The sequence below is a fragment of the Pleurodeles waltl genome, chromosome 8, assembly GCF_031143425.1.
Source record: "Pleurodeles waltl isolate 20211129_DDA chromosome 8, aPleWal1.hap1.20221129, whole genome shotgun sequence".
NCBI classification, from domain to species: Eukaryota; Metazoa; Chordata; class Amphibia; order Caudata; family Salamandridae; genus Pleurodeles; species Pleurodeles waltl.
The window spans coordinates 832,962,505-833,034,593 of NC_090447.1; the positions used below are offsets into that span (position 1 = coordinate 832,962,505).

Below are 72,089 nucleotides of genomic sequence, written 5' to 3' on the forward strand. Positions count from 1 at the left end.
CTGTGTGAGGAAGGATATACATTTTCCTTGTAGCTTGGGAAGAGTCTGCTTCCGACGTGTGGGTCCATCAGATGGTGAAAAAAGAATATCAGATAAAGTTTCTGGAAACTCCAGTGGATTCTGGGATCTTTTCTATGCCACAATCTCAGAATAGAATAAGGAACTCAGTGCAGAAAGCAGCAATTCTCAGTCTGGTAATGAAAGAAGCAGTTGTTCCAATTCCAGAAGCAGAAAGGGGCATGGGTGTGTATTCAAGAATTATCCCAGACTCCTAGCCCCCTGTCAGTTCAGACTGATTATAAACCTAAAGGGGTGGATTGGGGGTGGGGATTCTATTAAAAATTGAGACAGTTCAAAGGATCATTCCTTTAATTATTTACAAGTCTTTTATGATCACTATGAATCTAACTGATGCCTATTTCCATAATCTCATAGCTGGGTCTCATCCAAAATACCTTAGGTTTTTTGCCATCAAAGGACACTGTCAGTTCCAGATATTGCTTTCTGTCATCATGTCTGCTATAGGGTCTTTATGAAGATGATGGCATCCTCTGTAGCTGTTCTACATTTTCAGGGGTGAAGTATGTTTATATCTGGACAACTGGCTTCTCCATGCTCTGATGAGAGACTCTTGAAAGGTTAGGATGTGATGAAGAATTGTCGTCAGCACCAAGGTCTCTTCATAAATGTGGAGAAATGCAAGTTAGATCCCTCTCTGGACAAGACTTTCATTGAAGCTCATTTCAGGATGGATTTGGGGATGTTTTTTCTGCTGGAGGAGAGAGCAGCGAGTCTGAGAACAGCCCTCTTACATCTTTTGTCCCAGACAGAAGTAACAGTGAGATAGTAGCTGTAGTGTTTGGACAAAATATCAATTTAAAAATATGGGGAGGCAGAAATATTTGAAAATAAATATTGTGATACACAAATATCGTGATGCACATATATCCTTGACAATGATATCGTTTTATTAGGTAAGTAATATTGATTTAAATAATATTGATGTTTTTAATATCGTTTTCACTAATATACTGGATACAAATATTGTTTTTTAATTATTCGAGTGTGTTTCAGTTGATATATTAATTTTATGTGTTACTATTGTTTATATACAAGTTACTTTTTTATTATAGCTTGTAATTTTAAGTGATTTAGAATTTTATATTTAATTTTATAGCAATTTATAGTGTCTTAGCGAGTTGTTAAGATTTATAGGGGAATAGGGCGGGAAGTTAGTTAATAATAATTATGAATTATTAAATACATTTTATTTAATTATACGATTGATGTTTATTTTGCAGAATATGTAATATTGATTTTTTTTGTTATATGTTATTTGCAGGCTGCTAGGTTTGTAGGGAAATAGGGTCGGAAGTCAATTATGTAATAATTAACAATTAATTATTCATTGTTAAATAATTATTTAATTGATTTTAGTTAGGTAATTTATAGAATACCTATTTTTTACTTCTTTTTTAGTTGTGGGCTGCTTGGTTTGTCGGGTGCTAGGGTGGAAATTTAAGTAATACTTAATGAATAATGTAAGAATAATTTTAAAACAATTAATTTTTATTATGTAAAATATGGAATACTGATTTATTGTACTGATATTTTAGTTGTGGGATGCAAGGTCTGTAAGGGGTATAGGGCAGTAAGTGATTCAATTAAGCATTAATTGTTATTTGTAAATTAATTATTTAATTGAGTATCAATATTAAAATTATGGAATATTTAATTATTTTAATTATATTTTAGTTGTGGGTTTCTAGGTTTGTAGGGGTTTAGGCTTGGAAGTTAATTAAATAATAATTAATTAACAATGAATTATTAATTGTTAAATAATTTTGTAATTAATTTTAAATATGTAAATTATGGACTACCTATTGAGTTACATTTTAGGTGTGGACTGCTAGATTTGTAGGAGTATGAAGTGGAAACGTAATGAATTAATAACTGAATAACAATTATTTATTAATTGAAAATGCAAAATTTCCTAGCTATCATGAAGGAAGGTTTCAATTCTATTAAGGAAATGGAGGCGAGGTTTATGCTTATCTGTTCCTTTATTTTCTACTCAGCAGCCTTCATAAACTAGGTATCTTTAGCATTTCCAAAAACTACAAATTCCATAAGTCTTTGCAACACCATACAGAAACAACCATAGAGATAGCCTCATATATTTGGTAACCAGGAACAACACTTCCTCTTTCTTCGAGCCAACAGGCTGATCTAAGTGTCTGTGGCCGTGGGTATAGCGATAGAGAGTACGACACTCAGGTGGGTGGATGAATATATGTGACTTTATTGTGGTTCAATAAGTGTCTTTACAACGGTCTCTATCTGTGGTCCTTATGCTTGGTGATCTTCCTCTGTTTCTTCTCCCTTAGGGTTCCCGGTAACTGAAGATGGTCCCCCGGTGGCGGTATTGTCAGGAAGACTGGAAAAAGAAGAACGAAAGGCAGGTAAGTAGTGTCTCTGTAATCTAGTCTGGGTTCTCTATTGTGTAGGGAGGGTGTGTAGAGATAGAGATAGAGAGAGAGATAGAGAGATAGAGATAGAGAGAGAGGGTGGGGTGAATAGGGTATAGGTTTCCTCTCCCAAGAGAAAAATAAGAGGATGTTAGCTTGAAGGTTGAAGGGGGGTTATAGGATTCCGCTCCTACACCTCTGTGAATTCAGTCTCCTTTTTAAACTACTAAACAAAAAGAAAAACACTCTATTTCTATGTACAGTGGTGGGTGCTTCTTTTGATTTTGTGGATGCTTCCCTTCCCAACTTCTCCCTCCCTCCTCCCTCTCCTCTACTCCTCTCCTCCACCCTCCTCCCTTCCCACCATAAATCGTAATTTGCCCCTCAGGCAGGACCGTACCTGGTTCAGCCACGTCCCTCCAGGGACGCGGCGGAGCTCGAGTTTCTTGGGACCTTCCTGTCCCTTCGCGGGGTAATCTCTGGTGTTCTGTGTTTCTTCCTCCCAAGGTAGGGGTCGGTGGTTTTCTGGTTTTCCCCGCTGGCTTCTCTTTCGGCACTCTTTGCTGTTATTCCTTCGGCGTCTTCTTCCTTCACTGCGTGCCCCGCGCGTAGTCCGTTTTCGCTTTTTACGTTTTCGGGAACCTGGATATCCGGGTTCCCGGCTGCGACGGCGTCTTCCTTCAGAGCGCGTTGCGCTCTCTGTCCGTCTTTTTTATCTATTGTTTCGGGAACCCGGATATCGGGGTTCCCGTCTGTGGCGTAGTATGTAGCCGGGAGATCCGACACCCGGCTACAGAGTCCTTCAGAAGTCTTGTTTTTAACCAAATCCTGTGATAGAAAAGAAACTCAGAATGAAAGGATACATTTATGGGTGTCTGAAAAGCCATCCATAACAAGCAATATATTGTATTGTTAGAGGGAAATCTGTTAATAAAATAAAACAAATCATTTTGACACAATAATATAGGTTTAATCGATTTTCAGCTGGGAACAACAGGCAGTCTCACATAGAGGCCATGACTGAAGTTCAAAGTTCTGGTTCAAACACCAGTAGCATTTATACTGTAAAAACCACAAAAAACTGTGGTCAAGAGTTCAGCATTTACGTAAGCAACTACAAGCAGTACAGATAAGGTAATGAGGTGCCTCTTGAAAGAAGCACTTGCACTTGTTGGCCTCATGGGTGGGCAAGTTACACTGACGTCATTCACCATATCTATCTTTCTGCACAACAAGAGATTATATGTTGCGTGCTGCTCAAGGTAGCCCTCCCTTGCAAATACTTATCTGACCCTTTACACAGTTCCCCTTAACATGATATGAATGACTTGTGGTTTTTAGGACCCCTGTGCTAAGGAAGGATACACCCTTCTGTTCCACCCTGTTCGTGCTAAGTGAACATTATGAAAGCAACAGTTGGTGCAGCTTTAAAGAAAAACTCTCATTCTAATGTGGCTTGGGCCTCTTGTGTGTTTCAGCACAGCTAACTTAACAATGCAGCATGTGTATGTGTTTCCTAAGTAATAAGTGTTTGTTTGTCCTAAATATGACCTGCCTTTTCTATTGAAACCAACAGTCTGTCTTTTTTTAACATGTCATGTATTAAGCCTTTCACTACTTACATTGGTTTACAACTATCTAGCCTAAAATGCTTGTATTGGGATTTGGGAACTTATGTTTGTTTGTATGTGATGTATTCCTATTCTTCCTACATCATTCCTCCCTCTAGTTGATTATTCAACTACTTTTCCTACCTTCCCATCTACTAATGAAACTAGGGGAATCATCACATACCCACTACTCTGTCCCTCCCAATTTAGCTGTCATCCTTTTGCAGCATGCTATTATTACCTGAAAAATAAGACACATCAAAAGCAACAACACAATCAAAGGCAACAAGGCCTTGAACAACCCCGACATCCAGGACGGCACCCATTCGATCCAGCCCTCGAACCACCCATCAGGGGCACCCCTCTCATCGATCATTTTCTTTTGTAAATCATGCAATGTCTGAATGGCCTGAGTTAATGTCCCATTGTCCGCATCATTGGTCGGCACATAAAGATCCAATCTTCTTACACACCCCTCCTTCCATGGCCATCATTAAATCAAAAACATATCTCTGTTGCATTAACATCAGCCTAAGGGCTCGAAGTTCTTCCTTGATAGCATTGAACCCATCTTCAGTTGCATTTATGGTCTTCATCAATTCAAAGTGTGTGATCTGCAGCCAGCGTGCAGTTGCCTTCGCCTGAATGAATGGTAGGATGCTACCAAAAAATATTTGGGCATCATTAAATAGTCTATGTTCCTGTGGAACGTCTTTCCACACTTCAGTACCAAGAAACTCAGCAGCTCGTTTTGTCCGATAATGGTGAAGCAAGGTTGTTGGATGGCTCATGGGATGGTCATGTAACTGAGAGATGTCCACACCTGGTATCACCAGGGAGGGGGTGTGCAAAGGCACTAGGGAGCAGAGGCCATTCCAGTTTGGGGGTAGTTGCATGTGGAGCCGGGCCCCACACATCCAGTAGTGATCCATCAGGCTGGAGGTGCCGCCCTGCATATCAGCGTTGTAGGTGGTGATGTTGCAGTGGAGGTTACTCCCCACCTTCATTGTCCCATTCCCTCTGAAACAAAGAGAAAACTGTGTTAATTTCATTGCTATTCTAGGTTGTATGCTAGTCCCTGTCCATGTATATCTCTGTATGTTCGCATCCCATATTTCCTGACACTGGCCTATTATCTTATTAAAGCTTAGTGGACCTTGTGTCTCTGTACCATTTATCATGGGCAAATACTGATCTTGTGATACTAATAACTGGCCTGCCTGCGCAATCAGGGGGCAGGGGTTTAGCTCGTACAGTAACAGGACTAACGTGAGTTGGCTGTAGCTGTGCTCTCATTCTGCATAAAAATAGGTGCAGGAGACAATGTGTAATGTTTGGGGATACCTTTTTAGGGAGATGCAATTTATCTACTCCAGCAGCATGGGGGATGAGAGAGCATACATAACAACTGGTGTTGGATGTGGATGTGCCTATACAGTGCATGTGCTGATACCACACATTGTCAAACAAAGCAATATGGAGAGGGTGATGGTCAGTATCATTATTAACAGTTCTACGCATGCGTGTAATAATTGATATAGGATCAAAAAAAATTAAAATATCCAAGGGCTAAAAGCAGCAAAATCAGTGCAACGAGGAGGAAAAACAAACATAAAATACATAACTTAAAAGAAGAATTGTCTAAGATTGAGGCTTTAGAAGGAGGCTTTACTCCGGTTGCTTCTCCTGTTCTCCCCCCTCTTTTTCCTGCTCGGTGTCCAAAGGGATGGATGGCACTGGGAAGGGTCCATTAAATTTGCAGTTCTTCCATTGTCTTGCAAAATTGCTAAAGTTCCCAAAGGTAATGGTGTTTGTTGATTCTTTACAGGAGATGTGTTGGCGCGCTTCTTGGCTGCACGTGTAACCTGTTTAGAGAAGAACTTTGCAACTTTGGTTAGCTCAGACATGTATTCATTCATTTCAGTTTGTACAACTTCAGGTGCACTCTCAGTCTCCAATTTATGTCTAGTTGATGGCACAAATGTGCTCATTGTTCTACCTGTCACTATTTGATGAGGAGTCAAATAGTGCTCTGATCCTGGGGTATTTCTCAAAGCAAAGAGGGTTAACAGACTTGGCATTATGGTGAACACAAGGTCCTGCTTCAATCCACCTTGAGAATGGGCAGACTACAACTATAAGATAGCGATAATGATTGCATCTGTCAGTCATATCAATGTAGTCAATGTGCAGTTCCTTAAAGGGACCTTGTGGGCGAGGTATTGTAGAAGCTATTACCTGAGAGGTGGGATTTGGTGAATACTGCTGGCACACTGTGCAGGTGTGTGTGTACATTATAATAATCTCATGTAAGTAAGGGACAAACCAATCCTGACGTATTTGGAGGGACATATTGTCTCTAGCAGTATGTGAAGGAAGATGTAGCTGGTTTAGAGCTATCAGTAGCAATGCTTAGGACATGACAGGCTTCCCTGTTGATATTTGTCTGTATATTAAATCTGTTCCTGTCTGTGTGCATCCTCTGGCTTCCCACAACTGTTTCTCATGTTCTGGTGCATTTTCTTGTATCTCTCTTATATGCAGATGAGCTGTCTCTGTGTAATGTCTGGATGCATTCAAAGGGTCTGAAGATGTCAATGTTTCACTAGCTAACAAAACTGTGGTATGTGTATCACTAAGAGGGCGTGTTGCTGCATCTTTGGCTGCCCAATCAGCCATGACATTTCCAAGGGACACAAAATCTGAGCATTAGTGTGGGCTGCGCATTTCACTACTGCAACTGCATGTGGCAGTGTTAAAGCTTGTATCAAGTCCTCTAAGAGGGGACGGTGCATGACAGGGCTTCCATCAGACTTTAGAAATCCCCGTCTATTCCACCGCATAATGCTGGAATGCACTGTTATAGTGACATAGGCTGAACCAGAGTATACTGTTATTGTTTCTCCTTCCCCTTGTTTGAGGCTGCCCCTAAAGCTACTAATTCAGCAGCCTGGGCGGAATATTGAGATGGCAAAGTTATCTGTTCAGTTATCTGCAGTGTGTCTAAAGAGTTGTGCTACATCGCTCTGACCACTGCAGCACCTGTATGTCTTACCCCTGTGTCCTGATCTATTGTGGAAGATCCATCCATAAAATACACAACACTACCTGGAATGGGGTCTTCTGTTGCTTGGCTACACGCATCTGGAGTATATGTGGCACAATCATGGGCATCATCATCAGTGTCTGAAATGGGGTGTGCAAAGAAGGTAGCAGGATTGATTTGTGTGGCATTTAACCACCTTCAAGGATGTTAGTGATAATATTATCTCATAGCCTGATACTCTCCGTGTTGTTAGTGTTGTTTTAGATTTCTGGATTATTGCAAACACAGCATGTTCAGCATACAGGGTCAAGGGTACACCCATGACAATGGGAGCACTTTTCTCTACTACAAAGGCTGCTGTGGCTAGTGCTTGTTCACAAGGGTAATGACGTTTCATGACAGAATCAAGTAGGCCACTAAAATATGCAACTGGTTTGTGGCCTAAAGGATACTTTTGGGTGAGGACAGCCGTCATCACCTGGCCATTACAGTGGCAATTCCTGCCTCTGTTTTCTTGGCTAGTTTCTGCTGGACCAATTTAGCTGCTGCTTTCTCTATTTTATCTTTCTCTCTCTTTTCCTTGTCTTGTCTCTTCTTACAAAAATGTATTATGTGTGCTTGTATCTCTGTCCTTGCTTTGGCCTCTAAGGCAACTATATTATCTAATTGATCCTGCACTTCAGCTGGCAGACGCTTTTTCACTACATTGAAAAATAGTATTGCATTCTGTCCAGTGACATCCCAACTCTCACCCACTTCCTGTGTCCATTTTTCCTTCATTCTACTAAGGAATTGGGCTGGGTCCTCATTTGGCTGCATTGTTTGTGCCATAAGGGACCCAATGTCTGGCCTGTCTGGATACATTTTCCTCAGTTGTTTCCAAACAATTCCCCTTACTCTATTAAAGGATGCCCCATCACATTTTGGGTTAGTCAATGTCACATCTTTTACTTCTGCCTTTGTGAACAGTGTGTCTGTCTCATCTCCTATAAGGGAACTTAGTAAACTCTTAATGTCCCCTATTGCAAGAGTAATCCCTGCAGTATGTTTCTCCAGAGCTGCTATCCATTTCCCAGCACCCTCAGAATGTTGTGGCAACTATTTGTTAAGAATTTATTTGTCCATCTGGAGCCACGGTATATATTGAGGCACCCCTGGGCCCTTGAATATCAAGGGCAGTTGTGACAGGACTGTAGTCCTATTGCCAGTATGGTGACGAGAGTCATACATACAAGCATATCTCTGCCACACTCTTTGGCTTTTCTGCATATAGGGATAATCACAGTAAGGATCCACTGTGGCCTAAAAAATGCACATTTCTGCATTAGCCATGTCTCAGGGTTCAAAGGAACCCTCTCGCGGCCATGGTGTCATCTGTGATGCCAATCCTTCTGTCCAACCTACTAGGTTGTCAGTAAAAGGGACAACATTATACCAACTATTTTCATACTGAGCTACTATTTAATTGGGTGTCAAATTATTGCCAGGGCATACAGGGAATGCATGTGCCATGTCTTTCCTCAGTGTCATTTTTCCTGCCTTATCAAATGTTCCCTTTCTCTCATATGGGCGTGCATGCGCCCCATCAAATACTAATCTCTGTAATTCTCTTGGCTTCTTTTGTAAGGTCTGTCCTGTCTTATTGTTTTCTTCTCCCTCACAGGCATATTGTGACTGTTCCTTGTTATGGTCCTTAAAAAGGGACATTCTTTTAAAATGTTCAGTGATGTCATCTAATGCCCCCTCTGATCCTTTGTAGGATTTTTCTAAACCCATATCTTCTTCACCTAAGCTGCTATGTGTGGAGACTGTGTCATCTAATCCTTCTTGTTCAATCAATTGTAGCCTAGTGAGGGCCCTTGACTGCCTCAGGGCCCTTCCTCCTTTTCCCAAGTCGCTCTTTTGTCTACCCATCCATCTTCCTGCTCTGTGATCCACTTGCCTACACTATTCTCTTCTGCTGCTGGGTACATGAACCTCCAGTACTCTGTGGGAGAACTTTCTGGTGTGAAAGCTAACCTTCTTGTCTTATTTTTAATATTGGTACTCGTTTTTTTTCAAAACACCTTCTTTTTTTCTAGCCCCATCCATTCTCTGTGCCTCTCTTGATCCCTCATTAGGTATACCTTTATTTTTTCTAGTGGGGGACGTCTCGTCCTCCAAATGAAGTGTAAATGTGGCATCTAGTGTCCCTATGTATTTAGTACTGTCCCCACCTGACATTTCCCGTGGTGTACTGGCCATTTGAGGACATGGAGATGGGTGAACATATTCTCTATGTTTAGAAAAAGATTCTAATGGTGGGCTATACTCTGGGTCTGTATATCCCACAGCAGGGGGATGTGAAGAGGTGGGTAATGAATGTGGGGCACCAGGTTGCAACGTATACATGCCCTGTACCTTTGCACTGCCTAACCTTAATTGCACATCTTGATAGGGGGGTGGAGGAGCCGAAGGGTGGGTCTGAGGCTTTGTATTTGACTTATTCATATTTGTTTCATAAAAGACCCTCCATAGGTCTAGTGTGATCTTCCTTTTCTCTAGTTTATTTCCCTTTAATTTACTCTGTAGGAAGGTGGCCATGTGTTCTATTATTGTATTATCAAATGGACCCACTTTGGGCCATACATGTGCAAGTTTTAATGTTGCTTTGTGCTATTCCTTACAGTCTTTTCCTATCCTGTCCCTGTCTCAAGAGAACACTTTAACCATGTGTTCTAAAGGAGACCCCATGTCTGTTTAGTGAACTTAATCTTTTGTACTATATGTTTTACACTCTAAATGGGCTTCTATTTACTTCCTATGGTATTTCCAGACTTCACATAAACTATTATTAGGCTGTGAAGGTGAACATCAGATATATATATATATATCCCTAATCTCTGAAAGACTTAGTTCATTTATATATAGATATATATGGTAGGTGCATTTATGTGTGGCCTAAGTGGTTTGTTTGCCTGACACAACAAACAATAATGTTATTGTGATCTATATACATGTTTATTAATTACTCATATCCTATATTCCACACTGGGAGGTCCCCAATAAATGCATACAGTAGGAGGTCTAAAACTAAATCTGAGTCTTTTTATTATTGCAGGGAATTCATGTGACTGTTGCCCATGGTTCCACTGAAAAATTGCAGTAACTTCAATATATTCACTTTCTGGCCACAATGTGGCTCCAGTGTCACTCATGAAAAACTTAAAACAAAATGTATTTATTTTTAGAGGACTTCAAATGAGTGCCTTTCTCTTGGAAAGACAACTGCAACAGGTTTTGTACATTTCAAAATAAACTCTTTTATTCTAATTATGTGAAGATCCTGTTCACATCTATATGAAAGGTAGTTAAATATATTTGTATGTATAGTAGCTGATTATTCTCCTTCTATTTGTATACCTTCAATATATATGTGTATGTCCCAGTCTATACTATTTGATAATTCATCTAGCCTCCAATCTTAAGGCTCTATAGTTTCATAATGGGGATAACAGTAGTGCCAATATTTGTTATGGGGTTCATGAGGCTACTACACTACTTTTAACTTGAAGGATAATGTCCTTGTATTAGTTCTTTGAATAATTTTTTATAATTGTCTAATAGGAATTTCTCTTATGTCAATGTAGGTTGTTTTTAGGCCTAGAGGTGATATACTATAAATACCTAGGCATTCATAAACTTCTGACTTAAAAAATGATTCTATGGTATTGATATTGTTGATCTACTAAGGTCAGTTCTGTTGCAGAGGGCGACAGTCTGACTGTTATAAACCTTTATAATTAATTCAGGGATGTGGAATTAATTAGTTGACTTTTAGGGACCTGCCCAATCCAGTCAATTACTTTACTTTTGAGTATACTATTATAACTTAACCTTCAGAAGAATAGGAGGTCTGATACTTATTCCTAAATTATACACTAAATAACAAACTTATATATTGACATTATTATGTGGCCACATTTCTGTCTATACATGCATATACATTCACAGTAAATTTGTATATATATACACAGTAATTCTTAATTTCATACTAGGGCAAACAAAATACTACTGGTCACTTCCCTCTGGATTCATAGAGGGGACAACTTTTCACTATTTTCAACTAAAGAAATTGTGACTTCCAGATTTGATATCTGGGTTAGGTTGACATGAGTGTTCTTTAAAACATACACTGATTGCTCAGCCCCCAAGTCCAACACTACTCCTGACCACTTTTGACTTACTTAGTCAAGCTCCCTGTATCTTCCGGACTTACCACTGGGATCCCTTAATATTATCTCAATTCATACACAATCTTGCATGCAAACACAAAAATTACATATATTACAGTGTCAAAATTGTAAATGTCTTTATAAAATAAAAGGAACAGACCTCGTACTTTGTCCACCTCACTACTTTCCACTGAGACCCATCTGTCCCCACGAAATCAGAGATTTTTTACATAAATGTAGGCATCTCCCTTACCTCTTTAAAATGTGCACAAATCACCTCGTGGAGACAGGCAGGGCCCCCAGTCCAGCAGTTGGTGAGATCAAAGTAGAGCTCCTGGCTTAGCTCGCCAATATGTTAGAGGGAAATCTGTTAATAAAATAAAACAAATCATTTTGACACAATAATATAGGTTTAATCGATTTTCAGCTGGGAACAACAGGCAGTCTCACATAGAGGCCATGACTGAAGTTCAAAGTTCTGGTTCAAACACCAGTAGCATTTATACTGTAAAAACCACAAAAAACTGTGGTCAAGAGTTCAGCATTTACGTAAGCAACTACAAGCAGTACAGATAAGGTAATGAGGTGCCTCTTGAAAGAAGCACTTGCACTTGTTGGCCTCATGGGTGGGCAAGTTACACTGACGTCATTCACCATATCTATCTTTCTGCACAACAAGAGATTATATGTTGCGTGCTGCTCAAGGTAGCCCTCCCTTGCAAATACTTATCTGACCCTTTACACAGTTCCCCTTAACACGATATGAATGACTTGTGGTTTTTAGGACCCCTGTGCTAAGGAAGGATACACCCTTCTGTTCCACCCTGTTCGTGCTAAGTGAACATTATGAAAGCAACAGTTGGTGCAGCTTTAAAGAAAAACTCTCATTCTAATGTGGCTTGGGCCTCTTGTGTGTTTCAGCACAGCTAACTTAACAATGCAGCATGTGTATATGTTTCCTAAGTAATAAGTGTTTGTTTGTCCTAAATATGACCTGCCTTTTCTATTGAAACCAACAGTCTGTCTTTTTTTAACATGTCATGTATTAAGCCTTTCACTACTTACATTGGTTTACAACTATCTAGCCTAAAATGCTTGTATTGGGATTTGGGAACTTATGTTTGTTTGTATGTGATGTATTCCTATTCTTCCTACATCAGTATTCAGATAAATCTTTTGAGAGAACAGTATAAATTGTGAAGGGCGCAGAACACAACCGATCATAAACAGGTGAATACGTTATACCACAGCAGATGTAGAATGACAAGGATTACACCTATCCCAATGTCGAGAATTTAATGAAGTATTGGGAGGGTGAAAAAATTAATCTATTTGAGAGGGATAATCCTCGCAACAGTGTCTGCAATAGAATTGGAACTTTCCTTCAGGATATCTAGGAAATTTTACAATCTGTCAGGACCAGAGTCTCAAATTATGCTAGTTTAAAGCTGATTGACTGCAAGAGCAGCCATGCCAGAAACTGGCTTAAAATAAAAAATGGTCTTGAATATAGAATCCGAAGACCAGTCTTCTGCTCTGAGAATGTTCTCAAGTCTGCCTGCCAAGGAAAAGTCTTTCGAGTCCATAGCATCCCCTTGTGGAGTGAACACCAAAAGAGAAGGCATCAATCCCTACTTCCTGAAGAACCCATCTTACCCTACGGGCTATGGTAGTGGTCAAAACTGGTTTAAAAGGCTTTTTGAGAGAAAGGGACAACTGAGCCGTCCACATCGGATGACGTTTTTTCTGGCATAGTTTCATAAGCTCTCAGTCAACGAACCACACGTAATTTGGAGTGATCATGAAAGGAAGGGTAGTGAACTACCCTTTTATTGGATTTGGTGTATCTGGAAACCACAAAAGATACTACATTTGGAGTAAACATATGTGCCGTAATGTCTAAGGCACGAACATATGACGCTCTCTTACAAGATATGAGGCATAGTAACACAGCCAGTTTACCAGAAAGTTCTTTACGGGACATATACTGATTGACCTGCCAAGATTGGAGCATGCGTAACACTACATTACCACCCCAAAGCAAAGAATATCGTAGGGAACAGATAACCAGATACCCTTCAGCAGGCGCCAAACAAGGGGATGTTCCCCTACCGGAATGTCATGTAAGAGCAAACGACCCACAGAGATAGCCAATCTGTATGTACTGATAGTACTATATGCCAACGCTCTGTCTGCTAACTTGGACAGAAAATTGAAAATATGTACTACATCTAACCCCACAGGAATCCATTGCATACACCAGTGTGTCCACTTATGCCAGGCCTATCCATAGCTTTTGACTACAGAGTCAGCCCATGCTTGTTTGATAAGGGATGCAGCCTGCACCTAATGGCTTGGGACTTCCCAACGGCCCCCTAATCCTCCAATCCATCAGTATTAGAGTGCTATCCTGAACCAGAAGGTGTGAGTTGCCATGAGGTGCCCTCATTAGATGAAGTGTCTGGGGAAGTGGGATTAGAAATTCCATGGAATGTTCCAGTAGAACTGGATACTAGGCTTTCGACTTCCAGAGCAGTGTCACCAGGATCACGTCTGCTTTCTATCATCTGACCACAGCTGTGAGCCTGGCGATCATTGAGAAGGAGGGAAACGCATAACCCTGAAACTGAGACTAATCCTGGAGAAAGGTGTTGGTTGCCAATGCTAGAGGGTCTGGGTGCCAACTCACAAAACGTGGAAGTTGATGATTGAGTCTGGATGCGAACAGGTCCACCTGACATGGTCCCCACCGATTCATAATCTGATGAAACAGACAGATTTCTAACTGCCAATTGCTGTAATCCTTTAAGTGTCGGGACTGTCAAACTGCAGTCTGGTTGAGCCTCCCTGGTAAGTACTCCGCTGTCACTGACAGAGTGTGTTGCAGACAAAAGTTCCAAAATTTGTTGGCTAACTCCACCAGGACTTTGGACCACGTACCCCCCCAAGCAGTTGATATAACGCACTGCGGAGACATTGTCCATCTTCAAGAGGATGGAGCAGGACACTCTGTTGGCTGCTAGGCTCCGAGTTGCAAAGGATTCTGTGAAGAGTTCTAGACAGTTCATGCGAAGGCCCTCCTCTTGTTCTGACCACAGTCCTCCTGTGGTAATATCCTCACAACAAGCGCCCCAGCCGATTGGCGTCGGACTCTATCACCAAGTCTGGGGCTGCACTGAAAATGTCTTTGCCATTCCAGGCATGCATGTGGTCTAGCAACCAATGAACCTCTGTGTGAGCTTCTGGGCAAAGGGATATCTCCTGAGCATACATCAGGCCTCTCCTGAGGTGTTGAGCCTTTACTTGCTGGAGTGTACGATAGTGTAATGGTCTAGGAAATAATCGCCTGGATGGATGAGAATTACAGACCCATGATCCTGGCCAGATGTCGAAGAGAAATCTTCTCTCTCTAGCATTTTCTGCAGCTCCCTAGACTAGCACCATTTTCTTCTGGGGTAAGTGAAGGGACTGCTTGACAGTATTGATTTTGAACCCCAAGAAAGGCATTAATTGAGCTGGAATGATGTCCAATTTCAGACTGTTTATAATGAAACACAGATTTTCTAAGATATTGCCATCTACAGTTGAGAGATTAGGGTGGATCTGCTCTGATGTATCAGGAGTATTTCCTCCAGATACACTATGAGTGTGACACCCTTGGTGCGTAATCATTCCATGACTGGCCTCATTGGAGAGATAGAACCCTTCAAATCACTTCTGAACCTGCCACTGGAAGGATCACTTTGTCTGTAGCCTGTGGTGGTTGAAGAGTAGGACCTGCTGGAGGAGCGCTCCCTACCTCTTCCGGCCCATGCAAACATTTGCTAGCTAAAACCTTTTTTGATGGGCTGCTGTGCATTGTCGAAGAAGGAAAAGCTATTCACAAAATGTGAAAGCTCTTTAATGAAAGGGTCCCCAGAGGGGCCCCTGTTCGTAGCGGGACTTGCTTCAGTAGAGGCTAGTTCCCCCAACCGGGGTTCAGTTTTAATCAGTAGGATTGCTTGCATTCAGTGGAGAGGGCACAATTCGCATTACCCAAAAAACACAGGGCCCTTTGGGCCCCACCTGGAAGAATGGTAGGGTCAATAAGGTTGCCGGATTATATGGCATCTTCTGCCATGTCCAGGATCTTCTTGAGTGCTCCAAGGATATTCAAGACCTTATTGTGGCAAGCCCAATAGGATCAATGTAGACTTTTTTAGGGTCTTTAATAAAATTTAGCAATGAACGTAGCCATCTTCGAATCAATCTCAGGTGTACAGGATACTTTATTGGCCAGGGAAGGTCTAGGGCATTCACCCTCAAACGGCCCCATATGTCTTGGTCCATAGGCTTGTGTATCTGGCTGGCCACATATTGCGCCACCTTTGCAGAAGGGACCCAATCCTCAGAGCGGGGATGACAAATGTCTTCCGGGTGGAACATGCCCGGCACCCCATGGAGTCATGGTCGCCATCCTCATCCAGCCTGATCTTTCTGGTGCCACCTTCTGGTTGCCACAGTCTGCTTGGGCCGGTTCATCTCCTGAGTCCCCATCAGGGGAGTCCAAGCTCTCTCCAGCATTGTCATCTGTCCCTTGAGGGGAACAGGAATCGTCCTCGGGGGTAAAATTCAACTGGGCATTATCATGCACTCCCTGGGTGTCAACGCCTTTTCAGGAAGGCCTGGCAAAACCTTTCAAAGGCATCAGAGAAGAAAGTTGGTACCTTGGTGTCAGGTCTGGTCTTGCTTTTGCCTTTGGAAGGAACCTGAGTGTCTTTGGGAGGCAATGGCCTTGAACCTTCCCCAGACGGGGGTGAAACAGAGCTTCAAACAGCTGGCTCTATAAGTTTCTGGCTCGTAGGTCGTAAGGCTTTCGAGACCGCCCTCTCAAGAGATGCATCTATAGTATCTGCTAACTCCTCTTGGATAGGGAGGAGTGTTTGTTCCTCCTCCACAGATTCCCACAACTCATTATTTTTACTGGCCATTACTAAACCGGGTCACTATGTAGGCAAGAAAATGTAAAAGAAAACACACTGATAATAAATGGGACCAATCACTAGGATTGGGAGAGCCAATGACTGTTGGTTTCTATAGTGAAAAAGCAACCCAACAGATTTGGGTTTGCAAAGGCTTATTACCCAAACACCGTCCTCTAAGTACACTGGGATGAAGCTAAATAATGCATGCTTTGCAGGGAAACTGTTTATCTGGAGTCTAAGGGGAAGCAAGAAACAATGCACTGCTGCGTGTCCGCTGCAAACCAACGTTCAAAACGGAAGGGGTTAACAACGACTCGTCGGCAGCCAATATTGCCAGGAATGCTAGGAATGCGGGAGGGGTGCATTGGTTCAGGTTTGTAAATGCGTGCCTTTCATGCCCCCTGCCGATCTCAACGTGCACCGCAAGCGCTGAAGAGGAGACGCGAACAAAGATACAAAGGTGCGGTCTCCTTAATAGATTGACTTGCGCCTTGCAGCAAGGAATGTGGGAGGTGCGATCTCCTTGATCGTGTAGGAGTGTCGCGGGGTCCTTTCCTCGGGATCTGCTACGTTGCTGAACAAAGGCTCACCTCCCGGCGTCACCAACTCAGAAAGCTATTATAGCACAGAGTTATGGTGAAGCCAGTCGGGGGGAAAGGGAATTAGGGAAGGGAACAGCAGGGAGAGAGATCTGAAAAGGAAAGGTTAGAACAATATGCATTTACTCATTCATAGAAAATGTAAATCACTTATAGACCCTTGACTAAATGTGTCTCCGAGATATCAGGTGGAGACCTCTTCTGAAATGCGGGCGAAGAAGTCCCTTGTAAAACACGACCTCAGATTCAAGAGATGGCAAGAACGTTGCATTATGATTTTACACAGAATATCAATCCTGTAATATTTATATATTCACAACATAAACCTTTGATCATGACTTAGAAAATCTTAAGTTATTCAAAGAACAATGAAAACTTTGATTGGTTCATTTCCAAAATACTTTCACATTCATACCAATAAATGTCAAAAAGGTTTTACTCATTAAAACCTAAAGCGCTTTACTTAATAACACCAGGAAGCGCTTTTACTCAAGTTGTCTAAATCACTTAGATCGTTGTGCCAAGAACCTTTTCCTTCTATGAATTGAAGCGCCTTATATCTGGGAACTGAAGCGCCTGAATTATCATGCCCTGAGCGCTTAACGTCTAAGAACTGAAGCGCTTGGAATTACTGAGGCAAAAAAGCACTTTACATCTGAGAACGGAAACACCTTGAAGTACGTGTGTACAAAGCGCGTTATGTCTGTGAACTGAAACGCTTTGAGTCACTGAGCCAAAAGAGCGCTTTACATCTATGAACGGAAACACCATAAATTACATGTGCACAAAGCGCGTTATCTCTAAGAACTGAAACACTTTGAATCACTGAGCCAAAACAGCGCTTTAAATCTGTGAACGGAAACACCATGAATTACATGTGCACAAGCGCGTTATCTCTGTGAACTGAAACGCTTTGAATGACTGAGCCAAAAGAGTGCTTTACATCTATGAACAGAAACACCATGAATTACATGTGCACAAAAGCGCGTTATCTCTGTGAACTGAAACTCTTTGAATCACTGAGCCAAAAGAGCACTTTAAATCTGTGAACGGAAACACCATAAATTACATGTGCACAAGCAGATTATCTCTGTGAACTGAAACGCTTTGTAGTCCCTTCATAGGATAGCACTGATAAGTGCATCTTAACCACCAATGCCCTGAACCTGCAGCTACGTGAGTTTTACCACAGGGCAGAGGACGCTGATGACCATTCTAGGAACAAGCGAGGATGACCAGTGATGCGCATAAAGTGCCGCAGAGTTGCGCAGCGGAATTTCGGGCGAGACCTGGACCGCGCCTGGCCTTATCCCTGACAAGGAGACGCGCTCCTGCTGAGATGTCGCAATAACACCCGGAGGCCCAAAAAGTCAGAATGAAGCCAGCAACCTCAAGGCAGCTCCTGGACTGCATGCGCAAACCTTCTACTGGCCCAAGTGACAGAAAAGTGTCAATTAAACATGAGGAATGCGAAAAATATAAGCATTAAATAACACAAGCACAGAATAAACCATATTTTAGCAACAAAAGAGAGTGAGGACAGTAATTTATCTGGCTGCTGAGCAGTGAAGAAAGAGGAAGTGCTATTCCTGGTTCCCAAATATATTTCTATTTTCTTTCTGTGTGGTGTAGCAAAGACTTATGGGATTTGTAGTCTTTGGAAATGTCAACAATACCTAGTTTGTTATGGCTGATGAGTAGGAAATAAAGGAAGAGCTAAGCATAATCTCAACCTCCGGTTCTGGCATAGAAATAATTATTTTAATAAATAGTAACAATGTAAATTGAGGCATGTGTTTTTATTTTTTATTACATATACATTTTCATGTTAATTTTTTTTTTTTTTACATTGTATATGTAATGTGTTTGAAGTGAAGTACTTTCCCTATTCTTGTGTGAACTGCAGTAGGAAGAGTAAAAATAACCTCTTAGTAATTTGACACTTTTCCTACTGTTGCCATGTTTGGAGTAGGAATGGTAAATCTCAACCCTCCAAAATCCAACTCTTTCCCTACTGTTTCACAGACGGGAGTGGGTATAGTCAACTTTACCCCTCCAAAGTACAACACTTTCCCTACTGTTGTGGTGTTTGGAGTGGGAATATAAACATTTCACCCCTCCAAAATCTAACTCTTTCCCTACTGTTGGACAGAGTGGAGTGGGATTAGTAAATTTCACCCCTCCAAAATCTAACACTTTCTCCACTGCTTTACAGACTGGAGTAGGAGTGGTAAATGTTACCCCTTCAAAGCTCAACACTTTCCCTACTGTTGTACAGGTTGGAGTGGGAATACTACATTTCACCCCTCCAAAATCCACTGCTTTCCATACTGATGCCTAGACTGGAGTGGGAACAGTACATTTTACCCCTTCAAAGTCAAATACTTTCTCTACCCTTGCATAAACTAGAGCAACGATAGTATACTTAATATTCTTAGACTCTAATAGACTTAATAATGTTGGTTACATAGAGTTTATAGCATTTTTAAATATGTTTTACATTATTTGGCTTTATTTTTAAATTTGTTTTAATGTTTATAGTATTGGTTGTAAATGTGTTTTTTTGGCTTTTTCAATTTTAAATATTTTATTTATTGTGTATATTATTGTGTATATGAATTAATATATGTTACTAATTTTTATATATTTATGGTTTTATTGTATATATACACACATATATGTGTATATGTGTATATATGTGTATATGTGATATATATATATATATATAAAAAATAACAATACTGAGATATAACAAAATCACATAATGTAACATAATGTAAACACATTAGTCATTGGTCTCTGTTCTTTCCTTCTTTATTGTATCACCTATGGTTTTCATCAACACAGCAAATACAGCCTTCCTTCTTTATTGAATCACTTGTAGTTTTCATTAACCCCTTCGCTGCCAGGCATTTTACCCCTCCTGTGCCGAGCCTTTTTTTGGCTATTTGGGGCAGTTCGCACTTAGGCCCTCATAACTTTTTGTTCACATAAGCTACCCACGCCACATTTGCGTCCTTTTTTTCCAACATCCTAGGGATTCTAGAGGTACCCAGACTTTGTGGATTCCCTTGAAGGAGACCAAGGAATTAGCCAAAATACAGTGAAAACTTACTTTTTTTCAAAAGAATCTGAAAAAAGGGCTGCAGAAGGCAGCTCGTGGTTTTTTCCGTGAAAATGGCATCAACAAAGGGTTTGCGGTGGCAAGATCACCATCTTCCCAGCTTTCAGGAACAGGCAGACTTGAATTGGAAAACCCCATTTTTCAATACAATTTTGACATTTTACTGGGACATACCCAATTTTTACTATTTTTTGTGCTTTCAGCCTCCTTCCAGTTAGTGACCAAAATGGGTGAGAAACCAATGTTGGATCCCAGAATGCTAAACATTTCTGAAAAGTAGACAAAATTCTGAATTCAGCAAGGGGTAATTTGTGTAGATCCTATAAGTGTTTCCTACAGAAAATAACAGCTGAAATAAAATAAAATATTGAAATTGAGGTAAAAAAACAGCCATTTTCCTCCACATTTTACTCTGTAACTTTTTCCTGCGATGTCAGATTTTTTAAAGCAATATACTGTTACGCCAGCTGGACTCTTCTGGTTGGGGGGATATATAGGGCTTTGTAGGTTCATCAAGAACTCTAGGTACCCAGAGCCAATAAATGAGCTGCACCTTGCAATGGGTTTTTATTCTATACCGGGTATACAGCAATTCATTTGCTGAAATATAAAAAGTGAAAAATAGGTATCAAGAAAACCTGTGTATTTCCAAAATGGCCACAAGATAAGGTGTTGAGAAGCAGTGGTTATTTGCACATCTCTGAATTCCGGGGTGCCCATACTAGCATGTGAATTACAGGGCATTTTTCAAATAGACGTCTTTTTTACACACTGCCTTACATTTGGAAGGTAAAAATGTAGAGAATGACAAGGGGCAATAACACTTGTTTTGCTATTCTGTGTTCCCCAAAGTCTCCCGATAAAAATGGTACCTCACTTGTGTGGGTAGGCCTATCGCCCACGAAAGGAAATGGCTCAAAACACAACGTGGACACATCACTTTTCTTCACAGAAAACAGAGTTGTTTTTTGCAAAGTGCCTACCTGTGGATTTTGGCCTCCAGCTCAGTCGGCACCTGGGGAAACCTAGCAAACCAGCGCATTTTTGAAAACTAGACACCTAGGGGAATCCAAGATGGGGTGACTTGTAGGGATCTGACCAGGTTCTGTTACCCAGAATCCTTTGCAAACCTCAAAATTTGGCCAAACAAAACACTTTTTCCTCTCATTTCGGTGACAGAAAGTTCTGGAATCTGAGAGGAGCCACAAATTTCCTTCTACCCAGCGTTCCCCCAAGTCTCCCGATAAAAATGGTACCTCACTTGTGTGGGTAGGCCTAGCGCCCACAAAAGGAAATGGCCGAAAACACAACGTGGACACTTCACATTTTTTCACAGAAAACAGAGGTGTTTTTTACAAAGTGCCTACCTGTGGATTTTGGCCTCTAGCTCAGCCGGCACCTGGGGAAACCTAGCAAACCAGTGCATTTTTTAAAACTAGACACCTAGGGGAATCCAAGATGGGGTAACTTGTGGGGCTCTGACCAGGTTCTGTTACACAGAATCCTTTGCAAACCTCAAAATTTGACCAAAAAAACACCTTTTCCTCTCATTTCGGTGACAGAAAGTTCTGGAATCTGAGAGGAGCCACAAATTTCCTTCCACGCAGCGCTCCCCCAAGTCTCCCGATAAAAATAGTACCTCACTTGTGTGGGTAGGCCTAGCGCCCACGAAAGGAAATGGCCCAAAACACAACGTGGACACATCACATTTTTTCACAGAAAACAGAGGTGTTTTTTACAAAGTGCCTACCTGTGGATTTTGGCCTCTAGCTCAGCCAGCACGTGGGAAAACCTAGCAAACCAGGACAATTTTGAAAACTAGACACCTAGGGGAATCCAAGATGGGGTGACTTGTGGGACTCTGACCAGGTTCTGTTACCCAGAATCCTTTGCAAACCTCACAATTTGACCAAAAAAACACTTTTTCCTCTCATTTCGGTGACAGAAAGTTCTGGAATCTGAGAGGAGCCACAAATGTCCTTCTACCCAGCGTTCTCCCAAGTCTCCCGATAAAAATGGTACCTCACTTGTGTGGGTAGGCCTAGCGCCCACAAAAGGAAATGGCTTAAAACACAACGTGGACACTTCACATTTTTTCACAGAAAACAGAGGTGTTTTTTACAAAGTGCCTACCTGTGGATTTTGGCCTCTAGCTCAGCCGGCACCTGGGGAAACCTAGCAAACCAGTGCATTTTTGAAAACTAGACACCTAGGGGAATCCAAGATGGGGTGACTTGTGGGGCTCTGACCAAGTTCTGTTACCCAGAATCCTTTGCAAACCTCAAGATTTGGCCAAAAAAAACACTTTTTCTTCTCATTTTGGTGACAGAAAGTTCTGGAATCTGAGAGGAGCCACAAATTTCCTTCCACCCAGCGGTCCCCCAAGTCTCCCAATAAAAATGGTACCTCACTTGTGTGGGTAGGCCTACCGCCCACAAAAGGAAATGGCTCAAAACACAACGTGGACACATCACATTTTTTCACAGAAAACAGAGGTGTTTTTTGCAAAGTGCCTACCTGTGGATTTTGGCCTGTAGCTCAGCCGGCACCTGGGGAAACCTAGCAAACCAGCGCATTTTTGAAAACTAGACACCTAGGGGAATCCAAGACGGGGTGACTTGTGGGGCTCTGACCAGGTTCTGTTACCCAGAATCCTTTTCAAACCTCAAAATTTGGCCAAACAAAACACTTTTTCCTCTCATTTCTGTGACAGAAAGTTCTGGAATTTGAGAGGAGCCACAAATTTCCTTCCACCCAGCGGTCCCCCAAGTCTCCCAATAAAAATGGTACCTCACTTGTGTGGGTAGGCCTACCGCCCACGAATGGAAATGGCCCAAAACACAACGTGAACACATCACATTTTTTCACAGAAAACAGAGGTGTTTTGTACAAAGTGCCTACCTGTGGATTTTAGCCTCTAGCTCAGCCGGCACCTGGAGAAACCTAGCAAACCAGCACATTTTTGAAAACTAGACACCTAGGGGAATCCAGGATGGGGTGCCTTGTGGGGCTCTGACCAGGATCTGTTACCCAGAATTCTTTGCAAACCTCAACATTTGGCCAAAAAAACACTTTTTCCTTTCATTTCGGTGATAGAAAGTTGTGGAATCTGAGAGGAGCCACAAATTTCCTTCCACCCAGCGTTCCCCCAAGTCTCCCGATAAAAATGGTACCTCACTTGTGTGGGTAGGCCTAGCGCCCACGAAAGGAAATGGCCCAAAACACAGCGTGGCCACATCACATTTTTTCACAGAAAACAGAGGTGTTTTTTACAAAGTGCCTACCTGTGGATTTTGGCCTCTAGCTCAGCCAGCACCTGGGGAAACCTAGCAAACCAGCACATTTTTTAAAACTAGACACCTAGGGGAATCCAAGATGGGGTGACTTGTGGGGCTCTGACCAGGTTCTGTTACCCAGAATCCTTTGCAAACCTCAAGATTTGGCCCAAAAAAACACTTTTTCTTCTCATTTTGGTGACAGAAAGTTCTGGAATCTGAGAGGAGCCACAAATTTCCTTCCACCCAGCGGTCCCCCAAGTCTCCCAATAAAAATGGTACCTCACTTGTGTGGGTAGGCCTACCGCCCACGAAAGGAAATGGCTCAAAACACAACGTGGACACATCACATTTTTTCACAGAAAACAGAGGTGTTTTTTGCAAAGTGCCTACCTGTGGATTTTGGCCTCTAGCTCAGCCGGCACCTGGGGAAACCTAGCAAACCAGCACATTTTTGAAAACTAGACACCTAGGGGAATCCAAGATGGGGTGACTTGTGGGGCTCTGACCAAGTTCTGTTACCCAGAATCCTTTGCAAACCTCAAGATTTGGCCAAAAAAAACACTTTTTCTTCTCATTTTGGTGACAGAAAGTTCTGGAATCTGAGAGGAGCCACAAATTTCCTTCCACCCAGCGGTCCCCAAGTCTCCCAATAAAAATGGTACCTCACTTGTGTGGGTAGGCCTAGCGCCCACAAAATGAAATGGCCCAAAACACAACGTGGACACATCACATTTTTTCATAGAAAACTGAGGTGTTTTTTACAAAGTGCCTACCTGTGGATTTTGGCCTCTAGCTCAGCCGGCACCTGGGGAAACCTAGCAAACCAGCGCATTTTTGAAAACTAGACACCTAGGGGAATCCAAGATGGGGTGACTTGTGGGGCTCTGACCAGGTTCTGTTACCCAGAATCCTTTGCAAACCTCAAAACTTGACCAAAAAAACACTTTTTCCTCTCATTTCGGTGACAGAAAGTTCTGGAATCTGAGAGGAGCCACAAATTTCCTTCCACCCAGCGTTCCCCCAAGTCTCACGATAAAAATGGTACCTCACTTGTGTGGGTAGGCCTACCGCCCACGAATGGAAATGGCCCAAAACACAACGTGAACACATCACATTTTTTCACAGAAAACAGAGGTGTTTTGTACAAAGTGCCTACCTGTGGATTTTAGCCTCTAGCTCAGCCGGCACCTGGAGAAACCTAGCAAACCAGCACATTTTTGAAAACTAGACACCTAGGGGAATCCAGGATGGGGTGCCTTGTGGGGCTCTGACCAGGATCTGTTACCCAGAATCCTTTGCAAAACTCAAAATTTGGCCAAAAAAACACTTTTTCCTCTCATTTCGGTGACAGAAAGTTCTGGAATCTGAGAGGAGCCACAAATTTCCTTCCACCCAGCGTTCCCCCAAGTCTCCCGATAAAAATGGTACCTCACTTGTGTGGGTAGGCCTAGCGCCCACGAAAGGAAATGGCCCAAAACACAGCGTGGACACATCACATTTTTTCACAGAAAACAGAGGTGTTTTTTACAAAGTGCCTACCTGTGGATTTTGGCCTCTAGCTCAGCCGGCACCTGGGGAAACCTAACAAACCAGCGCATTTTTGAAAACTAGACACCTAGGGGAATCTAAGATGGGGTGACTTGTGGGGCTCTGACCAGGTTCTGTTACCCAGAATCCTTTGCAAACCTCAAAATTTGACCAAAAAAACACTTTTTCCTCTCATTTCGGTGACAGAAAGTTCTGGAATCTGAGAGGAGCCACAAATTTCCTTCCACCCAGCGTTCCCCCAAGTCTCACGATAAAAATGGTACCTCACTTGTGTGGGTAGGCCTAGCGCCCACAAAAGGAAATGCCTCAAAACACTATCTGGACACATCAAAATTATGAAATACAAAACTACCTGTTTTTGCAGGGGGGCACCTGCGTTTTTGGTCCTGGGCTCAGCAGCCTTCTAGGGAAACCTACCAAACCCAGACATTTCTGAAAACTATACACCTGAGGGAGTCCAGTGAGGTGTGACTTGCGTGGATCCTCCAATGTTTTCATACCCAGAATCCTCAGCAAACCTCAAATTTAGCTAGAAATCACATTTTTCCCACATTTCTGTGTAGGATCACCGCGCTGGGACACATTTCATACCACCCAATCTTCCCCTCAGTCTCCTGGTAAAAATGATACCTCAATGGTGTAGGTGGGCCAAGTGCTTGTGAAAGGGAAGAGCCAAAAACATGTCGATATTGAGGGGGAACAAAGAGGGTCCAAAAGGGCAGTTTGCAAAAAAAATGTTTAGGCTGACAAGTGCAGCAGAATTTTTATCGGTATAGATGAGACAATGCTGGGTGGTAGGAATTTTTGTGTACTCCTGCAGATTCCGGAAGGATCCATTACAAAAACGTGGGAAAAATGTGTGATTTCCAGCAAAGTTGGAGGTTTGCAGGGGGTTGTGGGTACAAAAATGGTGCGTGGTGCATGTGAAACACACCACCCTGGAATCACCCAGATGTTTAGTTTTCAGATGTGTCTAGGTCTTGTGGATTTTTCTACATGGCATCGTCCCAAAGTCCATAAAGTCCAGCCCTCACCATTCCAAGTGGGACGATTTTGAGAGTAAGCCAAGTTCTCATGGCCCAAATGTAAAACTAAAACCCCAAATAATCAAATGTCTTCTTGCTTGCTGTGGGATAAGATGTTTTAGAGTGCGGGGAGAGCTGAAAGACTGTTACCCCCTTCAGTTGAGGTGGGGGCATAACCAGGCCCATACTGGTTGGTAGCCACCACCCCAATATTTTTGTTTTTTTTAAATTCCCTGGCATCTAGTAGACTTTCTGCCCCCCGGGGTGTGGATCAGGGGTAATTGCCCCATCTACCCACTAGTGGGCAGAACAACTTTGGCCCCATTTATTTCGGGTGGGGTTATGGCCATACCCCCACCCTCTTATTTTTGGGAAAAAAACTTCCCTGGCCTCTGGTGGGCTTTCTGCCCCCCTGGGGGCAGATGGGCCTTCCAAAAATAGGCCCAGGCGGCAGATATGGCCAACAGTAATGTGCCCCCATGGGGAGTGACCTTTACCCAAGGGGCTGCCTCCCTAAAGAAAACACACGCATACACACACACCAATTCCTGGTGCCTAAGTGGTTTCTGCCCCCATGGGGGCAGATTGGCCTAACAAAAATTGGCCGATCTGCCCCCAAGGGGGGCAGAAATGGTCTAAATACAATTTTCCCCCCAGGGGAGCATCCCTTGCCTAATGGGTCACTCCCCATCTCTAAAAAAACAAACAAACAAAAAAAATCACAAACAAAAAACTTGCCCTGGCGCCTGGAGGTTTCTGCCCCCCCCGGGGGCAGATCGGCCTAATAACAATAGGCCGATCTGCCCCCGGGGGGACAGAAATAGCCTAAAATAAATTTGTCCTTCACCCCCCCGGGGAGAGACCCTTGCCTACGGGGTCGCTCCCCTTGCGTGACATTGGCTAAAAAAAAAAGATCCCGGTGCCTAGTTGTTTCTGCCCCCCTTGGGGAGCAGATTGACCTAAAATAGGCTGATCTGCCCCCCAGGGGGGTAGAAATGTCCTAAAATAAATTTGCCCCCCAGGGAACGAGACTTGCCTAAGGGGTCGCTCCCCTTGCGTGAAATTCACGAAGAAAAAAAAACCTCCCTGGTGTCTAGTGGTTTCTGTCCCCCTTGGGGGCAGACTGGCCTCATAAAAATAGGCCAATCTGCCCCCAAAGGGGGCAGAAATGGCCTAAATATAATTTGCCCCTAGGGGAGCGACCCTTGCCTAAGGGGTCGCTCCCCACCTCTAAAAAAAACAAAAAGATCCCTGGTGCCTATCTGTGATCTGCCCCCAGGGGGGGCAGAAAAGGCCTTAAAAAAAAATGCACCCCCCATTAGCGACCCTTGCCAAAGGGGTCGCTCCTTTATGCCAATTTCCCCCCAAAAAAGTAAATCCCTGGTGTCTAGTGGGCGTTTTAGCAGCCGGATTGCTTGCAATCCGGCTGCTAAAATGCTCAGAGAGACTTCAAAGGGAAGGAAATTAATTTCCTTCCCTTTGAAGCCTCTCCGGGCTCCTCCATGTGATAGGAAGAGAAATGCTTTGCAATGGGAGGAGGCCTCTGTGATTGTCAGCATGCGATCGCGTGCTGACGTCACGGGGGTGGGGGGTCGGGGTAGAAGGAGAAGGGCTTCCCCTTCCATCCCTGCCTTGGGCTCTGTGCCCAGGACGTAATGGTTATGTCCTGGTCACACGAGCACTGTGCCCTAGGACGAAACCATTACGTGCTGGGCACAGAAGTGGTTAACACAGCAAATACAGCTAACAAATGGTTTGTGCATACAGCGCTTCTTCAGGGCTGTTTAAAAAATACAGAAATTTATACATTGGGAATTTTTTTAAATAATTTACCACCACACCAAGTTCCCATAAATACAACATATACTAATTAAAAGAACAATATGCATAGTCAATAGACCCACTAGAGATTTATGATAACATCTCCATGGTCTTCCTATTCCTTTTACTCTAACATATTTGAACTATATATATATATATATATATATATATATATATATATATATATATATATATATATATATATATGTGCATATATATATATATATGTGTATATATATATATATATATATATATATATATATATATATATATATATATTACACCTCAAAACATTCCACTGCTGCCTCTGGAGTGGCGTGTGTGATCAGGCACCGCCCCTGGATACACAAATTGTAAAAAACGCCTTCTGAACAAAGTAGGAACACACACTCTCATGGATCATTCCAAAAATTATTTAATGAAGCAAATCCAGCCCCTGAAACGTATTTCAGCACTAAGCCTTGTTCACGCGCGTGCTTAATAGAACCTTATGTATCCCATGAACCCAAACACCCAAACAACATCGAAGAGGGACTCAAATTGCAATACATTCATTGTGAACATGGCGGCCATATTGAACCAGGAAAGTTTATCAAATGTATAACAATAGAATGTTTAAGCGATATCCCTGCAAGGTAAAATTGTGTTAAATTGTGACATCATGCATATAAAATCAAATGAAACAAATACATATAACCTTGTGTATAAATTTTGAGGAGACAGCACACCTCGTTATATCCTGAACTATGTCTCTCAAAATTTCCTCACAGTCATTGTCACAAAATGAGTACTGGCAACATAACCCATGCATCAGTGTTATGTTCAAAATTGCCATACGTAAATCGTGCTAGGTTAGACTTATAACCAGGGAATGCGTATATCACTCTAAATAATCATAGTCAGGAAAAGTCAACACGGGACGTACTCTGAAAACAGCTGGCATATTTACCTCTCGCCAAAGTCTAGTGCAACCCATTCCATGAGATGTTAACTATCCATAAACAATGGTATAAATAACCTGTGATGGGTTGCTCCTGGTGGCTAAAAAGGATTGTTGTATCAAAATGGTTCCCTTAACCTAAATCCAGCACATGGAAATAACTAACAGTGTTACATGATGTAGCCTACATAAGATGCTACAAAGTATCCCAAGGCCAATGTGGTGTAACCTGAGCGAAATACAGCCCAGGAGTGCCATCACTTTAGAATTACTGATGCAGACATGACTGCACTGAAAATTAAAGCCCAAGTGGGCGTAAAACATATCAGAAATGTAGAGCCCTATAACACTGAGCCCTGTATGTCATGCAACACATACACTATAAAAAAATGGTCCCCCTCCAACACAACTGATTGAGTAAAAGATAAATATCACCCAAGTGCTCCAGGTGTCTGCTGGAAGAAAATAGTAGGGTGCCACAGCCGGGGCTCCTCTTATACCCAGGACACGAGGTGAGAGTCCCTTACTCTCCTCCCTGAACTAAAACATAAGATAAAAACAGGTTACACAATACCGCAGAAAGAGCATCCACAACCGTTCATACAGTTCCATACTTCACACAACTTACTAACAAATCCTTCCTATTGTACTTAATCCAAATGAACATGTAACTCTTCATCAGAGGTAAGATCCGCTGGGACCTTGGTGTTTAATAGTATGATAAGTCTAGATTCAAGTTTTCTTAGTGCTAGACTATGATCCCCACCCCTGAGATCTACTGCCACATGATCGACTCCAATATATCTCAAAAGTTCATGTCACTAAAACAATGTTTTGAAATGCCTGGCAACTGGATAATGTTCATCCTTATTCCTGATGGCTCTCACATGTTCCAAAATTCTCTTCCACACAGGATGTATGATACTACCTACATACCACAGACTACACAGGCTTTCAAGAATGTAGAAAACAAGTAGTGTACTACAAGTGATGAACTTCGTAAAGGGTCTTATTGTATTCTTACCAGGGACTGTGATTTTCTTAGTGTTAGATGAGTGTTTGCAAGCCTTACAACTACCACAAATGAAAAAGCCTGGTATGGATCTATCTAAAGCATTCTCTTTTGCATCTTTCACCTCAGTGTTATTCCTGACAAGTAGATCTCTGAGAGATCTTGCTTTACGATAAGTGATCTAAGGTCGGCTGCTCACACTTTCACCAGTCACTGGATCACATTGTAAAAGATCCCAATTTTTACTCATAATTTCACGACTACCCTTCGGCTTGGAATTATATGTTGGGATCACCCTTACATTACTGTCCTCATTGATTCGTATCTCTTTCTGCTGGTCATTACAAAAGAGGATCTCATTGAGAGTGCAAGGGTCTATTTTCTCACTTGCTTTATTCAGTACCCATTTAGGGTATCCCCGTTTGGCAAAACGGTCAAGCATGATGACTTTCTCTCTCTCAAATGTAGCATCATCACTACAATTTCTACAGGCCCAAACTAACTCCCCATATGGAATGCTCAATTTGAGGTGGGAAGGAGGGGTGCTACGAACATGTAGCAGGCTATTGTCTGCAGCAGGTTTGTGGTGTAGTCTCAATATGATTTTGTTGTCCACCACCATCATTTATACGTCTAGGAATACTATGTGTTCCTTGTGTGTATGGGCTGTAGATTGTAAGTTCATTATTACCGAGTATTTCAACAAAGCTATTGGCCTCCTCCTCACTACCCTGCCAAATCAGAAATAAATCATCAATGAAATGAGCCGTAAGGCCCATTTTTCCATGTCCTTAGCAAAGGTAGACGCAGTTGATACCCGCTCCTCCCACCAGCCCATGAGAAGGTTTACATAGCTGGGAGCGAAGCATGTACCCATACTTGCCCCCTGCACCTGCCTGTATAGCATGCCCTGAAAAGAAAAGATCTTGTTAGTCAGACAGAATAATATTATATCAAGAAGAATACAAGTGTGTGCAAAAAGGCTCAATGGTATAGCTCTCAGGAAGTGTTCACAAGCTTTGATTCCATCCTGGTGTCTTATACTAGTGTATAACGCTTGTATATCTAAGGTCCTCAAAAGGTAATCAGATTACCAATGTATACCCTCTAATCCTTTTAGGAAGTCCCTAGTGTCTGCTATGTGTGATGGTAAAGAATTGACAAACTGAATCAGCAATCGTCTATTTATTTAGATGTCTTCTCCAGCAGACTCCCAATAGAAGAGACAATAGTTCTCCCATGAGGGTCAGAGGTCGATTTGTGAAATTTAGGCAACAGATATAATACAGGCGTTTTAGGGTGGAGATTCTTCAGCTATTATTATCCTCTACCTCAATCAAACCCATGTCCTTCCAAGTGTTCAGTTTGTCCCAGTATTCCCAGATGGTGTTTCTATATTCTTGTTCAGTGATGGTGGCATAACATTTTTGATCATGCAACTGTCTAAGTGCTACTTTAATGTACATGTCTGTAGGCATAACAACCGTGTTCCCATGTCTGCAGGCCTAATCATAATGTTTGCATCTTTTGCTAAACTGTGTATGGCCCGTCTCTGTGACCATGTAATATTGCTTTTGGTTTTAAATCTGGCCCTGGCCTGGCATTGTGCTGCCCCCCCAAAGACTGCAGCCCCCCCTTGCCATCCATTGTCCAAATCCATGCTCCTGCTCCCTCATTGCAGTCCTGTATACAGCCCAGTGTGACTGTTATTCTGCCACTGCCCTTCCTGCCTGCCTTAAATAGTTAGCTTGCTGCCCCATCCACCTCCTCCCTACCCTCTGTTGTCTGAGTCCATGCAACAGACTTATTCCTCCTGCCCGGCATGGTCCGTTGGGCTGCCACTGCCCTCCATTTAGCTTGATATCCGTGCCTATTCCTCCTGCCCCCCCCATTGCCCAATTTGATGCCCCATAATTGTCCTCCTGATTAGCCTCTGTGCCTGGCTTGCTGCCCCTATCCTCCTCCCCCCGGCCCTTCTGATGTCTTTGTGCACGCCCCTGCTTCCTCCTAATTTGTCCACCATGTTCAAAGACTGCCCCTCCTATCTACTCTGAGTGTTCTGTAGAGCTGCCACTGTCCTCCCACCTGCCTAGCATGGTCCAATGGCTGCTGCCTTCCTTGTCACCTCCACCGGGCCTGTCTGTGGTCCACATGTCCCTATCCCCTCCATCCTGTCCTCCATGGTCCATTTTGCTGCCACTCACTTCTGCCCTCCATGCTCTGTTGTGCCGCAACTGCTTCTCCTGCCTGCCCTGTGTGGTCTGTTATGAAGTCCCTTCCCCTGTCCTCTTTTGTCTGTGTCCAGCCCCTACTACTCCCTGTTGTCCTCCATGGGACATGCACGCCCCTGCACACTCCCTCTTGCCCACCATGGGCATTGTGCTACACTAACACTCCCACCTTGCCTGTATAGTCAGCTTGCTGCACTTATTCCCCTCCCACCTTCCCTCCATTGTCTGTGTGTATGCCATTATACCCTCACTGTTGCCCTCCATGATGTGCTTCCAGTGCCCATCCTACCTGCCTTCCATGATCATCTTGCAGTTCCTACCCTGGCCCTTTAAACCTTGCCTTCTGTTTTCCATGTACAGGCCCCTATCCCCTCCAGCCTGCCTTTCCTGGTTTGTTGTTGTGCCCCTGCACCTTCCCTCCTGCCCTTCATGCTCCATTATACTGCAACTGTCCCTTCGGTGTGTCCGGTATGGTCAGCTTGCTACCCTTGCCCCTTTCCCCTCTGCTCTCTGTTGTCCATGTGCATGGCCTGGTCCCCTCCATATTGCTTTCCATGGTCTGTTGTGATACACTACCGTCCCGCTTGCCCTGTGTTGTGTATTGTGCTGCTGCAAACCCTGACGAATGCCCTGTAAGGTCAATATGGTGCCCCTGTCCATCTCCCTCCTGCCCTCTGTTATCCGAGTCCATGTCCCTTCCCCATTCCTCCTGCCCTCTGTGATCCATTGTACCATACCGGCCAACATTTTGAACTCGGTATGAGGGAGATTTTGAATAAAAACTTGGGAAATGATTTTCCCCATTGACATATACTGAAAAAAGGAGATTTTAGGCAGGAGACAGAGAAATGAAAGCCATTTTTTGGGGCTTAAAAACATCTGGAGTCTCCTACCTGAATCGGGTCTATTGGCATGTATGGTTGTTCTGCTACTGCCTCATCTTACTGCCCTCAGTGGTCTATTATATTGCCACATGGTTGGTTTATTGACCCTGCCCCCTTTCCCCTGCTCTCCTTGGTCTGTTGTGCTGCCACTGCCCTTTCTGCCTGCCCAGCGTGTTCAACTTGTTGTCTCTGCACCCTCCTCCCTGCCCTTAGTTATCTGAGTCTATACCTTTGACCTCTGCCTCCCCATAGTATTCTAATGAACAATTAGATTGCTAATATTCTATATTTGTAACAAAAGTGTGGCACGCCTGATGTCATCTTGGTGTAATCAAAATTGTATTACCTAAAGCATTTCCTTTAGAAATTATAAAAATGAGAGGGTTTTATTCCCTTAGAAATTATTAGTGCGTTAAAAAACTAAAATTACATATTTTTTGATTTCTGAAATTGTGACAAAGCACTTTTAAATTATTTGCTATCTTTATGTTTATTTATCCATTTCATTATATGTTACATTTAGGGAAGAGGATGTGGCGTTACAGTCAGAGCTGCACACTTGGCAACATAGAAACTAGGTTCGAGTTTCAGCGTCAGCTCGACATTCCGTGATTCTGGGCAAATCAATTAATCTCCCAATGCCTAAAACCAAAATGAATGCGTCCTTGTGAAATGTAAGTGATGCTCATATAAAGCCCTTTAATACCTTCGGGTCTAGTCTGCGCTATATAAGACTGAAAAAACACAAAAGTTTTGCACACTTGTGTCATTGGGCTATACTTGGGCTACAGTAGGGTGGCATTTGTGCTACATTTGGGCCCTTTTTTCTCTGGTGGCCATCTTGAGACTTAGGACCTCATTATGAACATGACGGTCCAGACCGCCATGCCGCCGGCGGCGGAAATTACCACCACCGGCATGGCGGTCTGGACAAGGGAAGACCGCCACTGCCAGGCTTCCGCCGACAGGCAGCCTGATGATGGTGGATCTCTCTATCCCACAGGGCAGCGATAGAGTACCTTTGTTCCTCCAGCCTTTCCCTGGTAGTTTTCCCCACCAGGGAAAAGCTGACGGAAAGGGTGCTCCGGGGGCCCCGTGCACAGCCCCGTCACGCAGGTCACTGCCCGATTTACGGGCAGTGATCTGCACGACAGGTGCTGCTTCACTCGCCCACTACGGCATTGACGACGGCTCTATGTGGAGCCGTCAGCAATGTCCTGCCCAGCATTCTGCTGGGCCGGCTGGCAGAAACACTGTTTCCGCCGGCCAGCCCAATGGAATGTTGTTTATATGGCCTGCGGGGTCTCAAGGGGGCTGGCGGTCTATATTTAGACTGCCAGCATGAACACAGCCAGAAATTGTTCATAATGATCCCCTTATTTTTTATGAAGCTCCATAAGTTCCTTATTTAATGGAGTATCCTCAATAGAAAATGCTTTCAGTTTTCCACTTTGAGTCCATCATGATGGTGTTCAGATGTGCCACACTTTTGGCATAAATTCAGAATGTTAGCTCTCTAGTTGCTCATTAGAACGCTCTAGTAAAGCTGTTGATCAGCAGGGAGGTAACCTGCTGTCTGCTGCTGGTGTTAAAAGCGCATATTACAGTATGCATGTCAGAACGTTTTAATGAAATAGAAGAGGAAGATTTTTGAGAACCCACAAAACAAGTCTTAATTTTTCTTTGTACAGCACTAACCATAATTTCTATGTCAAAATGAACCCCCTCGTTTTTTTCCTTTCTAAATTAAACGTTTTAATTTTTTACCAGATTTATTCAAACAAGATGGCTTCGGGTGGGCCACACTTTTGTCATAAGTAAGCACTCTAGTTGTTCTTTAGAACACTCTGGGAAACTGCAGTACAACACAAGGGAATCAACCGACAGGTAGTGTTGCCAGATTGGGCTAGATCACGCACAATCGGACTATATTATTTCCAGTTGTGCAGGAAAAAATGGTTTGTGCGGGTTGCACCATGCAAGAATGAGATAAGGTATACAGTTCACAAGAGCAGAAATTCTTTGCTTACCACTTCTGTAAGACTGTCCAGCCACAAATATCCATCTACTGCTCCATCTACTGTCTGCCACTACCCCATCTTCGTTAAAGTAGCAAAATTGATCTACTTTGGGCTACTTTTTCTTTGGCTTTGGGCTAGAGAATGCTCTTAAAATCTGGCAACACTGCTGACAGGCTGCTTCTGTTACATATTTTACTGGAAATGTCAGACTTCCTTCTCACCTGGCTGAGAAAGATAGTGTGAATTTGCCATAAATATGCTCTCATTTTAGCTTCTGGAGCACTTCCATAACCTCTTTGGGAAAATCATGAGAAAATAGTTTTCTCTCACGATGATTCATGAAATCCCAGCAGAAGGCTTTTTCATAGGGTAAACTCACCTTAGAACATTGGTTCCCAACCTGTGGTCTGGGGACCACTGGGGCGCCGTGACTGCTTAGAAGGAGAGCTGTCTGTGCCACACTGCGGACTGGAGGGATTCCAGAAATGGGACAGGATAGGTATCATCATGCTTGGAGGTGTTTGGGCAGGTGGCTATATGCAGACGTTCCAATAATTACAGGACCAATATCAACTCTCCTGTGCCCAATTTCACAAATATTTAAATTTCACACCGTCACAGCTAACTTCCCCCCGACACTGACATCAGTTCAGTCATCTCAAGGTCAAGCTACTACAATGAGGCTTGTCATGGGGGCTATCGCCCAGGTCTACTGACTTCTGGCCACCAATGCCCCAAATCGGTTCTCCACACAGGACCAGAGGTGGGAGGCATGGATGAGGGAACTAGAAAATGCTGAGTGGAGCAAAGCAAGGATGGTCACTCGAGAGCTGGCTATCGCTATGCCCCTCAGGCTGACTCATCCTATCTCTACCTAAATTGTATTACCCTCTACAACTTCACTGAGCAGGCAGAAGCTCCTAGACCACATGCTTCCACTGCCTTGCGTCCAATGCAGACTTTTACCACAAAGTCTGGTCATGTCCTGCGATGGTCCGATAGTGGCAAAATATAACACCAGAACTCTTGAAGGTGCTTGATCGGCCTCTGGACCTCAATCCTAGAGTGACCTTACTGGGTTTGCTGGAAGACCTTGGTGGCCCGAGTGTGGAGCGAACATTCATTGGGGTCACCATGCTGGTGTTTAAGCATGATATCACCTGGAAATGGAAATCCTCACAGGAACCCTCAATTGTAGGGTGGCAGGCAGAAGTGGACTGGTGCATCGAACAAGAAAAAACTATCTATATTGCAAGGGGCTATCTGCAAAAACATGGGACGATATGGGGGAATTTTATGGTATGGAGCTGCAGTACTGAGTATTGTATCTCTTTGTAATGTAGTACTACCTGTGACAATGACGACTGGTGCGTACTTTATTGGAGTTTGTAAAACAATAAAACTAGCTTATTAAAAAAAAAAAAGTTACCATTAAAGAGGGTTTTAAATTACAATTCTTTAGATACCAAACTAGATATTCCTACTTGCTCCCAAATGAAAGTTATCACTTATTATTTTAATAAGTTAACCCAATGTTATCCTAAGGTCCTTGTATTAGTAATAAAAGAATGTAAATGCTTTTCACTACCAGGACATTTAAAAGTTAAAAGTACATGTCATACTTTTTTAATACAATGCACCCTGCCCCATGGGCTAGGCAGGACCTACCCTAGGGATGACTTATGTGTGTTAAAAATGATGGTTTGGCCTGGCAAAAGGATTTTTTGCCAGGTCGAAATGGCAGTTTACAATCTCACACACAGACTGCAATGGCTGGACTGAGACATGTTTTAAAAAGGCTATTGTATGAGGGAAGGGTGGATATAAGGACACAGATGATGTGTAGGTTTCTTAATCTGGAGGTTTTAATTTCACAGAGTTAGGCTGATTTTGTGAGTTTTGATGAGGTTCTTGGGGTTGACAATCTTTTTCTTCTCTTCTATATGGCTGATACTGGGCTCTCTTTTCTTCTCTCTAAGAGTCCCCGAAAGAATGACACCACCAGAATCCTCAAGAAAAGGAAGAGCGATGAGTAAATGTAGGGCTTGAAAGGCCTTGAGTATTACTTGGGAGGGGTGCTTCAGTTCTTGTGACGCTCCTCAGGATTTCTTTAAAAGACCAGTCAAGGAGGCCGCTAGCTGGGAAAAACAGGGGATAAATCATCTGTAATAACTGAGGAGGCCAAGGAAAGCACGTAGATCTCTTTTGGTTTTGGGCATAGGGATTCTTGATATGGCTGTGACTTTCTCTGATGGGGTGGTATGTGACCTTCTCTCAAAAGAAACCCTAGGTATTCTCTCTAAGCCATCACTATCACGGATAGTACTTAGGTTAGGGATAACCATGTATGACCCAACCTGGGTCTAAAATAACCCTCTCTGAACGTTCCTCTGAGTATTGTGGGGTATTTCTTTCTATGGCTCCTGTGAGTTTGCCATGAAACAGTCACCTTGAAACCATCTTCCCTCAAAAGAGGTTTGATTATCACCCTCTGTTTTAGTGATCTCCACTGAGGTCTTTGTGCATAGCAAATGGTAGTATATCTCACACAAGCTGGTACATAAACTTAAAAAGAAATGCCCAGTGTCACCAGGTGAATCAAAACGTTGTACCTTATTAAATAAAACAAAAGTGCCCTAATGCTCTTCACACCAAGCGCCTTGTGCTTTACTAATCATTCGGCTGACCCCTGGGCAGTGTTGGTGGGAATGAGGCTAGCGGTACACATACCTCACAAGCCTCCTCACCCTGTAGTGTCCCACTCCCTCCCTTGAGTCACTCACCCACAATGCCACAACTCTACTGAGCTGCAGCAGGCTAATAAGCGTCCTCCGGCAGGATCCACCACTCTTCGGTCCAGGTCTCCTCGGTCTCTTTGAGGTGGGTGGTGACGTCTTCTCTAGGTCAGGTTCCTTCTTCTTCCTTTTCTGGCATCCTGCGGCAGGGTTCCTCTTCTTCCCTGCAATTTGCATTGTCTCTCTCCTCTCTGGTTCTGCCAGCCTTGGTGTTTTTGTCCCCTCCTTCCTTCGGTCCGGATTGATTCATGGCTATTGGTGCCCCATTCACCTGTTCTAAGATAGAGTCCTTTGTTAATGATTGTGACTCTCCAAAGCTCCCCCAACCGCTTTAACCCTACATCTCTTTCTCTCCTCACAGGTATTCCGGCGGTGAGGAAAGACAGCAGGGGATACCCCAGGGTTCAATTCAGGTAAGAAAGGGGATTCATGGGCTTTTCCTTATAGCTACTTAAGTTGGTGGCACAATAAGTACTGCAGGCCCACTAGGAGCTATTAATTTACAGGCCTTGGTTACATGTAGTAACACTTAACTAGGGACATGCAAGTAAATTAAATGTGCCAATTGGTTGTAAGCTAATTTTACCATGTTTAAAGGATAGAGCGCAAGCACTTTAGCACTGATTAGCAGTGGCATAGTGTAATGAGTCCTAACTAATAATAGCCATAATAGCATGACTTTTGGCATGAAGGGGCTGTTCATTGTCCCATCCAACTTGGTGATCCAAGTACACCACAGAACCCTGCCCTATCTGGCACTTACAGGCCTCGATAGTCAGGCCTGCTCTCTGCAGAGCCTGAAGCACTTCTCTGAGGTGGCAGAGATGGTCCTCCCTTCTGGAACTGAGGACCGCAATGTTATCTAGGTAGGTGGAAATGAAGTTCTCCACCCCAGCCAGAACCTTATTGATCAACCTCTGAAAGGCGGCAGTGGTTTTCTTCCACCCGAAGGACATCACCTGAAACTGGAAGTGGCCTTCAGGGGTAGAGAATGTAGACTTCTCTTTGGTCCCCCTCAGTTAAGACGATCTGCCAGTACACAGACACCCCAACTGATCAATGAGCTCATCATATATTACCCCACAATTGTCCCACATGTAATTTATGTATGCATGTATGCATACATGCAGTTGGTACCCCAGTTAGTTACTACCGCCTTGTGGAATTCCACTCAGCCAGTAAATATTCCCATCAGTGCCCTACCCAGAGTGGGTGCAGTCACTGTTGTTGCAAAGAAACCTATGATTACAAAAAAGACAAGACTCCTCTTGGCAAGGCAAAAACAGGTTTTGACTGTTGCGGCAAGGACAGTAGCTATCTCCATACAGGTAAACAGGTGCTCTCACTGCGCTGCTTCACAAGCAGCCACTATATATCAACATGAACAATGCTTATTACAAAAGGTCAAATAATAGGTTACTTAGCAGTTGCATGTTTGCTGCAAAACATCACATCACCGGTGTCCCTAAACCTTTAACCTGTTTCTTACGCACTCTTTAATGCAGTTCTAACAATGCTTGACAAACAAACTATTCACTTTTTTTGAATTCATGTGCATCTGCATGTGTGTTTTATCATTCTGCTTCCAAGACCTCTTTCTGTGTTCACTTTTTCACAGCTATTTCAGTCTCCTACTCCTATTTTTCAATCATGTTTTAATTTACTGGGACAACAGCATACATACCTGTGTGCTAAGACCCTAAATTCCTTCAAGCATACAAACATGGGTTTTCCTTTAATGAAGTCCTTGCTGGTCATGCATTCTATTTTCAAGTGAATTATTCACCTCTCTGGCATTCGCACAGATTTTAGGCCTACATTGCTTTTTCACCACATTTAATTTTATATCATTTTCTAGCGATGTCTGATGTAGCATAATTTCTTCACATATCATTTGCTCTCCAACATTCCCCCCTCTAGTTGACATTTCAACTACTGGGTCTAAACCCTGGTCTGCATTGGTGATATATATATTGCCCTAAGCATCTACTACTCACGCTGGTGTCCTAACTGTAAACGTCTCCCCGCCTTTGTACTGACCCTTCTACAACATGCTAAAATTAATTGAATACCAAAATATATCAATAACAGGGCCACAAAAGTTGGCAACAAGGCTACCAACAGTCCTGACATCTAGGATGGCAGTAAAGAAAAACACCCACCAAGCCAATCATCTCTGGCACGTCCTTCATCTACCATTTCCTTCTGTAGATTATGCAAAGTTTGTATAGCCTCTGAAAAAGTAACATTGTCTACATATTTGCTGGGATGTAAGTACAACACGCATTCCCAATCTTTGCACATACCCCTCCTTCCATGGAAGTCATAAGGTCAAGTATATAATGGTGCTGCATTATCAGCATTCTCCTAGCACGCAGCTCTTCCTTTATGGCATTAAATCCTTCTTTCATAGTATTCATAGACTTCATAAGTTCCCATTGATTTATCTGTAGCCATTAAGCAGTTGCCTTTGCCTGAAGAGATGGCAGAATACTTCCAAAGACCAACTGTGCATCAATAAAAAAACGGAACTCTTGGGAAAGATCATTCCAAATGGTAGTGCCATACTACTCTGCAGTTATTCCCCTTCAGTGATGATGTAAACAAGTTGTTGGACGGCTCATGGGGTGTTCATGAAGATTTGATCAAATGCCCCCAGGGATTACCAAAACAGGGGCATGCAAGGAGACCATCGTACATAGGCCATTCCAGTTCAGTGGTAGCTGAGTGTACAGTAGTTTTCCACACTGCCAATAATAGTCCATGAGGCTGGAGGGGCCCCCTGCATGTCCATGTTATCTATTGTGGCACTGCAGTTGATGTTCCTGCCTACGTTAACAGTGCAGTTTTCTCTGAATGATAAAGGAACAGATTTTAATCTCATGACTGTCTGAGGACTTACTGAACTATCTATCCAAGTGTAATGACATTGTTGTCCCAAATACTTGCACACTTTCTTACTGCATCCTGACTAATGTCAGTTCTGTTCCATAAAGACATGAGTACAGGAAAATTCATTATCAGAAGCCATTGATCATGGGTATAAACTGATCCAGTAACACTAACTCCTGGCCTACGAACACAATCCTTGGGTAAAGGATTTACTAAATAACTACTACACTCAGTAGGCGGGCATGTTACTCCTAAAAACCCTAAACCTAAGACCATTTGTACCCATTTTGCAGCATTAGAACGGCCTGTTTTCTTCAAGTGTGCCATTTCATCCTTAATGTCCTGTCTATCTGTAAGGATGTATAAACCGTCTGCTGAAGAGTCATATTTTGTGGTATTAACTAAAAACTATACTATCTAACATGTGTTGGCTGCATCCAGCCCTTAATCCTACACATGTAAGGATGTAAAAGACAGAGCTGTGCTTGGGGGTACTTTCCTATTTGAATAAAACCTATCTGACCCTGTAGCATGATAAATGAAAGAGCGAATGAAACATGATTCATTGAAACTTTCTGAACCTATATCTGACATGTGATGCTACCACGTTATCTAATAATCTGGAATGAATAATATGAGACACATTATCATATGTAGAGAGTTCTGTTTGCTGGTGTATGGTGTAACTACCAGAGCTAGAATATACATTACTATAAAAGAAAATTTCACAAACAAATTGGCAACTCACTACACAACCAAGGCAGACACATTGGACTCCTATTTAAAACAGAAGAAAACCATCAGCACCAACCCCTTTCCAAAAATACCCTTTAAGAATAAACCATCCCAACCTCTACAGTCCTTCAAACAAATATCCCAGGATGAATTTATGGATTTGGTCAAAGCAAGCAGACCTTCTGGTTGCCCTTCTGACCCTTGCCCACCACAAATCTTCAGGAACATCCTGCTATCTACTTCTGCTGCCACACCTGCCACACCTGTGAACTTTTCCTGCAGACCTGAAAAAGGCATACATACGACCTTTATTAAAGAAAACAAACCTAGACCCATAAGACCCCAACAACTACAGACCAATCACAAATGGACCTTTCCTGGGCAAATTGATAGAAAGAGCAGCATTCGCCCAGATGTCACAATTCATTGAAGACAATTCTATACTTTCAGACTTCCAAACTGGATTCCGCCCAGGAAGAAGCACTGAATCGGCACTCATGGCAATCTGGGACGATCTTAAAAACACCGTCGACCAAAATGGAGTTGCTGCTCTACTTCTCTTGGACCTCTCAGCTGCCTTTGATACAGTTGACCATGACACCCTAACTCAAAGACTCCACGAAGCCGGCATACAAGGGATTGCTCTCGACTAGAATACTTCCTATCTTCAAAAAAGAGCAAATATCATCCAGTCGCCCCCCTTCTCGTCTGCACCCTACCTCACAAAAGCAGGGGTCCCCCAAGGGTCAATCATCTCACCTTTGCTTTTCAACATCTACTTGATATCTTTACCAGAACTGATCAATGATTTCCATCTCACATGCTACAACTATGCAGATGACACACAAATACTACTTAAATTAGAAGGCCCCAAAAACATTGAAAAACTCAGAAATCTTCAGTTGCCTCAGAGCCGTTGATCAGTGGATGACCTGGAGCCATCTCAAACTAAATACCTCCAAAACAGAAATACTCATATGTGGTTACTGGAAAAATTATGACCCTCTGTGCGTCTGGCCTGACGATCTCGGACCACCTCCTCAATTATCCAAGGAAGTTAAAAACCTAGGAATCACCATGGATTCCAAGTTAACTATGAATGCCCAAGTAGACAAATTAGCACGCACAAGCTTCATCACCTTAAAGACTTTACGACGCGTCTTCCCCCACCTTGGATTTCCACACAAGGTGCAAGCTACTATCTTGCTTGTACTATCCAAACTGGATTATGCCAATAGCCTCTACCATGGATCATCTCTATCTGTTATGAAGAAATCTACAACGTATCCAGAATTCCGCAGCCAGGCTACTACTACATATAAAGCCGCAAGCCCACATCTCCCCTTCCTTGAGAGCACTACACTGGTTACCCGTTGCCAGAAGATGCACTTTCAAGCTGCTTTGTATCACCCACAAAGCTATACATGGAACAGGACCGCTTTTTATCAGAAAGAAAATTACCAAATACATCCAACAAAGAACCCTCCGCTCAAGATTGGCACCCCGCCTTAGAACACCACCATACAAGAAAAATACTATAGGTGGTACATCCTTCTCCGTCCAAGCAGCCAAACTATGGAATTCATTACCCCCAACTATAAGAGCCACAGATAACTTTCTTGTCTTCAGAAAACTACTCAAGAGTTGGCTCTTTCCTTCATAACTACCTTTTTCAAACAACTATGAACTGCATATGCCTATGTGGATACATATTTTTTTCAGATTATATGTATATTTCTATTTATTTATAGTTTCTTTGGAAAATATGTATTAGTACTATGTCATAAAAATAAAATACACACACACTCCTTAAACCTGTCTGATTAGTATTTTTTACCCATGATTCTAATTATGTATTGTATGTGCATATGTGTGTGTATTTGTGTGTGTGTGTACATATATATATATATATATATATGTATGTATGTGTATATGTTGTTTCTGTGCTTGGCATGTTCGTGGATCATTGCATGGCTCCTGGGTGGGTTGCTATACTAGATATCTATGAATTCCTGCTCTCATCTTATCACACTTATCTACTCATCACTCTTATGTCATGTCTCTATCAAACTATCCTCCATTCTCACTCTGACTCATCCCAAATACCTTCTACCACTTTCATCTCCTAAATATCTCTGCCTAAGCTCTTCCCTCCACTTCCACATCTAACTCACCAAACCTCACTCTACCTCTGTGACCTCCCACACAACCCTACTAAATTCTCCTGCATTCATCTCACCCTGCTACTATGCTCTCCCTAACCCTTCCACATACTCTTCCCCCTATGCCCCCCTTTACACATCCCAAGCCTTTGGGTTGAGTAAATGAAGGATATACTCCCAATTAACACTTCTGGATTTCTTTCCTCCTCCACCCCTCCATTACTCCAGTCAATCTAACTAACAAACTCTCATATCCGCGGCTCAAATTAACTCATAATAATAATACTAAAACTATACTGATTATTTAACGATGCTAATCCATCACTAATTCTTGTTGGGTTCCGGAGTAGCGTGCTACTCATCGAAAAGCGCTTCGACGCCTCGTCAGGGGTAGTAAGCGCTATATAAATACGATTACAATACAATACAATAAAAGAACAGCAGTAGAAGTGATAGTAATAAGAGCCAAAAATGGAAAAAGAAAAGATGAATGCATAACTTTCATTATGCTGGTTCAAATGATTGTCCAAAAGCTGAAAATTGTCTAAAGGCAGAGGTATAGGGGGTATTTTTGCAGATCGCAATCTTCTTTCCCGCTCTTGTTCCATTTATATCACTGGTGGGTTTTGGCGTGATGCAGGATTCAAATGTCCGAAAAATAAATCCAAGGCTTCCTGCCATCTACCTTGAGGGCAGTCAAAGTTGTCATCATCATGGTGAAAGGTCTATTGAACCTTGGCTCTTTCCATTTTTGGACAAATTTTCTGACAAAAACTGTATTGTCTATGTGCACGACTAGGAGGTCAACCTTAAAGGTTACACACTTCTCTTTGCCTCAGTTACCTGTTTAGAAATTAACTTTGTGACTGAGGTTAATTCAGAGAGATAAACATGCATTTCCTATTTCAATATTTCAGCTATACGTTCTCCTTGTACCTTACTTCTGGTGGCAGGTATTTGCATATTTAGAGGTCTCCCTGTCACTGTCTGATGGGGTGTCAGGTGATGATCAGAACTAGGTGTGTTCCTAAGAGAGAAGAGTGCCAATGATAAGCAATACAAATGCAACTTGGCACATAGCTTGCAGATCTCATTCTTCAGCAGGCCATTAAGACGCTCAACTATGCCATTGTTCTGGGGATGATAAACAGAAGATAGTTTATGCTTTATCCTTAGCATTGTTCTGAGATGTATGTCAATTGCATTAACAAGGTGTGTGCTGTTATCAGATTGTATGCCTCCTGGAATTCCCCAGCTGGGAATCACCTCAGAAATCAGAAAAGTAGCAGCTTACTTAGCATCACAATGGACACACATCCTGCTTCAGTCCATTAATAAAAAAGAAGAATGACAACTGTGGGATACAGATAGTTATGCACCTTTCTAACATGTCCACAAAGACAAGATGGAGAGTTTTGAAAGGACTGTGTGATCGTGCAATGGTAGAACTTAACATCTTCAATGCGAGATTTGGAGAGAATTGTTGACAAGCAGTACAATTATGAAGGTACATGATGAGCATATCATGTAAGTTAGGAACAAACTAATCTTGTATTTGCATAGACATATGATCTCTTGAGATGTGAGATGGTAAATGCTACTGATCAAGAGCTATCATAAGTAAACCCTGAGGCATCAATGGTTTACCTGTAGATATTTGCCTATAAACTAAGTCATTCCCTGACTGGGAGCATTCTCTAGTCTCCAATAGCTATTTCTCATGTGGTGGAGCAGCTTCCTGCAAATCTCGCAGATATAACCTTACTGTGTAGCATAATGAGGTTTGACATTATCAGTGGTAGTATCAGATTCAGACTTCGATGCTGAGGCAGTCTGGGCATTCAAATCAGAGGCATGTTGTGAACCTGATGGTACAGGCAAGAGTGTGCTGTGCACCTAGCTGCATCCTTAGCTGCCCAGTCTGCTAGTGCATTTCCTTGTGACATAAAATCTAGTCCATTTGTGTGTGCTACACACTTCGCAACAGCCACTGCCTGTGATAAGGCAAATGCCTCTATTAAAACCTCTAAAAGATTCTGATGCATAACAGGACTTCTGTCTGCCTTGAGAAACCCTCTCCTGCTCCATCTCATAATTCTAGAATGTACAGTGGTAGTTACATAAACCGAATCTGAATATATAGTAATGTTTTTTCCTGCTCCTTGCTTAAGAGCTGCTAACAAGGCTATCAACTCTGCTGCTTGGGCAGAATAATGTGCTGGTGGTGTTAACTGCTCTACTATGTGGCGTGTGTCTTAAGAATCTTGCTGTTATGCTCTGACTACTGCTGCACCAGTGTGTCTCAACCCTGTATCCTGATCAATAGTAGAGGAATCATCAACAAAGTAGACAATACTACCTGGAATAGGATCCTCTGTTGCTTGACTAGAGTCATTAGGGATATACGTTGCACAGTCATGCACAACATCCTCAGAGTCTAATATAGGATAAGCAACGAGTGTCACAGGGTTCAATGTATGACACTTCAAAACCTTCGAAAATGGTAGAGACAGTATCACCTCATAACCTGACACTCTCTGTGTAGTTAGAGTTGTCAGTCTTCTGAATTATGGGAAACACTGCATGTTCTGCACAGAGCTTTAAAGGTTCCTCCATCACAATGAGGGTGCTCTTCTGCACTGCAAAGGCTGCGGTGACAAGATCTTGCTTGCAAGGATAATGTCCTGTCATCATTGAATCCAACTGCCCACTAAAATATGCAATGAGTTTGTGTCCTAAGAGATATTTCGGCATAAGGACAGCAGTCATCACTAGACCATTGCAATGACAAAAGAGATAAAACTGCTTGATATAGTCAGGGGTCTCCAAAACTGGGGCATTCGCTATCTCTGTCTTCAATTTGTGGCAAGTCTCCCTCATTTCTGGTATACATGTTATCTTAACATTTCTGTCTTTCGCCAGCAGAGGGGCTATTAAAGTGCTGCATTGTCTCACATAGTTACAGAGGCCAAGAAACATCTGCATTCCTTTAACAGTTTCTGGCTGAGTTACTTGACGTTTAGATTCTGCTCTTTCAGGAATTACGTGCCGACCAGAAGCTGACAGTAATTGTTCTAAGTAATGGACCTCTTCCTTTACAATACTGAACTTTGTCTTTTTCTACCTTATACCCTCTCTGTACGAGAGTAACCAAAAGAGATATGGTATCTTTTCTACACTGTTGTTCTATATCAGTGGTTCCCAACCTGTGGACCGGTGACCCTTGGGAGTCTGTGAAGCCTCCTTAGGGGGTCCGATCTGCTTAGAAAATTAAATAATATTAACAGATTACGTCCCTAGCTTTCAGTAATGACTCAGTGGGGAGCCCCAGATTCCAATAAAGAGTCATTGGGGATCCCCGGGCTCCAGTAATGATAAAGTTGTCGTGTGGGCTCTCATTATCCTAAATGAGACTACTGGATTTCTAGGCAGCAGGATCGTTCACGGTGTGGGGGACTGAGTCGGACCCACTTGGAAGGACCTCTGTCACCCTAAACCTGGTTTTGCTCCGGCTAACTAGCAGTGCCTCATTTCTCCAAAAGGGAAGAGATGATTGGGCAGCCGAGCGCATTACATCTTTGGAACTTCTCAGGGAAGTAGTGGTCACTCAGCTCCAAACCAACTCTCTCATTTACAATATGATCTCATATACAAATGACAAAGGCAGTATAAGTTTTATATAATGTTTTAATAAAACGACTGCATTTTAGATATTAAGGCGTGAGCCGCAATAACCAGAACCATACAACACAGTAGGATTGAAATAGTCACGAGGAGAGTGAAACATAAGAACAACGCTATCATGGTGTTTAACAATTTCTACTCTCTCTCAGCTAGTTCTATTTCAAGCACAGCATGTTAAGCTTCTAACTTGCCTTTCTGAATCCTTGGGGAGACATCAGCCCTCATACCTGAGCAAAGGCCTGTGATCTGGTTCAGCATCTGCAACGAGGCAGTCAGCGTCTAGTTGTGGTTCCCTGGTCGGAATCTCCCTCTTGCGTGTATTGGGACAAGGAAGTGTTTTTATAACTAACATGTCAGCGTGATCACAAAATGTCCCTACGCAGGAATGCCAAAGACTAAACTCCTACCACGTCTATCGGCAATGTACCAGACTGTATCCTTGACTGAAGCACAGAGTGAACAGGAATGTGTTATGGAGAACTCCAGTGCTGAAGTAGGCTAAACAGAATGATATAAAAAATAAAACAAGACCGTAGAACTGGCTATTTGAAAAATAACAGTACGAAGCCGAATAAAAGCATTTAGAGCAAAGTGCACAGAGGCTCTAAGCTGCGAGCAAAGGAATAAAATACATCCAGGGCAAAATGCACAAAGGCCTAAAGCCTGAAGCTAATGTGCAAAGGATACGTAAAACTACAAAGTGAGGGTCCACAGAAGTCAAAAGGTTGGGAACCACTGTTCTAAAGGACTGCAAACTAATATGTTGTTTACATACTGCTATAAGGTACTGTCACACTGGAAGTTTAACACATCATTTTTCACCACTCTGTTGAAAATGCTAGGGGGCTCACAATACCCTTGAGGTAAATTAGAATACAACTACTGAGTTCCACGATAGGAAAACACTGTCAAATAATCAAATAATGGCTGTCTCGATGAAGAGTGATGCTTACAAAAAGCATTCTTGAGATCTATAACAGAGAAATATTTCTCATACTGAGGAATATTAATCAAAATTATGGAAGGGTCAGGAATAATTAGAAATTCTGGTACTACTACATCATTCAAAGGGCACAGGTCTTGAACCATAGATTTCTTAACTGGATAAATAGGAGTATTACAAGGAGGCACTCCAAGGTAACTTACTCCTTGCTCTAACAACCCCTTTATAGTACGAGTGCTGCCCTCGTCTGCTTCTTTAGAAAAGGAATACTGTCTCAACCCAGGTAGAATGGTACCTTCCTTCAGTGTAATTCTGAATGGAGTAGCAGTACCAATAAGATCTACATCATGGGGACCCTTCGTCCATAAGATGCCTGGTACTTGGGAAAAATCTACATCCCTGGCAGAATCAAAAGCTTTACCTGGTATAGGCATCCTTACTTCCAGTACTGTTCTCAATGGTATGTAATTCTGAAAGACTACAACTGTTTTCTTAGACTCATCTTCAAACAGTTAATCATTCAATAGTTCCCTAACCATTTTACCTGGCTTAATGAATATAACACAAGCCCACAAGACATAGTTATGATCACTGGCTATCAGAGCACCATAGGTTAGTATTATCTCTAAGGCCTCTATTTGTAATATCAACTCGTTGTCTGGAATCCAAGAATCTTGCACTTGTTGCTGGAAAGAAACTCTTTAGATACCTTGGCCTCTCTTTCCAACAACTCTGGAGTTTCTGCTATTATTGTATAAACTGCTGTGATAAATGCTTCTACATTAATGGGTCAAGCTCTGATTTGAGAATCTACTGTTATAGCCATGATCCTGGAGGGTGGAACTCCAGGGGAAGAACAAATCATAGTTCCATCAGGCTGAAAATGAATAGTTATATTTAATTAGGCCATATGATCTCTCCCCAATACATTAGCTGGGGCAGCTAAAGAGAACAGTAAACAGCCATTAATGTACTTCCCTCCTATTTCCATCCTACTGATTTATTAAATGGAACCCTCGTTACTGCCCCAGAGAATCCTTGTGTGTCCATTGATCTATTAAAAAGTGGAAGTTCTCCCTCTTTAATACCTGTATCTATTAGGAATGCATACTTCTTGTCATTGATAGCTACCTTCACAGTGGGTTCCTCATCTGGCCTATGAACTACTGACAATACTGTACACATGGAACTACTCTGTGGGCACCTTTATTGCGCGTGTCGTCCCACATAATTTGTCTGAAAAGGAATTCCTCCTCTCACAGTCATACTTTCCGGTCCACTTTGAGGTGGAGCTGCCATTCAGGGTGCTTGGTAACTATGCTGTGGTGGCATTTGTTGCACCTGAGGCATTGCTGGTTGTTACACATTTTTTGGTGGCATCTAAGGTACATATTGTAGGAAGCTGGCCTGGTGTGTGGTGATCACCTATGGTGTTATCACCTTATACCACGTCCAGGTATGCCCTATTTGTGAAGAGTAGGCAGTGTCTAGGAAGCCAGGCTCTCTAGAGGTAGCTGTGGATGAGCAGCCAAGACTTATCTAGGAGACATGTAAAGCTTTTGCAATACCACTGTAGTCACACAGCACTTACACACATGAAAGAACCATACAGTGTTACAAAAATAAAGGTACCTTATTATAGTAACACAAGTACTAGAATACTGAATAGGCAATCCCCCAAGTGGAGGTAAATAAACACACCATTACACACACATCAGCAATCAGTAAATAGCATAGAAAGCAGTAGGCATTGGTAAAAGCAATAGCCAATAGTGAGGGCACTAGTGGAGGGCCACACAACATACTAGAAAAGTGAAATGTGAATGGCAGTCCCCCACCCAAGGAAGTGGAATCATTGGAAGGGAGTTGGAATAACTAGCAACCACAAAAGGTGAGTACCAGAGTGACCCCCAGCGACTAGGAGAGCAGAGGTATGTACCTGGTTTTCACAAAAACCAACGGGAGGACTTTGAAAAAGGATTATGCAAGAGCCAACCAAGACTGGAGGACCGAAAAGTGGATTCTGACAGAAGAGGACCTGCAAAGGAAGGGGACCAAGCCCATTTTGAGATGGAGTGTCCGGTTGTCGCAGGAGCCACTACCCATCCTTCTGTGGATGCAGTACCAGGTCGATGGTGGACAAAGAAGGTCAGCAGTGCAGCACAGGAGCTGAAGAGGAGTCTCAGAAGTGATGAAAGTGATGTCCCACATCAGCGGTGGAGATGCAGTCGGTTAGTGGGGCTAGAAAACCACCAACAATCCTTGGCAAATGCAAGAGATGGAGAAGAAGGTTTGCAAGGCTAAAGAGGACCAGCAAGATCCAGGGGACTCGACCCAAGGAGGGGAGTCCAGGGTGACCCTAAGCAGCCAGGAAAGTTAAAAGAAGTGTAGGCAGCCCCCACAGGCAACCCACTGGCAGCAGGCACAGGAGTCACAGTGAGTCCCACTTAGCACACTTGAAGAGGATTCCCATGTTGCTGGGGCAGCAGACAGGAGACTGTGCTTTGCAGTAAGGAAGGTTGGGGGCTGGGGCTACAAGGAGCCTGAAGATCCCTTTGAGGACAAACAACAAGTCTTGGTAGCTGCAAGAGTCGCAGTGCACATGGGTACAGTCCTGCAAAGAGAGGCAAGGGTTTACTGTCTCCCAAGTTGGACAGCCGCTAAAGAGGACCAAGAGGACCACTCCAGACCACCATGTGTGATGCAGGATCCATGCAGCTCTGGAGGAGAGAAGATCCACAAAGCCAGTTGTCGTTGCAGTTGGTGCCTGCAGATGCATGGGAGTGACTCCTTCACTCCAAGGGAGATTCCTGCTTACTTCTTGTGCAGGCTGAAGACTTGCCACCCTCAAAGGATGCACAGCTGGGGAAATGATGCAGTTGTTGGAAGGAGCCGGAGAAACAATGTTTGCAGAGCTGAGTTGTCACTGTAGTTGCAGATTGTCGTTTCCTGGAGAATCCAGATGTAGTCTCAGTGGCCAGAAGATGAAGTAAACGATGCAGAGAAGCCGTGCTGGAATCTTGCACGGCGAATCAGAGGAGACCCTAAATAGCCCAGGAAGGGGTATTGGTCATCTAGCAGGGTGACCACCTATCAGGAGGGGGCTGTGATGTCACCTACCTGACCTGGCCACTCAGATGCTCCCAGGGCCCTCCGCCCACCTTGGATTCAAGGTGGCAGAATCAAGTGACCACCTGGAGGAGCTCTAGGCACCACCCCTAGAGTAGTGATGGACAGGGGAGTGGTCACTCTCCTTTCCTTTGTCCAGTTTCACGCCTGAGCAGGGACCTGGAGTCCCTGGACTGGTGCAAACCAGTTTATGCAAGGAGGGCACCAAATGTGCCCTTTAAAGCAGGCCGGTGGCTTGGGGAGGCTACCCCTCCCAAGTCATGTAACACCTATTTCCAAGGGAGAGGGTGTTACCTCCCTCTCCCACAGGAAATCCTTTGTTCTGTCTTCCTCTTTCTGAGCTTGGTCAAGCAGCAGGAGGCCAGAAACCTGTCTGAGGGGTGGCAGAAAAAACCTGAAAGACTGTTAGGAGCAATGCTGGGGGTCCTGTAAGGAGCTGCCTGAGTGTTTGGATACATACAACCAATCCTGGCAACAGTATTGGGGTATGATTCTAACATGTTTGATACCAAACATCCACATGTCCGGAGTTACCATCATATAGCTGGGCACAGGTGACAGTGTCCAGTACATGGGTAAAATGGCTTCCCCGCACCTACGAAGTCCAGTGTAATGCAGCTGGAGTTCGTAGGGGCACCTGTGCACATTCATGGGTGCCCTCAAACACAGGTACCTGCACCTTGTCCTCTGGGTTAGGAGGGCCTACCATAGGGGTGACTTACAGTGACCTGGTGCAGTGACCTGTAGTGAAAGGGTGCATGAATCTTTTCACGCAGGCTGCAATGGCGGGCCTGCAGACACATTTTGCATGGACTCCCATGGGTGGCACAATACATGCTGCAGCCCATGTGAAACCCCTGGTGCCCCAATGCCCTGGGTACCTAGGTACCATATACTATGGACTTCTATGGGGACACCAGTATGCCGATTGTGGGGTGTGCAAAGTCCTAAGCAGCCCAATTGGGAAGGAGAGAGCACAATCACTGGGGTCCTGGTAAGCAGGATCCCAGTGAAAACAGACAGAACACACTGACAACAGGCAAAAAGTGGGGGTAACCATGCCAAAAAGAGGGTACTTTCCTACACATATATCATTTGCAGTTTTGACTGTGGCCTCACTACTGTTTTTCCTGGATGACTGTAAAGACCCGTCCTTCAATTTTATTAATTTCATCTCTTAGTCCTGTAGTCCTGCAATCTCTAATGAGATGTCCATATCTGTGACAGTAATGGCATATTTGATCCATCCTTTGGAGACCTATCCTGCTTCTTCCTATTCCTCCTTTTTCTCCTCTGCTACTTCCGTGGGCCCTTACATTATCCTGCTGTTGCGGGTACTGTTGTTGGGTGGTCCCCTGGACCGATCCCACACACAATGCAGTTGTCTGAATGGTGGCTGCTACTACAGCCCCCTCCACTGCTCCTTTCTTTTCCAACTTTTGCTGCACTAACTTGACTGCTGCATTCTCTATCACTTACTGATGGGGTCTCTCTTTTTCCTGTTTCTTTTTACAAAAATGGATTATATGTGCCTGTATTTCTGCCCAGGGCTTGATTTTCAGTGCCACTATATCAAGGTTGTCTTGTACATCAGAGAGTAGACCTATTTCTTTTTTTAAATTGTTTTATTGACAGTTTAATGAACATACACCGCAATTGCCAACCGTATAACTATGCAGCTGGGTTACATTGGTACATCTCAGCATCACACAGCATTCCGGAGACTCCAATGAACCACAACAAGGGAACAGAAGTGGGGAGCCAGCAATTGCTCCTTGTCCTCAGACCCAGCCTCATTCCTCATCATTTCAGTACCCTCAGTCTTTACAAAATAACCACTGTTCCATCTCGCGATCACACTTCCCAGCCATCAGCACTCCCAATACTAGTAAGAGCATCGCTGCCCAGCTCTGAGTCCCACAGGCTCCCAACATATTCTTGATCACACTCATCTAGGCTTTCAAGCTTGTCCCCTCATATTTACAGGTCATGTGCCACATTTTTGTCTTGTCTCACCTTCTTCAAACTGCATTCCTCCTCCACCACCCATTCCCTGAGGTCCGCTAGTCAATGAGTCAAGGTCAGTGGCACAAGGCTTGAACAGTGGATGGCAATATGTCTCCTCACCAACACAAGACCCACCAAAGGAAAGCAATATCTCTTCTTCCGACCTTTAGCCAGGTGCGGCACCAAGCCTAACAGGCAGTGCTTCATGGTTTTCTCCACAGGGGTGCGTGACACCCTGCACAATTTATCCACCACCCCTGTCCAGTATAACCTCGGTTCAGGGCATTCCCATGCCATATGTATGAAGTGGGTGGTTAAGTCTCCACACCTAGGGGAGTCACCTGACCTGGTCAGGAAAATTCTGTGTAATCTCTGTGGCATAGGTAGGCGCGATGCAGATAAAAGAACTGGGTGAACTTATATTGCAAGTTACTGGCTGTATTGCAAAACCTCCGCCCATGCATGCTTCAGTTCCTCATCTGTCAGCGGATCCTTCAGCACCTCAGTCCAGCCTTAATGGGTCTTCTCCAGGTCCATCTGTCTGTCCTCCGTCAGCGCCGCATATAGATTCGAGCTCAGGCCTCTATCTGACACTATATATAACATCAATGTAAGCACAAGTGATACCACCAGTTTGGCCAGAAAATCCATCCAGATCTCATAGACGTGCTGGACATCTTTGCGTACTGCAAGAACTGCCCAGGGCTACGTCGAAACAATTCAGCAGCCTCAAATATTGTGAGGAACACCCCATTTTGGTACATATCTCCCGCACAATGGCATCCGCCAAAGTCCACTGTGACACGGTCATCAGTGCCGTAATGTCTCAAGAGGGTCGCAGCCACCAGCGCAGAAGTAATTTTGCATAAAGAGGCCTCCTCAGTATACCTGTGACCATCATTTCCCTAGACCGTGCCACTTGTCGTATGATATACGGCGTGTCCACAGCAATGCACATGCTTCTCATCAGATGCCTGGGCAGATCTCCCTCTTCCACCTGGCCTGCTAACAGGCATTTCTCCCTGTTGCCTCCATCAGCACACCATAGTGTGGCAAGCTGCAGTTTTCCTGCTACGTAGTAGAGTTTCAAATCTGGGAGGCCAAGGCCGCCCTCCATTGTGTCCTGTTTGAGTATCTCAAGTTGGTCCCTACTCCTACACCCTGCCTCTACTAGCGAGACCAGGAGACTATCCAGAGCCCGGAAAGTGGACTTCGGTATAGCACAGAATGAGTTTTGGAGGCTAACCAAACAGTAGGGAAGTAGAACTATGTTACTCAGGGCCACTCTACCCATAACCAAGACCAGCAGTGTGTTGCAGAAACCTACGGATGCCCTGAGACTTGTTAGTACCCTGCCCATGTTGAGTCATATTGGCTCTCCTCGGTGTGAACAGTCCTTATTCCCAAATAGCGGAAGATTTCCGTCTCCCAGGTCAGTCCCGCTCCTGGGAGATCCGTTGCCAGTCGTCCCTCCAAGCTTCCCAGTGGGAAGAGGATCGTCTTACATGGATTCACTCGGAGACCCGACGTGTACTCAAATTCTTCCATAATCACCATCAGTAGCTGCACCGATTGAGCTGGGTCGCTGGGAAATACAAGTGTATCATCTGCGTACATCAAGACCACGTGGACAGAGTCTCCAGTCTTAATTCCCCAGTCTGTAAGGTCCTGACATATTCTCTTCATCAATAGTTCCATCGCTAACGCGAAGATCAGTGGGGACAGTGGGCAACCCTGTCTTGTGCCCCTCTGTACTCATATGGATCCTGACAAAGTACATGCAGTCCATACCCAGGCAGTGGCCTCCTCATAAAGTAGGCAAGCCCAGGAGAGAAACTCCTCTCTGACCCCTATGAGCCGAAGCACCTTTCAAAGTTACTCCCAGCCCAGGGTGTCGAACGCCCTCTCAATAGCAAGGGCCACCAAGGCTGCCTCCTCAGCAGTTTCCTACACCGAATGCATGGCATGGGAAAGGCATAGTAAATTCATGTGAGTTCCTCACCCGGTATAAAGCCGCACTTGTCTTCTAACACCAAGCCGGTTGCCACAGTTCGCAGCTGTGTTGCCAGTATGTTGGATAGCACCACATGTCAACTCCTAGCCTTGATAGGGTCCTTCAGTACCTTATCGGGCTTGGAGATTCATGACTTTAAAGCCATTGCATATGGCAGGGGGTAGCCCTCCCACTACCCGGTCCTTACACAGCACCTCAAGCAGGCGTAAGCTAAGCTATGCGGAGTAAGTGTGATACAATTTGACAGGGAGACCATCTGGGCCTGGGCACTTCCCACTTGGCATGTCCCGGAGTTCTGCAGTGACTTACTCCAGGCAGGGCTCACCTCCCAACTGCTCATTCTGAGCATCAGTGAGCACCAGAAGAGTCACCTGGTCCAAAAAGGAGATGATAAGTTGTAGCGCTCCCACAACAAGCATTCTTACACTGCTGCCATTTGAGTGCTAAGTAACAAGTTAATCCCCAACTAGCCAGAGCCGTCTGGGGCAATAAGGGACAATATCAGCTGTGAGAGCCTCTCCCCCATGAGCAGCCAGGCCAACATTCGGACTGACTTTTGCCCTTCTCTATGGAGCCTCTGCCAATATTCCCTCCTGGTGCAGCAGTCCTGTCTATTCCACAGTTCTGCCACCTTATGGTGCACCTCAATGAGTTCCCCATTCTCCAGTTGCAGGCTAGAAGCCGACTTTGGATTTGAGCCAAAGCTTATTCCCCTTTTGTGAGGTCCCTCTGTAACCTCCACCACCGACTCTCATTAGGCATTCACCCCCAACATCTTTTTTAGAGGCCTCCCCCTCTGCACTGCACCACTCTGTGGATCCCCAATTGTACTCAAAGTATTCCTCCAGAACCTCCCAGAGCTCCTCCCAGAACACCGGATCCTGCAATGCCTTAGGGTGGAGTCTCCACAACTGCACCATCGGCCTCCCCGCACAACTGCCTAATTACAAAATTAACCGTGCATGATCCGACAGGAACCGGGACTGGTATTTAACCTTTCGAACATGCTGTGTACACTCCTCAGTCACCAGGAATCTGTAGAACCAGCTGTATGCCCAGTGTGTAGGTGAAGGAAATACCCTGTCAGTCGGATGCAGTTCACACCAGATATCTCTACAACTTACTCTGTCCATGGACTGCACAATCCTAGCTGTCATGTATGGCTTAGTGCCAAACCGGGGGGGATGATGGTCAAGTGCACTGTCCAGCACACAATTAAAGTCACCACCCCATATGATCAGCATCCCCATATATGGTGTAAGTTCCCCTTCCACCATTTCAAAAAAGGGGTAATCATCTGTGTTAAAAGCATACACATTAAGCAGATATATCTCCAACCATCAAGCATGCTATGTATAATGAGGAAAAGCCCCATAACATGTGCCCTGAAGCTATGAACCCGGAACAGGACCTTTGGCGCTATCCAAATGACCCCTCTGGCATAGCTTGAGTAAGTAAAACTGACCCCTCCACTTTTTCTGGAGCTCCTGGGCACTGGTTCCAACAGATGTGTCTCCTGCAACATGGCTACCTGTATTCCCACCCTACGGAGGTGGGCATTCACTCTGTACCTTTTAACAAATGAGTTGAGACCCTGCACCAGGTCACCATCCGCATGTGTCTCACCATTGGAATCCTGTAACATCGCCCCCGTCCAATCCCTCCAGAACGCGGACCCTATCCTTAGCCCCTCCCATCCCCCAGGCCCAACATGTTGTGTTGTAGACAGGTGATTCAGCACCCAATCAACTTCCTGTTACAAACAACTTAACAAACAACTTGTTTCAGTAACCCAAATACTCCCCACCAATCCCCAGGTAAACACGCAGAACCCCAAAATAGTGTCTCCCCAATCATGTGAATCCCCTCTCCTGAAAAAGAAAAAAAAAACTAAATGGTTCAGTCACACCAGTTTTTATTTCAGGGGCAAGACAGTTCCAGGCCTAGCCAATAGTGCTGGAGCAAGGAAACCCCCATACCCCGAACAGACCGCAATCACTCTTCACATTCAGCAATCCACTAAACACAACACAAACAGAGGCAAGAAAAGGGGATATAAAGAGCCCCTCACAAATCCAAATATGGAGTGGGAGGTGAATCATGCATTTTCTTGCCTGTCCTATAAAAGCTGCAACACTCCCACCCTATATTTCACTCAACAGCATTTAGTACAGCAAGGCCATATAAGTCCACACAGAGTCCCAAAATAACTCAATACATTACCCCCACAGTCCACAGCTCTCGACAGGGACCTCAATGTCCAGAAGACCCAAGAAGGGGTAAAACTAACACTTCCCCCACCAACAGCATGGTCATGACCCTGTCCCCATTGTGCCAGGGGTGTTCGAAGTACTGCAGTGACAGCAGGAAATCAAGACACCTCCACCTCAGGAGTGTCCTCAATCACTCCTGAGCCACTCTTGCTTGAAGGTGCCGACGTCACTAACTTCACCATCGTTCTTGCCACCTGTCGTTCCAACCTCTGGCGCTCCACAGCCAACGTCCCATCCCAGAAGACCACAACCCTTGCCAGGAATCTCAACATTTTCCTGCCTTTTTTTCTGCGTTCTCTTGATAACCTTTCCCTCTCTGCCCGGCGATGAACCTGAGAACCTCTGCACCGGCGCTGCAATATAGGCTTCCTCCTGGACCTTCAGCTAGTTTCATATTTCGTCCGGGTTTCTGAAGAAATGGGAGCACCCACCATAGAGTACCTTGAGTTTTGCAGGGAAGAGGAGCACGTAGGTAAGTCCCACTGCTTTCAGTTTTTGTTTGACCCCTTTGAAGGATTGGCGCAGATTCTGGACTCACTGGATATAATCCAGAAAAGTGCAAATTGTTTGGTTCTTGAATGTGGGGTCATTGCAGACAGGCGGGCATGCATGTTACATGAACAGACAAGTTGAAAAACATGCGTCCTGCACACCACCCCCACCAGATCGTGGCAGACCAAGCACTCAATTCCAATGTCAGTATGAAGCTACCCTTCTAGTAGTGATCACTTTAAGACTTCACTGTGCCCTGACATATAAGTGTAGTTAATGTGAACAGTCCTGCAGGGCAGAATAAAGAATAGATATATGTGCTCCAATAGTCAATCAAGCCGTTGGTCTGTTCAAGGTGGGCGAGTGTCATTCTTTGCTTTGAGTTTTGTCACAAGCTCGTCCCATGTGTCATAGCCTGTGCACAGCTGGCCTCCTATAACGAAGGGATCGAAGTATATGTAACTCTGTCCGTGCCCATTTTAGTGTCAGGCAGCGCTAAGCAGAAACCTCTGGTGGCATGGGAGCCTTCCATCTCATAGCAATTTTTCTTTTGTACATAATGAACGCCAGGTCAGCAAACCTATGGATATGTTTGTGTTTTTTGGATCTGGGGCGAATGCCCAGGAGGCAGGACTCTGGGGTGGGGGCAAATAAGTGGTCTGTTATGTCAGAGATGTCTGTTGTTATTACCTGCCACACCTTCAACCGCGAGGGGCATTCCCAAACCATATGATAAAACCCTGCTGCAGTGAGCCTATGTAGTGGGTTCGTGTTCCGGGGTTGGTGGGATAGGCAATTGACTCAATAGGCACTGGACTAGGTTGCAATTTCCTTTTATTTGTGCTCTGTTTAAATGGCTCTTTCCTATCGATTGTCTTTGAGAAAGCCTTTTATTCTTATTTTATTTATCTCATAAAGTTAATGAGGTGCTTTTCTCCCCTCTAGGGCGTTCCGGTTGATGGTCAGGATCCCGTCTGGCTGGTCATCGGAATGGAACAGGAACTCGACCCAGAAGGGTGGACCGGTTTCCACAAAAGAAAGAACAGGAAAACAGGTAAGTGTGGGTGTTGGATTAGGTGAAATTATAGGGCTAGTAGGGGTGTGGAAGGGCAGGGGGTGCTGGGGTGTGCGAGTGCTAATTTTGTAGTGTATCCAACGTTACCGTGCACAGAGACTCTCTCTCTCTCTCTCTATTTTCTTGTACAGGAGAGTGGTTATCTTCACCAGCCCTCCTGTGTGCTGTTAATTAGTTTCCTTCTTCTTAATCCCCTCCTCCCAGCCCTTCCTCAGGTCCCTCAAACTTGCTCCTACCCCACATCCACTAGGGCAGGAGTTTTAATTTAAGGTACGATCGTACCTGTGCAAGCCACACCCCTCCAGGGATGTGGCGGCGTTGTTCACTCTTCCTTTCTTTCTCTGCGGGTCTTCGGATCTGTCACCGGCTCTCTCCTGGTCTCGGAATTCCCGCAGCCGACGATCGAGTCCCCGTAATCGATGGTCTCCCAGGACTCGGTTCCTCCTCTTGCTCCTGGGGTCGCTCCCCACTCCGTCTCCGTCTGCGAGACTTCCTCCAACCTGTCGGGCCCCTGCCATTCTCGCTCCTCTTCTTCAAGTACTTCTGTCTTTGTGACCCAGATATCCGGGTCAGATGATTCTCCTTTTTCGGCTGTTCTCCCGGCCGTGCCCCCGGGGCACGATTCCATCGGCTTGGGGTTAATGTTCGTAACCGTGGCGATTGACGCCGGTTACAGCCTACAAAGCGGACAATCAGAATTCAAAGCAGGATACATGTGTTGAATACGGCGTGGGGATAAGTATGTCTGGTGAATAAAATGTAACTGTGTATAACGGAATCTGCGATTACCAGACACCGTCTTTAGCTGTTGAAGAGCTTCTACCTATGTTTTGGGTGCCATGGGCTGTGGCAGAATTGCGTTCCATCTGTTGAGTGCCGCTTCTGGCTGTGTAATATTATTTTCCCGATAATGCCCTATAAAGAATCGTTATAACCTTTTACGAGCCAATGCTTGATGTGGCGTGTAAAGGATAGGAGAGTTCGAGGGTTCCCTGTCCCCTGACCCCCAAGCTGCTCTGATTAACTAGCAAATAGCATGATATGTCAGGAAGTGTCCCAGACCCAGGGAAGTAAGTTCCATGATGGCATCAAATGACATTAAGATGCCATCATCGAAGTAGTCACCTACCGTTTCCATCCCCGCCTCTGTCCTGGGAGGGATATCATGAGACTTAGCCAATTGCGTGCCACCTGGCATCTGTCCAATCAGGATTAGGGATGAGTATGGAGAGTAGGAAGTTCTACCCTGCACATATCGTCGCCAGCATGTATGGGCTGCTTTCAATAGGATATTGTCCTCTGCTCGTAGTTGTATGTGTTTCGAGAGCCATATATATTGAGGGGTAGCTCCCAGGCGTGCCCGCGAGCATTCTGCCTCCGTGCCCACAGGGGCACTTAGCCAGCGGAGTGGCCACTACAATTGCACTGCAACATAGTAAAATTAAAAGTTCAGTGCACCTAGGCCCCCGTCCTGGAATCGGCGCTACAGAGTTGTGAATGCGAATCGATGTCTGTCCCGACCCCATATGAGTCCTAGTAGTAAACTATTCAGTACCTGGAAGAAGCTCTTTGGGACAATAATGGGCAATACAGCGAAAAAGTATAGTAACCTTGGTAGGTTCAACATTTTGGCTACCGCCACTCTGCCCAAGGGTGAAAGCGGCAGAGAGCTCCAGAAGTGGAATGACCCTCTCATGAAATGAAGCGCATGTCCCAGATTACCATCTCTTAGGGCATCCATAGTATGATACACTTGAATGCCCAAATATTTAAAGTCAAAACACCAAGATAGGTGGTAGGTTGGAAGCGCATCCCTAAGGGAAACTGATAACTTGGTTAGGGGAAAAAGACAAGATTTGGACCAACTGACCCAGGGGCCCGATACTGTCCCAAAGGTGTCAAGCAGTGACATCACATCAGATAACAAAGCCCTGCCATTCTCTAGATAAATCAGTGCATCGTCAGCATAGAGCGATACAGGACGATGGACTCCCATTGATCCAGATCCCCCATGCTTGCAGGCAAAGGTGAACAGCGAGAGGTTCCATTGCAAGCACAAACAACAGAAGTGACAACGGGCAACCCTGTATGGTGCCCCTGCCAATTGGAAAGCTCTCAGATATCAGTCCACCTGTCTTCACCCTGGCCAATGGTTTAGCGTATAAGGTCTTTATCCATCTCACAGATACATGTCCAAAGCCTATATGTTGTAGCGTAGCAAATAAGAATTCCCTGCTTAGGGTGTGAAATGCCTTTTCTATATCAAGGGATATGGCTACACTATTGTATGCTGTGGTTGGAGTGTCATGGAGAATTCAAAACAGTCTCCTTATATTAAGAAACATGCTATGCCCGGTATGAATCCCGTTTGGTCTGTTCGCACGAACCTTGCCTAGTATCTTACAGTCGAGGTTAAGGAGAGATAGTGGTCTATAAGATCACACATCTCTGGGGTCACAGCCAGGTTTGGGCAGCACTGCTATCAATGCCTCGTATTGCGAGCCTGGAAGCTCTCCTTGAATCCACGTCTCCTTGAACATTTTCAGCAGAGGTTGAATAAGATGTACAGAATATGTGGCATAATACTCTATCAGTAGGCCGTCTGTGCCAGGTGTTTTATTACAAGCTATCTGGGAGATAGCCAGTTTTATTTCCTCCAGTTGTAGGGTTTTTTTGAGGGCCTCCCTTTGTGGGGGGAGAGCTTTGCGATGTGTGCCATATTTAGGAACAATTCTAATTGCTGGGGAGTGAGCACCAAGTCTGCATGGTAGAGCAAACCCTCCAAAACAACATATCGACCCCCTGTATCTACCCTTTGGGTCCGCTGAACATATGGTACCCTTGGTGCTATTCATATCATAACCACTCTGCCAAATGCTGAAGAGGAGGTGCCATATATCTGTCCTCGCCATGTCTTCCTCATTTTGTGCAGTTCACTATCCAGTAAGTGTTTTTCCTGTAAAATAGTGTACATTTTGGCGTTTGAGGAATTAATACATTTGCTATTTCTTAGCTGGTGTGGCCATGCCGCGCGCATTCTACGATAAAATATTATAGCACTGGGCGGTATTTGCAGTATGTGTACCCATGATATAAGAAGGCCTCTAGCTTTATAGAACTTGGTGTATTCCCACCAATGAAGCCATGTGTCTCCATAACTGTGCAGTATGCATGTAGTGTTGTTACATTTGCCTGTTTTGCAACCTGTTTAAGCATACCCTGTGCTTCCCCCGCCCCTACAACATCAACTCCAATAGAACCCGTATAACCATTCTTAACATAGAACCCCAGAACTTGTGGCACACGGGCACACCTCTAATTACTTAAAAAGAAATGGTGGTTGATGCTCCCCGTTGCACATCCAAAGAACACTCTGAAGGTTGAAATAATTCTAATAAATCACTGTAGAGGGTGCCATCCTGGTCAGGAAAACCCAACCACCACGGGTTTAGAAGTACACACGAACACAAATGGAACTCAAAACAGAAGAACCACCTATGTTCGGTGTTGTATATACAAAGTGCAAGAAAAAGTGAACAGGATCAAGGCACTCCAATCAGGCTGATTTCTGTTGTATTTTTCTTGAACAGTTGTATTCACTGAACAACTCTCGTCTTCATCTTCTAAAGGAATAAAACATTTTCCAGCAACTGCATTTTACTTCTGCCATATTATTGTTTGTGGAGTGCCTTGATCCTGTTCACTTTTTCTTGCACACCTCTAATTACCCCCATTACTTATAGGAGAAAAAAAATACAACAATCGCATCCAGAGAGGCATGATAACTTTCTACTGTGACCTCGGCCCTATAAGAGGAGAAATGTTAGCCAAGACATGGCCATCCCCAGCCCCCTACACCATTGGAAATACATACAGTCTGGGCATGGGTGTCGATCCGTTACTGTCGTGGACTCTCCGTGCTACTGGCAGCTGAGGCCATAGAAGGCTGCAGTTATACCAATGCAGACACTCAATCAAGTAACCTTGGCACGTGCACCCCTCTCATGCGGCTAGTAAGCAGGCGCACCTTCCTTAGTGAGAGTTAATGTTTGACTAGTCTAGATACATCCATTAAAGATCATCCGCCGTCTGGGAGGTGACTTCTGGGCCCTTAATCATATCCAGTAGTGTAGATTGTGAGCTCCCTGGATACATCTATGAGCTATCCTGCAGTGTCGTGAATGCGTTTTTGGTGTGAAGAGCTGTCTCCCACAGCGCCGAGACGTGTTCTGCCGCTGCTTGGGTTTTAGTAGGTTTGGCGTGGGATCTGTTCCGGGGGCATCGGCAGGTCAGGGGCATCAGCCACTCCCCTCGTTCCTCTTCTCCCGGTAAGGACTGAGTGATGCCTTTAGCGTTCATCCATGTCCAGGCATCCGCTAGCATGGAGAAAATGTGGGTCCTTTTATCAGCAATCATTCGGAGTTTGGCGGAACATCAGGGCATCAGGGCATATTTGATGTTATGTTCACAAAGGTGCTGTTTGATCTGTTTGATTTTTATGTAGGAGTTTCGTTGACATTACACCTCTGCCGTGAAGTCTGGATAGGCCGTGATAGGAGCCCACTCACAGAGTTCAGGACCTCGGTTCCAAAAGCATTGCTGTATCATGTCTCTATCTCTATAATTTAGAAATCGTGCTATGAGCAGGCGGGGAGTTGCCCCCGGGGGGTGGCGTGGGATCTGTTCCGGGGGCATCGGCAGGTCAGGGGCATCAGCCACTCCCCTCGTTCCTCTTCTCCCGGTAAGGACTGAGTGATGCCTTTAGCGTTCATCCATGTCCAGGCATCCGCTAGCATGGAGAAAATGTGGGTCCTTTTATCAGCAATCATTCGGAGTTTGGCGGAACATCAGGGCATCAGGGCATATTTGATGTTATGTTCACAAAGGCGCTGTTTGATCTGTTTGATTTTTATGTAGGAGTTTCGTTGACATTACACCTCTGCTGTGAAGTCTGGATAGGCTGTGATAGGTGCCCACTCACAGAGTTCAGGACCTCGGTTCCAAAAGCATTGCCGTATCATGTCTCTATCTCTATAATTTAGAAATCGTGCTATGAGCAGGCGGGGAGTTGCCCCCGGGGGGTGGCGGTCTGCCAGGAATCCTGTGAGACCGTTCTATGGAGAAGAATTTGGGTACTTTCCCCTTAAATACTGTATCCATGAGCCAGTGTTCTAGAAAAAAGTTCTGCACTCTGGCCTTCCACCTTCTCTGGGAACCCCTTATAACGTACATTGTTGCGGCAAGAGCTCCCTTCAGCATCCTCTGCCCTGCGGTGTAAGGTTTTCACCTCTGAATCTAGTCTCTTCACATGTTCCTGCAGTTCCTGAACAGTGGGGTCCAATGGCGCATATGGTTGATTCCACTTCCGCTATCCTGTCTGATAATTTACAGTGATCAGCTCTGAGTAGATTAACATCTTGAGAGACAGAGTCTATTCTATTCTCTAATGACGATTTGGTGTCCAGTATAGCTTGCAGTATTTTCTCAAACGGACACAAATGCGATTGTAGGTTGGCTTCCAGGTGCTGTAAGGTCAGTGGGACCACCATCATTGAGGGCGGTACAGGAAGTCCCTCCTGGTCACCCTGCAAAGATGATCTGATGGCCTTAGTCTTCCCCATCATGCCTTCATGTCACCTCTCACTCATGGTATCAGCACAACAAAGCTCTGAGATCCACCCCGTTATGGGCCTGGCTCTATGAGGTTTCCCCTCAACAACGGCAAGGAAGCCCTTCCAGTGAGCCCCACAAGTCACAGTTCAGCATCAGTGGCGCTCCCCATGTGATGTCTTTTTCTGTGCAGGTAGGTGGGTCAGGATAGGCGACTCTTGCAACCCTCAATCTCTGGGTTTTCCCACATTCACCAATACCCTCAAGCTTTCACCCATGGCACTGATCACTGTTGCCACGGGTCACCTCCAGAGCACGAGAGAGAGACTGTAATGCTGCGAGGCACCTGCTCCTTAGATGGGGTCCGGTAGTTATAGAGGTGTCCCCCCCGAGATGGTCTCCACACAGGGAGGTGTGGGGCGCGTCATGTCCTGCCTGGAGGTATTATGATGGGAGAGTTGGTATCTCCTGTATTGACTTGACGTGTATGGGAATGCATATGCTGGGTTGGGGGTAGCTTCCCCCTGCCCGGTGCTGATCTATGCGACCTCCCCTCAGATTTGAGTGGGGGACATTGAAGACCCTGCCTCCTCGTGATTCCAGCTGTGCCACATATCCTCCTTAGCTGTAGTGCTGGCCATCGCGCCGCTTTCCCCCACACAGTCTCAATGCATCTCCCGTAATGGCCGCCGAGATTCACCACTGGAGGGTGTGCAGGACTCAGGCCGGCAACCAAGACTCCAAGGGTGTTGCCGGCCAGGTCCAGGGTCTGCTGCACGGCTCCACAGCAGTCTGCTCTGCACCACAAGCGGGTGCAGGGTCGGGTCCGTCGTGGCCCGGTCAGCCATGCACTGACACCACAGGACCAGCCCACGTTCTCCCACCCCTGGTGTAGTCTCCATGACCGCCACCAGCGTCAACGGCCCCAATGCTTAGACGGATGAGCTGTCCCCAGGTCTCAGACCGCGTTCTCCCTCATCCGCTGGTGTGTGGATGTTTGTGGCGGTCGAATGAGCGATGTCCGGCAGGATTTTTCTCAGGCCTGAGGCAGAGCTGTACCTTAAGCGTCCGTCTCAGCCGCCATCTTGGCCACACCCTGACCAGCAACAAGTTAAACTCCATTGAGACAGTGTCTATTTTTGCTTGACCTCTGCACCCAAGGCTTCAATTGCTGCCAGTATTTGTGCCCCATGGGGCCCTACGGCTCATGCAGTTCAGACCCGCATTCTGGCTGCAGGCCCCCAAGGCCCCGTGGCCGTGAAGTGATCCACTTTTGTTTGGTGACTACTTTGTGTACTTCTGTCCTTACCTATCCTGCAAGTAGTCCTTGTAGGAAAGTTCCTTTTTTTGACATTGTTATCCCCACCTTTTGCCTGGTATCTGATGTAATTTTGACTGAGAGTGTACTGGGTTCCTATTAACCAGGTCCCAAGTGCCAGAGCTCTTTCCCAAAACTCCCCAGTTGTTTCCCCAATAGGCAAAACCCTTAGTACCCCCTGTAAGTCCCTGTTAAATGGTACCCCTGGTAAATAGGTCCTGGGGTACTAAAGAGGATCTCTAAGGGCTGCAGCATGAGTTGTGCCACCCTAAGGGATGCCTCACCAAGCACATAACAGGCTACCATTGCAGGCTGCGTGTTGGCACAGACAAAAATGAAAACATTCAATGGCACACAGCCTTTGTGCCATGTCCCCTAACACTGCATGCAATACGTGTAAGTCATCTCTCTAGCAGGCCTCACAGCCCTAAAGCAGGGTGCATTATATTACTTGTGAGGGCATATCTGCATGGATCAGATATGCCCCAGCTGTGGCATTGTCAATTCTCAGACATAGTAAGTGATCAGGGAATGCATTTTAACCCCTTCGCTGCCAGGTCTTTTCCCCCTCATGTGCCAAGCCTTTTTTTGGCTATTTGGGGCAGTTCGCGCTTAGGCCCTCATAACATTTTGTCCACATAAGCTAGCCAAACCAAATTTGCATCCTTTTTTTCCAACATCCTAGGGATTCTAGTGGTACCCAGACTTTGTGGGTTCCCCTGAAGGAGGCCAAGAAATTAGCCAAAATACAGTGAAAATTTCGTTTTTGTTTTAAAAATGGGAAAAAGTGGCTGCAGAAAAAGGCTTGTGGTTTTTTCCCTGAAAATGGCATCAACAAAGGGTTTTCGGTGCTAAAATCACCTGCTTCCCAGCTTTCAGGAACAGGCAGACTTGAATCAGAAAACCCAATTTATCAACACAAATGTGGCATTTTACTGGGACATACCCCATTTTTATGATTTTTTGTGCTTTCAGCCTCCTTCCAGTCAGTGACAGAAATGGGCGTGAAACCAATGCTAGATCCCAGAAACCTAAACATTTCTGAAAAGTAGACAAAATTCTGAATTCATCAAGGGGTCACTTGTGTAGATCCTACAAGGGTTTCCTACGGAAAAGAACAACTGAAAAAAAAAATATTGAAATTGAGGTGAAAAAAACAGCAATTTTTCTCTACGTTTTACTCTGTAACTTTTTCCTGCAGTGTCAGATTTTTTAAAGCAATATACCGTTACGTCTGCTGGACTCTTCTGGTTGTGGGGATATATAGGGCTTGTAGGTTCATCAAGAACCCTAGGTACCCAGAGCCAATAACTGAGTTGCACCCTGCAGTGGGTTTTCATTCTATACCGGGTATACAGCAATTCATTTGCTGAAATATAAAGAGTGAAAAATAGCTATCAAGAAAACCTTTGTATTTCAAAAATGGGCACAAGATAAGGTGTTGAGGAGCAGTGGTTATTTGCACATCTCTGAATTCCGGGGTGCCCATACTGGCATGTGAATTACAGGGCATTTCTCAAATAGACGTCTTTTTTACACAGGGGGCAATAACACTTGTTTTGCTATTCTATGTTCCCCCAAGTCTCCCGATAAAAATTATACCTCACTTGTGTGGGTAGGCCTAGCGCCCGTGACAGAAAATGCCCCAAAACACAACGTGGACACATCACATTTTTTGACAGAAAACAGAGGTGTTTTTTGCAAAGTGCCTACCTGTAGATTTTGGCCTCTAGCTCCGCCAGCACCTAGGGAAACCTACCAAACCTGTGCATTTTTTTAAACTAGAGACCTAGGGGAATCCATGATGGGGTGACTTGTGGGGCTCTGACCAGGTTCTGTTACCCAGAATCCTTTGCAAACCTCAAAATTTGGCTAAAAAAACACGTTTTCCTCACATTTCGGTGACAGAAAGTTCTGGAATGTGAGAGCAGTCACTAATTTCCTTCCACCCAGCGTTCCCCCAAGTCTCCCAATAAAAATTATACCTCACTTGTGTGGGTAGGCTTAGCGCCCGCGAAATGAAATGGCCCAAAACACAACGTGGACACATCACATTTTTTCACAGAAAACAGAGGTGTTTTTTACAAAGTACCTCGGGGGGACAGAAATGGCCTAAAAAAAATTTGCCCCCCCGGGAGCGACCCATGCCTATGGGGTCGCTCCCCTTGCATGACATTGGCGCAAAAAAATATATCCCCGGTGCCTAGTGGCTTCTGCCCCCCTTGGGAGCAGATTGACCTAAAATCGGCCGATCTGCCACCAAGGGGGCAGAAATGGTCTAAATACAATTTGCCCCCCAAGGGAGCGACCCTTGCCTAATAGGTCGCTCCCCATCTCTGAAAAAACAAACAAATACAAAAAAACACAAAAAAAAATTGCCCTGCTGCCTAGAGGTTTCTGCCCCCCCTGGGGGCAGATCGGCCTAATAACAATAGGCTGCTCTGCCCCAGGGGAGGCAGAAATGGCCTAAAATAAATTTGACCCCCCAATGCCCCCCCTGGAGCGACCCTTGCCTACGGGGTCGCTCCCCCTGCGTGACATTGGCGCCAAAAAAAAAAAATCCCCGGTGCCTAGTGGTTTTTGCCCCCCTTGGGGGCAGATTGACCTAAAATCGACTGATCTGTCCCCAAGGGAGGCAGAAATGGTCTAAATACAATTTGCCCCCCAGGGGAGCGACCCTTGCCTAATGGGTCGCTCCCCATCTCTAAAAAATAAATAAATAAATAAAAAAACACACAAAAAAAATTGCCCTGGCGCCTAGAGGTTTTGGATCGGTCTAATAATAATAGTCCGATCTGCCCCCAGGGGGGGGCAAAAATGGCCTAATATAAATTTGACCCCCCTGGGAGGGACCCTTGCCTACGGGGTCGCTCCCCCTGCGTGACATTGGCGCAAAAAGAAAATCCCCAGTGCCTAGTGGTTTCTGCCCCCCTTGGGGGCAGATTGACCTAAAATCGGCCGATCTGCCCCCAAGGGGGGCAGAAATGGTCTAAATACAATTTGCCCCCCAGGGGAGCGACCCTTGCCTAATGGGTCGCTCCCCATTTCTAAAAAAAACAAACAAACAAAAAATAAAACACACAAAAACAAGAGGTTTCTGCCCCCCCTGGGGCAGATCGGCCTAATGACAATAGTCTCCCAAGTCTCCCAATAAAAATTATACCTCACTTGTGTGGGTAGGCCTAGCGCCCACGAAATGAAATGGCAAAAAACACAACGTGGACACATCACATTTTTTCACAGAAAACAGAGGTGTTTTTTACAAAGTGCCTCAGGAGGGCAGAAATGGCCTAAAATAAATATGCCCCCCGGGAGCGACCCATGCCTATGGGGTCGCTCCCCTTGTGTGACATTGGTGCAAAAAAAAAGTATCCCCGGTGCCTAGTGGCTTCTGCCCCCCTTGGGGGCAGATTGACCTAAAATCGGCCGATCTGCCACCAAGGGGGCTGAAATGGTCTAAATACAATTTGCCCCCCAGGGGAGTAACACTTGCCTAATGGGTTGCTCCCCATCTCTAAAAAAACAAACACAAAAAAAAAATTGCCCTGCTGCCTAGAGGTTTCTGCCCCCCCTGGGGGCAGATCGGCCTAATAACACCAGGGGGGGCAGAAATGGCCTAAAATAAATTTGACCCCCCAACACCCCCCCGGGAGCGACCCTTGCCTACGGGGTCGCTCCCCCTGCATGACATTGGTGCAAAAAAAAAAATCCCCGGTGCCTAGTGGTTTCTGGCCCCCTTGGGGGCATATTGACCTAAAATCGGACGATCTGCCCCCGAGGGGGGCAGAAATTATCTAAATACAATTTGCTCCCCAAGGGAGCGACCCTTGCCTAATGGGTCGCTCCCCATCTCTAAAAAAACAAACAAACAAAAAATAAAACACAAAAAAAAAATTGCCCTGGCGCCTAGAGGTTTCTGCCCCCCCTGGGGGCAGATCGGCCTAATAACAATAGCCCGATCTGCCCCCGGGGGGGCAGAAATGGCCTAAAATAAATTTGACCCCCACCCCCCCAACCCTCCTCCCGGGAGCAACCCTTGCATACGGGCTCGCTCCCCCTGCGTGACATTGGCGCAAAAAATCAAATCCCCGGTGCCTAGTGGTTTCTGCCCCCCTTGGGGGCAGATTAACCTAAAATCGGCCGATGGTCTAAATACATTTTGCCCCCCAGGGGAGCGACCCTTGCCTAATGGGTCGCTCCCCATTTCTGAAAAAACAAACAAACAAAAACTAAAACACACAAAAACAAGAGGTTTCTGCCCCCCCTGGGGCAGATCGGCCTAATGACAATAGTCTCCCAAGTCTCCCAATAAAAATTATACCTCACTTGTGTGGGTAGGCCTAGCGCCCACGAAATGAAATGGCAAAAAACACAACGTGGACACATCACATTTTTTCACAGAAAACAGAGGTGTTTTTTACAAAGTGGGGGCAGAAATGGCCTAAAATATATCCCCCCCACGGGAGCGACCCTTGCCTACTTGGTTGCTCCCCTTGCGTGACATTGGCGCAAAAAAAAAATCTCCGGTGCCTAGTGGTTTCTGCCCCCTTGAGGGCAGATTGACCTAAAATCGGTCGATCTGCCCCTGGGGGGGGGGGGGGGCAGAAATGCTCTAAATACAATATGCCCCCCAGGGGAGCGACCCTTGCCTAATGGGTCGCTCCCCATCTCTAAAAAAACAAACAAATAATAAAAAAAAAAAATTAAAAAAAATTTGCCCTCGCGCCTAGAGGTTTCTGGCCCCCCGGGGGCGGATCGGCCTAATAACAATAGGCCGATCTGCCCCAAGGGTGGCAAAAATGGCCTAAAATAAATATGCTCCCTAGGGGAGCAACCCTTGCCTAAGGGGTCGCTCCCCTTGCATGAAATTCACGTAAAAAAAAAAACGCCCTGGTGTCTAGTGGTTTCTGTCCCCCCTTGGGGGCAGATTGGCCTCATAAAAATAGGCCAATCTGCCCCCATGGGGGGCAGAAATGGCCTAATTATTATTTGCCCCGTAGGGGAGCAACCATTGCCTAAGGGGTCACTCCCCATCTGTAAAAAAAAAAAAAAAAAAAAAAAAGAAATGATCCCTTGTGCCTAGAGGTTTCTGCCGCCAGGGCAGAAAAGGCCATCTAAAAAAATGCCCCCCCCCCACTCCCGGGAGCGACCCTTGCCCAAGGGGTCGCTCCTTTATGCCAATTTCTAATTTAAAAAAAAATCCCTGGTGTCTACTGGGCATTTCAAAAGCCGGATTGCTTGCAATCCGGCTTTTGAAACGCTCAGAGAGACTTAAAAGGGAAGGAAATTCCTTTCCTTCCCTTTGAAGCCTCTCTGGCCTCCTCCACGTGATCGAAAGAGAAATGCTTTGCATTTCTCTTTCAATTGCGCTGGAAGCTGAGCTTCCAGCGCGATGGAGGAGGCCCTCTGTGATTGTCAGTGTGCGATGCGCGCTGATGTCAGGGGGGGAGGGGGTTGAAGGGGAAGGGCTTCCCCTTCCATCCACCACCGGGGGGGGGGGGAGCCCATGGGGGGAGCGCTTCCTGGGTGCAGGACGAGGTGATCTCGTCCAAGGCACCGTTGGGGTTAAATACATGTGCTTGACACTGGTCAATACGAGTTTCCCAGCTATATGATGGCTCTACAGAAGATAGGGATGTTTGGTATCAAACATCTCGTATTGGTGAACCCACACTGATGCCAGTGTTGGATTTACCAATACATGCACCCAGAGGGTACCTTAGAGGTGCCCCCTGAAACTGTACCAGCCTCTGGTGTGCTCACTGACCAGTTTCTGCCACCCGAGACACCATACTGAACCCCAAGGGTGAGAGTCCTCTAGTCTCAGGAGATCCAGAACAAAAGCCTATCTGGGAGGAGGGTGTAACACACTCTCCCGCAGAATAACCTGCTAATTAGCCTTTCTAAGACTGCAAGCCTCAAAGGGCTGCTGCCTTTGGAATGTACCTCTTGCTCCCCTCACAAGAGAGGAAGCCGCCCCCTCTGTCCAGAGCCCATTTGACAACTGGACAGGTGGGAAAATTAGTTAGTCAGGTAGGTGTGCCACTCCCAAGCTAATACCACACCTAAGGTGGGCTACTGCAAGGTGGACATGATTTTTCAAAAGTAGCCATCTTGGTGATGGCATACTTAGAACTTCTGGGACAGGTTTATGCCCACTTCTGACAGAAAGTGG

General features: G+C 44.7%; 2 long non-coding RNA genes across 3 annotated transcripts; both read right to left on the reverse strand.

Moving 5' to 3' along the window:
- Window positions 1-2,282: 2,282 nt before the first annotated feature.
- Window positions 2,283-11,572, reverse strand: LOC138250343 (uncharacterized). Its single transcript, XR_011194935.1, has 2 exons — window positions 2,869-11,572; window positions 2,283-2,437 (listed from the first exon to the last, which is right to left on the reverse strand). It is a non-coding gene; the product is annotated as an uncharacterized lncRNA (long non-coding RNA).
- Window positions 11,573-28,100: 16,528 nt separating this feature from the next.
- On the reverse strand, window positions 28,101-59,519 carry LOC138250342 (uncharacterized). 2 transcript variants are annotated; one of them, XR_011194934.1, is made up of 3 exons: window positions 59,269-59,519; window positions 37,569-37,851; window positions 28,101-29,177 (listed from the first exon to the last, which is right to left on the reverse strand). It is a non-coding gene; the product is annotated as an uncharacterized lncRNA (long non-coding RNA). The 2 variants fall into 2 exon arrangements; XR_011194933.1 differs by having other exon boundaries at window positions 37,569-37,856.
- Window positions 59,520-72,089: the final 12,570 nt, after the last annotated feature.